The sequence below is a fragment of the Hakea prostrata genome, chromosome 10, assembly GCF_041222555.1.
Source record: "Hakea prostrata isolate BN-2017 chromosome 10, UWA_Hpros_2, whole genome shotgun sequence".
NCBI lineage: Eukaryota > Viridiplantae > Streptophyta > Magnoliopsida > Proteales > Proteaceae > Hakea > Hakea prostrata.
Genome location: NC_142609.1, coordinates 26,553,939 through 26,626,027, shown reverse-complemented (window position 1 = coordinate 26,626,027; position 72,089 = coordinate 26,553,939). Strand labels below are relative to the sequence as shown.

The window sequence follows — 72,089 nt, the reverse complement described above, 5'->3', positions numbered from 1 at the left end:
TTGAGAGAGTGATGACCTATACCCCAACCATGGATTAACAGGACTTTAACCAACAACCGCGGAGAACCCAATAGACGTCTCTTGTTGAGGGAGAGTGACTGAGACCCCCAAAGGAGATTGGTGTTTATACTTAAAGCGTGTCTACCATAGAGACTACATGATAGAGTTAGGAATATCATATCATAATCATACATTATTTTGGCCATATTGTTAATCACATGCTTATCTTATATTTATGATGTGGAAATGATGGATGAATGCATGACATGGATGTTAGTTAACTTCACTGAGTTCTATGAACTCACTCCTTTATTTGTGTATATTTTAGACTTCTTTACAGGTTATGAGGACCCCACCCCTGTGGAGGATCCTTCGATGGGTGATTTCCATGAGAGCGTGATCAGGGAAGAGGTGGATGCGCATGATGCGTCATGCTCCTATCTGGATTGTTCTTATGGAGTTGATTTTCATTAGAATATTCTTTAGAGGCTTCCGCTACGAACAAACTATGGACTTTCTTTTAAACCCTTATGTTTATGACTTTGGAATCTAAACCTTGGATGATTGTAATCGATATTTAGGATTTTGGACTTTAATACTTGAACTTGATTATTCTTGTCCTTTTAATTTTGTTATATCATGTGTTGTATGGAATTGTCACTGAACCTAGGTCTTGCGGTGTATCACTCCCATGGGTATTTGGGTATGACCGGATCCGGCTGGGTGGGGTGTGACATGCTAGGTCTGATTTACTATTGGTTTATGATTCTAATCTAGTTTTTATCACTTCCTTAGCTAATTCCCCATCATTCCTTGCCATTGCAATAATTTCCAATTCAATTCTTGATGTTTAGCATATAGAGCATAGGGTTTCAATTTGGGTATTCCTAATTGGATCGTTAGATCATGTTAATACTTGTTGTATAATGTCCTTATACTGTTATCATCATTCCCTCCAAGTTTCGGATCGATCCGAGCTCCGGAAGATCGGTTTCGGGCCAAATTCACTATTCAGCCCATTACTGTTTATCTTGGTCGACTACTTGGTCGAGTCACTCAACCAGCTCAGTTGACCAGATGAGGACATCAACTCTATACTTGCTAGTTTTTCTCCGTTTGATCTCTAATTTGATTGTTTTCTTCTCTAATGTTGCATATATGTTGTCTAGGGTTCAAGCACTAAGTTGGGGACTATTCTAAGTGGTACTTGCTATTATTTTCTATTCGATTAAGGTAAGGACGATTATACCCATATGACATAGACTATGTGATTAATACACTGATGTTGACAACTTAGTAGGCTCAGCTTATGAGTTGTATTTAGAAATCATATGACTAATGTAGTTACCTTATAACAACAGCAACATGTTTATTTATTCTTGTATATCATGTCTATTTAATTCTTGTTATTTACTTATACACTTGAATCATGTGATGTATTATGTATGTGTGATATGATGAACTGAGAATGTGATTGGATAAGTATGATTTGGGATTGAGGAATGTCCTACTGACATTTTTGTCCTTAGACATTGGAGGGAATAGTATGGGATGTTCTCCGAAGGTGTCCATCGACGCTTTCCCGAATTATTGGATGACATACATAGGACTTGTCTAGATGTATGGCTAGGATGTCCTTGTCGTATCAGACCCGAATAGGAAGGGCATTGAGACCGAACGACCCATGGTAGTGGTATGGTTTGATGGGCACTCAAGACCGGTAACCAACCCGTGAGAGGACATAAATCATATTATGGATACCTGAAAGGGGCCATTATTGGTAGGGTTGCAAATAGCTAGACTTGGGCTCACGGGCGCTTGAGACCGGTGAGTCATATCCGTGAGAGGACGTGAGAGCTTCCTGTGAAATCCCCGGATTTCTACCCCTTTAACCCGTGGCTTCAAAATCGAGAAACCGGGCCTCGAGTTGACGGAAAATGTGGGCCATTCAAGTGGAGCCCGAAGGGATGGAAATGGAACCAATGTTGGTGGATGACCCTTGTGATGACTCATCAACTCTCCTAAAGTTTAAGTGAAGAAAAAGATTAATCTCGATGGTGTAAAAAGGGTGATTTTGGAACGTTCGTAGATCGGTGATGGAGAATCCAATTGACGCAAATAAGGTATCAAATTGAAGATCGTCGAAAGACCTTTTCAACAAGTCTAAAATCACAAAAATTGGAGTCCATTTGAGGGGTCAACTTGGGACCAGTTGAACGGCCGGTCGACCTCCCCAACCCCCCAACCATTTTCCAGCTTCGGGGCAGAATCGGGTTTTTCATGTTTAAAACCCTATTTTGAGTTTCTAACCTCTCATACTCGCATTTTAGAAGGCTAGTATGAAGCTGAGGCTAAAGGAGGAAGATAAACCAAGGGAAAGTAAGGTTTCTAACCATTTGGGCGCGTGCTAACACCCGGATCATTGCAGAAACGTTAGGAAAGGTAAGAATCATCAAACCCTCTTCTTTAAGCTTAGTTTTTGGAGTGGTTCTTCGCAATAAATGATTGATTTGAGTAGTTGTTGCTTGATAGGTGTTTTGAATGGTTGCAAATAGTTTCATTTATATTTCCTTTGGTTTGTAAGTGATTTGTGCGAGTCGTTGCAAACGATTTTGCATTTTGGCTCTCAGACCAAGACGAGAGCACTCGCGAGAGCCCAAAATTGGGGCTTTTTGATTGAGATGGAATTAGATCAAACTGAAGGTATACTTAGGACCCTATTGCTGCCAATTAGACATTCCCAAAGTTTTGTTTCGATTCGACTTCGAATCCATGGTGAAATTTGATTTTTGCCGAAACTAGGTTGAGAAATGTGGGTTCGAAACTAGTTGGCAGATTAGGCTTTTGTTGGGTGATTTTGGAAACTTTATTAACACCCAATTGACTTCTAATTTATGTCTAATGATCCTCTTACATGATTAGGTTTATTTTTATTATAATCACCAACTCGTAAGTGTGACTTTGTGGAACCTTGGAGAGCTTATGCTAACTAAAAAGGTGAGGAATATACTCAACCTTATCTTGCATGTTTAATTATGTAATTAAATTTTATTATTGATAATATTGCCTTGTTTTAATATTTATTATCTTGTGATTATGTGTGAGACTTTGCACAAATGAAAGGTAAGCAAGTATATTTGCTTCTATTTTCAATATTCTTTGAAAATAATATGAGAATGTATGGGATGGATGAGATTGAATGGATTGAGTGTTTTCTTTTACTTTCAAATTCTAAATCATTGATATGAAGATATATGGATATATGGATGATGTTGAATTAAATTACTCTTTTTATTTTATGTTTCAAACTAGGGTTGTGGGTTCGCCCATTACCCTAGTGAACTTACATGAGTATGCATCTAGACTTAAGTACATGAATGCTAAGTGTCTAGAAGTGTTTGGCTAGGTAACCTCATGAGTACTACTACTCTTCCGGCAGGGGTATTGAAGCCGGTTAACCCGTGATGTTAGTGGTTGGGTCCTGAGCGTCAAGCAGGCCCACTATCATCATAGAGAGGTAGGGTTGCATATAATAGATAAGGGCTCCTGGGCGCTCAAGACCGGTGAAATGATCCGTGAGAGGACATGGAGAGCATCATGTCTATTATATGTGGACGACCACTGGGTTAAGGAATGGGATCCAACAGATGCCTCCCGTTGAGGATTCCATTCATAGGTGGAAAGGTATTGAACCAAAAGGGCACTAGGCATGAGGGGAGATATCCGGACCATATGTAGTACGAGACTGTATGACTTTGCACTGGGCTAAGATTATCCTTGACACGCGCCAATCTCATACCAAACGGTGATGTGAGAGAGTGGTGACCTATACCCCAACCATGGCTTGACAGGACTTTACCCAACAACCGCGGAGAACCCAATAGACATCTCTTGTTGAGGGAGAGTGACTGAGACCGCCCAAAGGAGATTGATGTACAAACTTAATGCGTGTCTACCATAGAGACTTCATGATAGAGTTAGGAGCATAATATCATAATCATTCATACATCATATCACTATCATTAATTACATTATCGATACTCAAACTATATGTGTGGTGTGGGATCTTGTGTACGAATGCACGATATGATGTGGAATCTTGTGGACGAATGTATGATAAGATGTTGAGTTGACCTCATTGAGTTCTGTTGAGCTCATTCCTTTTAGTATGTTTGTTTCTATTAGAATATTCTCAGCAGTTATGAGAACTCCTTCCAAGTGGAGGATTCAGTGCGTCGGTAGGCTTTCTTGAAGGAGTGACTGAAGAAGATGTAGACTTGCATGGAGCTTCATGCCTGTGCAAAGACTATTCTTATGAGGTTGGATTCCATTAGGGAATCAGTTTAGTTTAATTTCCACTGCAACAAACTATGTTTCATTCAAACTCTGATGTCCATTTTGATTAACTTTAGATATATGGATGACTGTAACCTTTTGATCAATCAAGTTTGATAACTTTATACTTGAACTTGATTTATTCTTGTCCTTTTAATTATGCTATATCTTGTGTTGTATGGAATTGTCACTAAACCTAGGTCCTGCGGTGTATCACCCCCACGGGTATTTGGGTATGGCCGGATCTGGCTGGGTGGGGTGGGGTGTGACACTTCCCGTCTACTATTTGTGGATGACCAATGGGGTTGATGAGTCCAGTGAGTAATATTCGTGACTCTAGTGTGAAGGATACCGGAAAGGATCGCCCGGGGCGAGGAATGGACGTATCTGGATATGACATGATATGACTGAGTAGATGACTTGCATTGGGCTAGGCTTTACTGTGACATGCGCCAATACTTATACCAATGGTGATGTGAGAGAGTGGTGACCTAAACCCCAGCCATGGATTGTCCCGAGGGATGCAAGACCCAATTCCCACCGGAGAACCCAAGATACCGAGATGGTTGAGGGAAGAGTGATTTGAGACCTACCCAAGGAAGTATGGTGCTATGACTTAAAGCATGTCTACCCTAAAGACTAGCATATGTAGAGTTAGAATCATATTTGCATCATCTATCTCATATCATTCCACATCATGTTATGACTTGTATCATATGGTTTATGTATTGTGGATTAACTACTTTTGCTGAGTTCTTTTGAACTCATCCTTTTTTGTGCATTTGTTTTGTTAAACTATTCCACAGGTTTTGAAGAGACTGATGGCACATCCTTCGAGACGCCCTACGATGAGTCATACTATCCTCAGGGTAGTGGCTACTACGAAGATCTTGGTGAGGGTTCCGAAGAAGATTATGCTCCACATCAAGATTAGCCCGACATTGGTGTGGGAGCAGCTGTGTTGGACTTCTGAAATTTTTAGTTATGAAGACATACTATATGTGACCAAAGAAACATTTGTTTAGTATTACATTTTGAATTCTCCTTAAGACCGGATATGTAATTTAACTTTCTTGATATACTCTTTAGAAGTTGGTTTTGTAACCTTAACTTGAATGATTTACTTTCCGCTGCCATTAAGGAAGTGATTTCTGATCACACACTCTCTCTCTTTTTGAATTATCTTTATACACTTGGTAACATCTTTATCCGCACTCTGATTATCTGTTTTATCTTATTCATGATTCCTTTATTATATGCTTTTACCTTGATTATCATTGTTCATGATTGTGTTATCGTGTATGTGGGAGGCATGGTTGCTCGATACTTGATCCTTGGGGCTATGGATCACATACCCGGGTATGCCCAATGGGGTACCGGCTAGGTGGATGTGACAAATAGAGATTGTTGACCCGAGACTTCAAATAAAAAGAAGGAAAAGGAAGTAGTTGGGGCAAGCGATACTCAATTCTCACAATATTTGGAGGATCAGAGCCCAAATCCCTTAGAAAGCTGAAGGCAAAGTCAAATTTTGTGGGATCGGGAGAAGCAATCAGGAAAAGAAAGAGGCCAAGCTCATAGGAAGCCATACATTTACTAAAGAAGATGAAAGAGGAATTTGTACCCCCCATGACAATGCGATTGTGATAAAAGTCAAAATCGGTCGTCAAGAGGTTCATTGAGTATTAGTGAATATTGGATCCTCTGCAACTCTTTTATCCTCTGAAGCTTACAGTTAATTGAAGATGGAGGAGAACCTGATGGAGCCAAGCTCAACACATTTGTATTGTTTTGCAGGGTCCTTGACGGTGGCAAAAGGAACAGTGTAACTAGATGTGACCATCGGGTCATACCCGAAGGAGACCACCGTGCGGGTGAATTTTTTGATTGTTTGGGAACTACCAACATATAATGTTATCCTCGAAGGCCATCCTTAACCAAGTTAGGAGCAATTATCCCATCCCCCATCTGGTACCCAATTACCCGAATACTTGGAGGTGTGATCCACAGCCCTAAAGATCAGGTCTCAGACAATCACCAACCATTACACACAATAGTCTAATCATGATCAAGAATAAATCAATGTATTAATATTAATAAAGAATAAAAATAATGTTAAGGATCTCAAAAGCCATAAATAGAGTGCGAAAGTGATGTCAAAAAATCAAAGTGTGGAAGTAAAGTCAAGCCTAAAGCATACAACTGAAAAGGAATATCGTAAAGATCAAACTATCCTTAGTGTTACATTAGGAATGTGTCCTTAAGTAAAATATAATTTGTAAATTCAAAAATTTCCATATCGCGAACGGTATAGGTTAGCTCATGAGTCGAGCTAATTCTAGTATGCAAAGTCGAAACACAAACATTCTTCACCGTGAACGTTATATTCGCCAAAACCTTGTACACCGTATAGATGGATCATCAGGGTCTTGAATTCTTGGATTCCGATAACATTTGTATTTGCAACAAAGTGGAAAACTACAATGTCCCCGAAGGATGAGCTCAAAAGAAATTAGTGAGTAGTTCTCAAACAAATAATCAATCATAATCTAAATCAATACATTACATAATGCAATATGATATGAGATAAAATGCAAGAATGCAACTATACTATAACGGATGCTAGTCTCTAATGGCAAACATGCATTAAGATGGAACACCAGCCTCCTCTAGGAAGGTATCATCACTTTGATCTCTCACGAGTTGGTTGCCAGTCTTGAGATCCCGGGTAAGGGGTCAAAGCATCCCTCTCGGACTATCACCATGGCTGGGATTTAGGTCACCGCTCTCTTACCACCATTGGTATGAGTACTAGCGTGTGTTAGGATTATACCTAGCCCAATTCAAGTCAACTACTCAGTCACATCAACCTAGGTTCAAATACTTCCCCTCATGCATCTCACAATCTTGGTTCGGTATCCTTCCCTACTAGAGTCATTGTATCTTATGGCACCAACCAGCTTGGACTACGTTGACTTTTAACCCTATTGGTCATCCAAATTTAATGGACGGGAAGCTCTTATGTCCTCTCATGGGTTGGCTACGTGTCTTGAGCATCTATGAGCCCAAGTTTGTTACATGCAACCCTACCAATGAATGACCCCCACAATATGGTTGTGTCCTCTCATGGGTTGGTTATTGGTTTTGAGTGCCCACCACCCCTACATGCTGCCACGGATCACTCAACATCAATAACCACGCCAATAGGATGTGATATGATGGGGATTCTAACCAAACTCAACTAGACTTCCTAGTTATGACATTCAGTGATCGTGAAAAGTGCCAAGGGGCATCATAGGACTGTGTCCCATACCACCTCCATTGATGTCCCAAGACAGAAACACACAAATGGTATTCCCCAATTCATAATCACAAACTACATTCACATCACAAGGTGGATTCAACCACATTCTCAAGTCACAAGTCATTCCAAGTCCAAATAGTCACATGTTGATCATATATCAATAACATCATTAATCATCTATATAAAAAAATTAAAGAGTTCTAATAATCATTCCTAAAATCTAAAATAGCAATATGCAATTTTATAATCAAGTTTCATAGCAATCAAGAATGTAACAATGGTTATGTGCAAGTGAATGTCTTGCTATCAATTTGTAACCTTGTAAATTAGGTCAAAGACTATGATCAAGCTTCCTGAAAAGTCCTATTAACATGTTGTTTCAAAGTTAGAAACAACCCTAGAGGAATGGTGTTGAAAAGAGAAACAACCAACCAACTTGGCTGTGGGTAGGTTGCTTGGGTAGGTTGCCTGGGGCAACTAGAGTAATCAACTCAACTATGAATCTGCCAAAGCTTGGGTGGGTCGCCCGAGGCAACCAGAGCTCTATGTATGGAAAGATTTGGCTCAGATCGGTAGGAAACTTATTGTTTGGGTTCTAAATTACTCCAAAATTATTTAGAAAATTATGAAATCATACTAGAACATTATCTAACATAGTTTAGAGATCAAACCAATCCTATATTAGGTCTTCTCCGAAATCTTACCGCGAGATTCATGGATGAGCTAGAGTGAATGGAGATTCACTCTAGAGCAAAGAGGATAAAAAAAAAGGTCATTATAGCAAGTAGAAACCTTCTTCTAGGTCTTGGTAGTAGGAGGATTCAATCAAAAGAAGAAAGCTAGAATGAAGAAGATGAATACTAACCTTTTAGAAAGTGGAACGACGTTCAGAAACCTTGACAGACACTTTCCACGCCTTCCTTCAACTTGGAGAGGGTTCTATGAGGAGCTCCGAGTTCCCTGATAGCTTTAGAACATAATGACACGTTTTAGAATGAAAAATCATTAAATAGGGTTTCAAAAACATCAATTTCCCAAAATGCCCCTTTCCTTGACACTGGGTGGGTCGCCTGGGACAACCAGAGCAAGCAACCCATCCCTGGTCCTTTTGTTCCAGGAGTGAATTGAGACCCTAAATGCCCTAGCTCTTCTTTGGGTCTTATTCTATGTTATAAAAGGGTCTTACCTATTTTTTGGGACCTTCCACATGTGTCATCACTGTACTCTTGATCCATCTACCAAGTCCATCAACGTCTTTAGATCTTCTTCCATATTCTGACAGAACTCCCAACTTGGCATCATCTACTTCCATTGGTTCGGTCTAATCCATGGTCTCACTGTGTCCAATAGTTGCCTTCTACCTGCACTCTGGGTTTTTAGACTTACAACATAAATTTTCGGATTAGGGTTTTGAGGGATTTCACATCCTCCATGTAACACCCCCCCCATATTTCTAACTCGAGATCCGTATTCCAGGTCCGAGAACCCGAAGGTCTAGTCGGGTGAACTTGTGGAGTATCCGGATTGAAGCCCATGATCCATACCCTGGACCCATGGATCTGGATCCTTTATCTGAAGAGCCTGCCTTGGCTGGATTTGGAATTCTGGAAGTCAGGTGTTGTTCAGAGATGTCTGGATTGAAGGTAAGATCTCCCCCATCTCCTATTTTAGGCTAGGTTGGCCTTGGGTATCAACCCCCTAGTAAAAGCACCCTTGTATGGCAAATTACATGGGGGCGGTTACTAGTGGCGATCGGTCAAACTAAGTGACCGGCCCAAGCGACCGCTCGGTCTGTTTTCGGGGATTTTGCCCTATTTTGCCCCCTGACTTCTATAAAAGGCAACCTCAGTCTAATTAACGAATACTTTATTCGTGGTTGCTTATTTGGGAGGTTAGACGGCTGCGGGAAGATCCGAAAGAGTCTCTGGAGTACTGACAAGTGACTTGGAAGATCAGATCTTTCCTTCTCTGACTCTCCGGCGTGAGGTATTGAATTAACCTTTTGTTCTTTACTTTCTTTGTCAGTTAATTTAGTATTACCCTTTTTCCCTCGTCTTTGTTATTACCCCCTTGGATATTTTAACTCTCTTTTTAATCTACTTGAGATGGAATAACCGTAAACGAACCCTGTTTCCGTGAGATGGTTAATCTAGTCAAGGGGAGGGTTATGGGTAATCTATTGATGGTAATGGTTAGTTTTCCCCTACCCTTTTGGCTTAGGGAGTGTTTTATTCGAGACTTAGGTCAAGATTACTCGAAATCCGGATTGAAATTGAGTAATCAGAAGCCTGAGTTTCGGATTGAAACTCACTGTTTTTGGGGCGGTCACTAGTGGCGGTCGCTCAACCTAAGCGACCGGCCCAAGCGACCGGCTGGTAAACAATGACCATTTGGATTCTGGTTCTGATTCAAATTGATTCATGTGACTTATATATTCTAATAACCCCGTGTTTAGGTGTTTACCTGTTTGAAAGAAAAGTCTTCTAATAGTTATCGGATTCCATTTTACGGACATTCCAATTATATGCAAGTAAGGACAATCTATCTTATCTATCTACATATACTTGTAACATATTAATCTAGTGTATAGTTGTTAGTCTTAATTTCTATTATTATATGCTGATGTAGTTGTATTTAATTCTAGAAATCATACTATTGCTGTTTGCCTTGATTTCATACTTACCTGTGATGATTGTGAATGTTATATGATTGATGGTAATTGGTATATGGTTATGATAGTTGGGGTGTATCCATTTTGGGATATCTTAGCTAGTGATATCGGAAGGTCTGGAATGGGACACATGCCTGCTGATACCTTCAATACTATCATGACTAATTGATGACATTAATTAGGATGAGTCTAGATTTGCATGGCTAGGTACCCCACATGCTACTACCCTTTCCAGGGGGGGATTGGAACCGAGTGACCCGTGATGATAGTGATGTGACTTGGTGGTCCACTGTTAGTCATATAAATGGTAGGGTTGCATATGTTAGGGTTGGGCTCATGGATGTCCAAGGACCGGACAGGGTGTCGTGTGGAATCATGAGAGCATCCGCCCCAATAATATGTGGATGACCATAGGGTTAAGGAGTGGAGTCCAACAGAGGTATCCAGTCCATGAGGATTCTTTCTCCTAGGTTGCGAAGGATACTTGAACCGAGTTGGTTGGTGCCATAGGGGATGTATCTGGACTTCATGTAGACATGTAACCATTATGACCTTGCATTGGATTAGAAACCCCGACATGCGCCAGTACTCATTACCAATGGTCGTGGTAAGAGAGTGTGGACTTAACCCCTAACCATGGTTTGTGAGCCAGATGTGGACTTTTCCTTTTTCCCTGGATCTCTATAGAGGTAACCAGTCCTTGCCGGATCAGAGTGTTGAGACTTACCCAGAGGAGGGTTGGTGTTTATCTTAAAGCATGTCAACTGTTAGAGACTTGCATAGTTAGAAATCATAGTATCATTCATATTTTGCATTCATTCATATTATTTTTGTATCATGGCATTAGTTGGATGATGGATGAGATTTATGATTGTTTCTTCTCCGAGTTCTTTAGAACTCAGTTCCTTTATTCTTTGTATGTTTATTAGCCTGCACATAAGAAGGATTTATATTTGAAGATGGGCTGGTTTCCTTTGAAGGAACCATCCCGTATGAAGAAGATGTGGCACCGCCAGTGGGAGATGAAGATAGCATGTGTGGGAGTTCCTCGTAGGTGCATGGAGTGTGCTTATCTCACCTATTGATGGTCAAAGGCGAAAGGTGGTCAAAGTTTGCTCGGCGAATAGAGAAGAATTGGAGGACCCCTCACCTTGTTAAACTCCAGTGTAAGTTCATTTTTAGATTTAGAAAAGCAAAGCGGAAAGAAATTGATATAAACACTTTTTGTATTATTCCGCTGCCCTCATTTTTGTCTTATTCTTTATTCTTTATTTCTTTCCTTTTTTTGATATTGGAGTATTTTGGACTCCTGTAATTCATTTAATTCAGTTATTGAATATTCTTTGCTCTTGATTATTTTTATTTGTCTTAAATATTGTTGATAGACTAAAACCTTGGATCTTGTGACGGATCGCACCCACGGGTTGTCGGGCGGGTAACCGAGACCGACGGGTGGGGTGTGACACTTCCACCCCTTCCTTCAAAAATTGTCCTTGAAATTGTTTCGAAAGAGATAGGGACACTTTGATCTCATCTTGTCTTGTTTCTCCCAAGAAGCTTCTTCGGGTGGAAAATCGTTAAATAGGGTTTCAAAATCATCAATTTCCCAAGATCCCCACGTGATGTCCTACAAAACGGCGTGGGATGTGGCCCAGGACAACTGGGGTCGGGAGCCCACCTCCGAAGGCTAAGTCCAGTTGAGTGAACTTAATCACTAAACGGCTCGCTAGAAACACATAGCTGTTAATGAATGAAGAAACGGGAAGGTGATCTAGATAGCCGCCGCTTGTTTGGGTCTATCCACATGTGCATCCGAACTCGAGTCTCGGATAGTATTCTCCTTGATCCAAGTCCCTCACCTTGTATGGTAGGAGGTCTTCTTCCATAGGTGTACCTTCGAATCTCCCTCGTTGGCATGCACTCTAGCCTTCTTCGGTTAGTCGTAGGATCTCATTAGTAAGATCCGTCAAGCTTTAGACTTCCACTAGTTTGGGCTAGTAGAGGACTCCCGAGATAACCATTAGGTTATGCGATAGTTATCCCTTTGATGATGATTTCAAATTAGGGTTTTGAGGGTGTTCACACCTCACATCCATAAGTAAGAGGGGGCACGCTTGTCCTTGAATATTGTTTCTTCAAAGAGATAGAGCCATCTTTGATCTCATCTTGTCGTTCGTTTCTCCGGCGGGGGGGGAAGAACCCGGCTCGATCTAACTCTCCAGTATCAGTTCTTCTATCGGATCTTCACCAAAGGTATGGTCCTATTCTACAACTGTTTGTCTTTCTTATCCAAGGTCTCCGCTAGCTTTTCATTATAAGTAAGATCAACACCTAGACCTTCTGGTTCTTGCTGGAGGAGATGCCTAGGATTTTCCACAAGTAGACCTAGCATCGATACGTGGAACACATCATGCACACCGGCTAAAGATGAGGGTAAGGCTAATTGGTATGCAACTAGTCCAACCTTTTCAATGATCTCGTATGGTCTAATGTACCTAAGCTTTCCTTTGATGTTGAATCTCATTACATAATGTTACTTTGATTATATCTTGTTCATGATTATGTTATTGTATATGTGGGAGGATGATCTCCTCGATATTTGATCTTCGGGGCTGTGGATCACACACTTGGGTATGCCAGGTAGGGTACCGGCTGGGTGCAGGTGACAATCTTAGTCCTCGAGAGACCCCTCTTAAAACATCTAGAAACAAGGGGGGATTTTTAGAGGCCAAACTCATTTTCACTTGAAGAGCTGCACCCTTGAAAGTGTTACTTTATGTAGGGTTAGCTAATAGTCCTAGCGACCTTGATTTTGACATTGGCTCCTTTCAGTGATTACTTCATGTAAATACACCGCCACGAGAGAGGGATGTAAATGAGATTACATCGGTCCTGGTCTTTCAAAATTGCCCCATGTTGCTATTGCTACTAGAGAAAGCTCTTGTTTTCTCTTTCCAACAAAGAGTTGAGATTTCCTATACATGTCCAAAACTTGCTTTCATTAATCAGTAAGTTTTAGACCTATTGTTTTATTAGATATAATCAGGTCATCCTCATAAACAAAAGTTACTAGGAAAGAGGTAAGTTGATTTGCTATCGCCTAGGTGTTGATAATTCTATGACTGTATTTTCAATTGGTCTACATCTTGATTGATTGATAGACCCCGAGAGTGCCAATCGAAGCTCTATACTTTTCAACTGGAGGTGAAACTAGGCTCATATAATTATTTGGGTTTCAACACATCTCACTAGAGAAACAAGAGAATGGAAGAATAGAGGATAACCTATCTTTGACGTTCCTCCACCATACTTACCCAAGTCTAAACATTGGTGATATGAATAGAAAGAATATGCAGTAATAGGAGATCAAGGAATAGGAGATCAAGGAAGGGTCAACCGGAGTTGCTCCAAATCCAAGATCTCTCTATATCCACGGCACGGTTCATGCAACTTGAGATGGAGTAAGATCTAGAGAAAAAAAGTTACAAAGAGGATGGCATCCAGATTGAAAATCAGATCCAGCATGTGTGAATCAAAACGTGACAGGTGTATGAGTGGATACTAGTGGCAACGTTTCAGATTCACGCGGTCTTGGGAGCGCTAGAGAGATTTTAGTGTCTTTTTGTCTTTCCTTCTTTTATTTTTTGAGATATAAATATCTCAGAACCCAGATAATTCACTCTTCTTTTCCGAGATAGAGAGGGACTTTGATGCGGAGAAGACGCGAAGTCTTCTTCTTAATCCTTCCGTGACAGGGAAGGAGAATAGAAGAAGCACCACTTGAATAATAAGTAGCGGTAGGAGGACCAAAGAAAAGCTCTCGTTTGAGCAACAAGGCAGGGAAGCAAAAGAAAAGCTCTTCTTCTCCTCCGCGACCGATATGGAATTTCCTCCCCAAGCGATCGATAGCAACTCCAGCAATCAGAATGAAAATGAGTTTTCTGGTGCTACTCAGGTGGATGTGGATCCCTTCCTGAGAGAGGCTCTGCAGAACCCTCGCCATCGCCTTACAGGTGAGTGTCCCTCTTTTTCTTGCCGATTTGCTGAAATTAGTCTAACTTTTGTCGTCGATTTCTCTCAAGAATTTATTTCCATTAACTGCGAAATCTTGGTTTCTGCTGATGAATAATGGTCTATACATGATGAATTTTAATTGGTATGTGATATTTTGGTTTTTCTTTTTTTCCTTGACGGGTTTCTGCCGTGTGTCTTTAGCTTGGATTTGTTTACGTGCTTCAAATTATGATTCAATTCTGACATTGTCAACGGTTTCTTGATCTATTTGTTCAATGGGGTTTTATGTTACCTGTTTACTTGTTCTGTTTGTATTAGGGTTTGGTTCTATCGGTCCTATTCTTTTTATTTTATTTGTTGACGTTGGATCTGAACTTGTTTGCACTTCTTGCTTTTACAATTGCCTTTCAATTGTTTTGTTTTGGGCTAGAATTTAGATACTTAAAGTCTTAATTGTTCCCTATCAATTCATTGTAGATCTACTGCGTTCCCAAAGGAAAGGCAACTGTGCTTTTCCGGTCGTCCCTTTTTTTTTTAATATAACTGAGTATGCCTAATTTATGGTTATTTGTGCCTGATTTTGATGATCTGAACTTCGTCAATATGAAAATCACCCTGATATTTATCGTTTATGGTTACCTTGGGTATCGTTTATCATTGCTTTTTTTTTAAGTTTGACTTGATATGGGCTGCTCAAACTTGAAGTTGGAGACTACTGTCTTTCTTCAGTGATGCTGACAGTCATATCGAGACATGTCAGATTATTATAAGAACTGGAATCTAGTGGGATTCAAGTTGTAGCAACACGTGTTAGATTATTATTAGAACTCAAATCTAGCAGAACTCAAGAGAACTTTATTTTTTATTGCTCAGACACCAGTAAATGATCTCTTTATTTTCTTCCGCTTTTTATCGGTTCTGCTCGAATGCTAGTTCCTTGGTAGCATCATTGATCTTTATTGAACTGAGTCATTCCTAGAAACTTACTGCTATATCATAAGTGTGTGATGCAGAAATATATCCTTGGGCTGACCCAACGTAACCATGTTTCTTGACTAATATGCAACAGGTTCAGTTGGAGTCATGGGTCTCCTATGATTTTTGGAAATATGTTATTTGAAAAATAATGCCTTTGTTTATTTTATTTATCTATTAGAAATTAGGTCCTTACAATATTTAGTTTTAGCTTCCTAGTTTGAATTGGTCACTTAAAGAGGTAGTCTTAAATTAGAAGTCTTGTATTTTTCTATATATATGATGTAATCCCCCATCATAGAAACAGTTTTGAAAATTACGAATTTGTGTTTGTGAGAGCCTGTATGCGGCTGGCTTGCAATATTTCTCTGTTCCTTTTCTTCTTATGCTTCTGACTCCCATTCCTTGAAAACTGATCTTAGCAGACCATTCCCAGGCTCGGATTAGTTAGTATCCGGGCTGAAAATTGACACCCTTATCAATCTTCTGCTTCCTCTATGCCCTCTTCTCCTTCACTAATTTTGCCGTATGACACAACAATTTAGAAGAAAGGAAAACAAGGTGTTGCAGGAGCCATTGCAAAAGCAGAGATGCAGGATAGAAATTTCAGGAAAGAATAAAAAAGAGAAAGAAAGAAAGAAAGAAAGAAAAGAAACAATTAAGAAGAAGATCAAACAGAACTAGAGGGTGTCCCAACAAAAAAGAAAAGTTGTAGAGATGCGCGAGAAGTTTCAGAAAAATAAAAAGAGAGCATGAAAGAAGAAGAGAATTAGAGACATTTGATAGAGACCAGCATAATAAGGGGAAAAAGAAAGGAAGCATACCTAGTTCCCTGTTGGTTCATTGTTCCATCGCGAGTAGTAGCTTCTCTCCACTCTTCTGCCATTCTCCTCTGTTTTAAAAGGGGAAGGAAATCTAGTTCCAACGGTAATCCCATCCCCATGAAACCCCTTTTCGCTTGTTTTAGTAATTGTTTATTCTATACTAAACTGTCCCTTTTTGTCTTGCTTTTCTTGTCCTTTGCTTTCTCCACTTCCAAGTTTACCCCTCTCTCCATACGAGACATTCTTCTTGTGTTTTTAATCCATTAATATATACACATATGCCATCCACTAATTGAGTTTTAATTTTTACAGTTTTGCCATTACTAATGGGCTTTTGGTTATTTACAATTCTACCATTCTTCTTAGAGAAATCCCTCTATTTACAAATCCTGCCATCCACCTATAGAGTTCCACTATTTACCATTCTGCTCCTTCGATTGCCCGCTTATTGACAAGTTTCCCATTATTATCATAAACCACTACATGGAGATAGATCTAGACAGTATATTCCATTTGATCCAGTATCAGTTCTGTAAAATGCAATAAGAGCTTTCTAATTAATAACAGGACTTTTGGAGTTTGCTGATGTTAATCCTTATTTTCTATGATACGATATCAGGCATGTTACAATCCTTAGGATATGAGCCAGATGTGTAAGAAATTGAGACCCATGAAAGCAACTATCAAGTTGATTTGCATGGTTCGATCAAAGTTGAAAATGAAGGATTGCTTGACGGTCCAATTTTGGTTGTGAAAGCCCATTAGAGGATTCCCAATGAAAGACTATAAGCTATTGACCCTAATACTTGTTGGTTCTTTGCTCCATCAAATTTCAATATTTGTAGATGCCAATCATATGGTAATGTTCTCTCATTTAACAGAACTCCGAGGAGGCGAGTTTTTCTCAATGTTGGGAGAGTTAATGTAGAAACACATCCTTGGGCTGATAGTTCTAGTAGGATTTTAGGAAATATATTATTTAAGGAAATAATGTATTTGTTTATTTTACTAACTTTGGATTTAGATTCTAGAAATTTGATTTTTAGGATATTTAGTTTCCAATTACTTTTAGTTTCTTGGATTGAATTGGTCACTTATTTGGGAAGTTAGCCTTAAATTAGAAGTCTTGTAATTTTCTATATATATAATAGTGTGTATGGTTGGTGTGTGTGTGTGTCTCTTTCCTCTTCCTCCTCTTATGTGATTTTGCTCTTCCTCCTTTGCCTAATCTTCTAATTCCCCTTCTTGAAAGCCCACTAGAGCAAACCATTCCAAGGCCTGCATTAATGTGTAGATAATACATTAAGTTTTTGTTCTTGTAATGGACCATTTTATCTCAACTGATGATTCTTAAAAGTCTGAGAGCCTTTAGGATGTGATTGTTAGAATATGTTGTTTTTATTACCGGCTATCATTGGAAACTCATTGTCTTCTTGGTTAACTAGATAGATGACCCTAGTGGAGTAGCAGCTCAAGTTATAGGCTATTGCTATAAATTAAACTTTAGATGGCCAATGCCAACAATGTAGATGGTCAATTCCATTTATAGTATTCTGTTGACAACATGGAATACACCATAGTACATGAGCTAGTGAAGATCATCCAAAATTATGGGTTGATAAATCTAAAAACCGTAGAGTTGTAGGGCACTGATAGCTTGAGATTATGTATTAGAATAGTCGACAGAAAGGTTCAACAATGACAACAAAAAGTCTTCTCCCAACTAAATGGGGTTGGCTACATGGATTCTTACCTTCCAATCAGTTTTATTTGAGGCCGTGCTAGATACAAGGCCTAAGCTATGCATATCCTTTCTCACCACTTCTCTTCAAGTTATCTTAAGTCTACCCCTAGCTCTTCTAGTTCCTTCAATCTAGATATATCACTTCTCTGTACAAGGACATTTATAGGTCTTTGTTGAACATGGCCATGCCACCTCAAATGACTTTCCCAAAGCTTATCACTTATGGGAGCAACTCCCAAACCAACTCTAATATGATCATTCCTTATCTTGTCCCTTCCTAGTTTTGCTACTCATCCATGTTAGCATCCTCATTTCTGCTACACTGAGTTTATCTTATATGATTATTTTTAGCAGCCAAACACTTTGCACCGTATATCATAGCTGGTCGAACAATGGTACTGTAGAATTTTCCTTTAAGCTTTAATGGAATACATCGATCACAGAAGACCCCAAATGCATCTCTTCACTTCATCCACCATATTTTAATTCTTTGGGAAACATCATCCTTTATATTACCTCTTTTATTTATAATTGAATCTAGTTACCTAAAAGAATCACTTTGAGGAATCTCCTTATCGTCAAGTTTCAGCACCTCGTCATTTGTCGATCATGACTAAAGTCGATAGAAAGGTTGACTTTTTAAATCCCGACTTTAATTACAGAGCATAGTTTGAATCATAAAAATCCCAAATTCTAAAACTTGTACCTGGAAAAGAGGACAGAAAACAATGGGACAAAAAGGCTGTGCGGTAGTGTCTTCTATTGTAGAATCGACATATTATACTACTATTATAAAAGCATGAACTCGTGGAAGATGGTTAAATTTTTTACTTCCAAGTATACCCTCAGACGTTCATTAAAACGATATAATTAATTATGTCCAAAATTCTAATTCTGAACTTTCACTTAATTGTAATTAATTCTCACAATTATTGCTCTCCTTCCCATTTTCCCTCCCCCCAAAAAATTTATATCTTCTCACTATTATTTCTCTCCTTCCCGTTTTGCAAAATAAAATATAATTACTTGATATTTCCTTTTTTCCCTACGCAGCCTTGCCCCGATAATTTTTGCTGTGAGGCTGTTTCAAAGCCTTCACTTAAGGCTACAATTTTGGTCCACTGATCATCGTTCTAAGGCCAATCCATATATAGCTGAAAGTTACAATCTAGAAAAGATATTCAAGTATCTTTCCAGATTGGGGAGATCTTTAAATATCTTCCAATATGAGGAGACAAATTTTTCCGTCCTAAAGTAGACTTGCTTGACATCCAAGCAACAATAAGAGAAAAGGAAGCAAACTGAAACTAGATAGAAACTAAAAAAGGGGAACGATGAGCATTTGCATGACCCTTGCGCTACCCCCATGGGACACAAAGGTCTTGCCCCATACAATATTAATTGCTAACACTACCCTCAAGCTTAAGTATATATATCAAGACTCTAGCTTGGAATAACAAGAATATATGTAAAAAACTTTTTATCTTGACCATAAGTAGCAATAGAGGTACTTTGAAAACTTCCGTAGCAACTTCAATGAATACTCTTCATGTCAAATGAACTGTCCAACAATAGTCAGTAGTCAATTGAACCACACAACAAGCATGGCATCAACAATAATATCAAAGTCTCTATCTCAACAATGTCAATAATAGTAAGTAGCAATTGATAAGAAGAAGAAGAGAGAATAGAATTGCCTATTTTAGCACTTTTGTAAGGATAATGCAGAATTAGTGAATGAAGATTAGAGTTGCTCTCACTCTCAGGCATGAATCCTTGTCTCCCTTTAATTTCTTCTTTTTCTCACCTCTGTTTTGTTTCTTTTTTTTTCTTCTTCTTCTCCTTATCCCTATTGCTTCTGTTTTTTCTTTCTTTCTTCTCTGATTTCTGCCCCCTTCCTCGATATGCTGCTCAGCTGCTGTCTTCTTCTTCTTTCCCACCCTCACAGTTCTGCTCTTTGTTCTCTTAATTTTCTGTTTCATGGTGAAGCCAATGGACAGCACAAGCACTTAGGAAGCTGTTCACTAATTGCAGGCCCCTAATTTGAGTGGTATCTATTTCCCTGTCATGATGTTAATCCTGCTTTTACTAATTGATTTCCATAGTTACTCTATACTGAATTTCTAATTGTTAACATGGATGTTTTCTACTACTATTAGTGCTGCTTAAACTTGCAATTTGGGTTTATTGGAAGTTCATGCACACATATTCGACTAAGAACTGATTCCTGACCACTATGTCATTCAAACAGTATCCTTGTTTAGTGTTTTTCTTTCTTTTTCGTTTAAAAGGATCATTGTTTAGTTGAATGCATTTAATTTGTGGTTTTTATTGCTCATTGCTCACTTATATTGCTGCTGCCCTGTCTCCCTCTTCCCGTGTATGCGTATAATGTATGTTGCTGAACATTTAACTAGATGATCTATAGGTTTATTCGGAACATTCCATACGCTAGGATTGTTCCCGTTTGTAGGAAGAACTTAGTTTCTAGGATTCATTGGACGTCAGTTGTTTACTTGCAAAACTGGTCATGCCTAATCAAATTGACTTCTAATTTGTAACTCCCAAAATTTCAGTGAGAGCAGTTTGATTGTGTCAATCTCTTTCAATATTGTGAACCTGTAAATGGAATATTTGCAATCCAGAATCAACCATAAAAATAATGGCTGTAAAAATATTGTATTTGTTTACTGGCTATTAGTTGTAAGAGTTGATGTAAGTTCCAACCATGCTAGCATTTTGCCCCCTTTGGTGTTTAGTGTAGATTAGATTTATCAAGTAGGAAGTGGGTTCGGGCAGATGGTAAAATGGTATATTGTTTGTATAATTCCTGCATGCTATACGTCCTCTTACGTACAGAAGTTTTTAAATGTTAGTTCTGCGTATGGAGCTGGACATCCAGAAGTTTATGCAAAATCCTGATCAACATCAGTTTGAGTTCCAGCATTTCCCAACTTCATACCTGAGACTAGCTGCACACCGTATTGCTCAACACTATGGCCTTCAGTCAATGGTGGTGGAAAATGTTGTGGATGGGTTAGGAACAAGAATAGTGGTCAGGAAAACATCTGAAAGCAGATTTCCTACTGTCTGTCTCTCTGAGGTCCCTCCAAAACAGACAGAAAGTGATAAGCCTGAACAGGTTAAGATTGCCATCAGGCCAAGGCCAAGTAAAGCATATCAAAATGATGCCAGTGAACTTGGAGCAAAAAGCAATCCTGCAAGAACTGTTGAAGAGAGGAAAGAAGAGTATGACAGAGCACGGGCCCGTATTTTCAGTAGCTCTGGTGGTTCTGACTCAGAAGGTGCATCCTATGCAGCAAGTGACAGAAGAAATTTTTGTTTGTTCAAGGATGAAAGTGAAGGTTCCCGGAGTGTTGTAGATGAATTAGAAAAAATTCCTAGCACTCGGGATGGTATCTCTAGAGTTGCTATCTTCAGAGACAGGGAGAAAGATCGTTATGATCCTGATTATGACCGCAGCTATGAGAGGTATGCCTCTTTGCCTTTTGTTGTGATAAACAAGAGCCATTGTAAACAGACAAAACTTATTCATTGCATATGCTGATGCTTCAGGTATGTTAGGGGCCTGACACCAAATCAGGGCTTTGGCATGGGACATTTCAACGTTCAGGGCTTTCAGCCTCCATTTGTGCAATATGACTCAGGTTTTCCGCGGTTGCCTCAGACTCAAACATCCTTCAGCTATAGGCCATCCTCAACTCCAGTTATGAGCCCTTTTTGTGCCATGGGATTGAATCCAACTTCTAGAGATGCTATCTATATGCAGGGGACAAATCCTGCTATGATGTATGTACAGTCTTATGAGCAATTTAGGCATGCTTTCTTTCAGGTATGTCACATTTCCGTAACTTTAATGTTCTCTACAGTTACATAAAAAGAAAGTATGTTGTGGCAACTTAGGTCATCTTTTATTTCTTTCGATTTATGTTACAATAGATGGTCAGATGTATGACCTGGCAACTCACTGGCCCTTCTGACCTCTTGATGCCTGTACTTAATGACATATATCCAAAAATTTGGGATAGATCTGATTGGCGTATATCTTCAATTTATGAAACTTTTGCGGAACAAGTTTTGTTGATTTATCTTGTTATTTCTGTATTTGAGAGGCTGTGCTTGTGCATAAGCCTTTGGCGTCTGGTTAGCCCTTTTTTTCTTTTTACCTCTTTACTGTGGCGTTTTATTGTATGATTGCATAGCTTGGCATAGTAAATGGTTGAATGCTTTTCACCATGGATATTTCTATATTGCTCATACAGACAGGGATGTGGTAATACATGCCACACTTCTATGGGTAAACAATCCAGTCTTCTGGAAGATTCATTGTCTGGTACATTGTAAAACCAAATTACTCCACGATATTTTTGCCTTCTCAAAAACTGTGTTATACCTGGTTGATCTTTGTCTTATAGTGTCAGACTTGTCGAGGGTTGTCTGTGATTGGAGAATCCGTGATTTCATATAACTGATTCCAAGCATAATGATCACAAGATGTTCTATAAACTGTTTGTGCATTACAAGATAGTACCTGACCAGGATTCTATGATTATGCGTTTTAGAGAACTATTGTTAGCATCAGTAGCATTTTTTACTTTGTTGGGTTGAAGACTTGGAAGAAAAAAAATTGTTGCTAGATATTTCAGCCCCGGATGGATTTTAGTGGTTGCTTTTTGTTGTTGTATCTCAGAGAATGAGTCTTCAAGGTGTCTTATGTCTGATGATTTTGTTCTTTGAATTTCTGTTGCAGGCTCCTTTCTATCAGCAACCCCTGAGCTTTGATTATTCACAAAACCATTAGAAGACTGGCAAAACTGGTTTTCCTTCTAGGATTATTATGTTATGAGTAGGGACATTGTTGAAGTAGTATACTTCGTTATTCCAAACTTAGGTTGTCTTTTTGGTTTTTCCTTGTTAAGATAACTTAGGTTGTCTTTTTGGTTTTTCCTTATTAAGATAAGATTGCATTTTAGAACTATTCATGTTACGTCAAATTCTTGTTTTCGAACTTAGATAATTTTGTTGGCAATAGAACACCCTCAACTCCTATCTTTCTCCAATTTGTCGGATGCATCATGCTTGTTATCTGTGTCAGGATTTTGCTTGCATTAGTGCGTAACTGCGTATGTTGATTATGGGAGTCTTCTCTCTCTCTCTCTCTGAGTCAAAACAGATTTAAAAAAAAATGTCAATATCATTCCTTTGCCGAGAATTCAAATGAAAGAATCACCATTGTTCTTCAAAATATATGCGTTACAGCCCGTCTATGGGCAGTTGGAATTTGTTGTCTAAGCCCCGAGGTTTCTCAAGAATGCATACGGAGAGGATTCCAGCAGTTGAGAAGCATCACCAGAAGCACCGTTGCGATTCTTGAACACTAAGTGCGTGTCAGGCAATAAACTTTTCTAAGAATGGTGTTTTTTTTTTCTAGAATTGTTTTCTAGCAATTTTATCCAAGAGCAGTAGTTTGAGTACAATTTTGTCCGTTTGATAAAATTTGTATTGAAAACATTTGTACTTGGACAACAACAAACTTGTGAAGGCAAAAAGGAGTTAGAAGTTGTGTGACCATTTTGTTTTTAATTTTGATATGTTTTTTGTTTTTGTTTTTATGATGATAAAATAAATTAAAGTTTTGCAAAATATTTTTCTAGACATGAAAATTGGACTGGTTTAAAAATGAAAGGTCGACCCATTTAACATACATTTAGCATTTTTCAGTGTTTTGAAAACAAAAGAACGCCATGTTCGTTGCCCGATTTGGTGCCATTAGCCGCACCTTGATTAACACATGGTAGATGCTAGAACATATCCCAAAACAATCAAAGAAGCAAACTAGAACGATTACGTTCTCAACGAGCATGGAATGGAAGTCCTAGTCGGAGAAAATTACCCTACAAGGTGAGGTGACCTTCAATGTTCAAGGGTTCGCCCTAGATGGCCACAAATGAAGTTGTTTGTCGCTAGTCTGGTTTTGTTGTGCAGATCTTGCTTGATAAATCAGAAAATTTTCTTATTTTAAATTCTTGTGGATGTTTTTTGGTGTAGTGTAACAGTTTCTTTCTTTATATGATAGTAAGACTGAGAAGGTCTTAGGCTTTAATCTATCATGCGACCTCCTCCCCCCACCCTCCCCAAATCCTTGCGACATAGTTGATGACCCAAAAAAAGGAAGAATGCTAGCTGGCTCGATTCTTATTATGCATTATGGTTGATAATAGCTTTCGTGTTTTCATCTTCTAACAGAAGAGGAGGGCAACCGTTACAAAATCGAGCTTGAATTTGGAACATATGGCTACTCCTTGAGATTCAGAAGTAGTTGCATTTTCTATCCGGTACTAACAACTTCTTCATTTGACAAGCTGGATCCTGGCTTCAAATGTGAGAACTTCTGTTCTGGGTAAAAAGTACCCCAAGGCAATAGGCTAGATTTTTTTTTTTTTTTTTCTTCAGGGGGGGGGGGGGGGGTATAAATCTCACATCTGTGAATAATGGTAAACCACTTCCTGGATATATGTTTCCATCAACCTGGTTTGAGTAATTTGAATTCGATTCTATAGATAGAGAATGGAAGAACGAAAGAGAAGGGGATGGGGAGGGGAGAGGAGTTCATGTTCACACACAAACCACATAGGCTCTTTAACCATGAATCCAATTCATTGCATTCAATTTGACTTTAATAATGAGGGATTGCATCAAATACAAAGAACATTAAGACTCCTAAAATAAGAATATTGTCTAACTAGGCTGCAAGTTGTGAAAAAAAACATACCAAAAGATGTGAGATAAGATGAAACAAAGGTTTGTTATGATGTAGAACGGAAATAGGGGGTTGATTTTAACATCAATGAAGATTGTTGTGCTTAAATCTAACCCCTACTAGTGAACCTGTGGGTGACTCTGGTATGCTTAGCTTGAGACCTGCTCACCAAAGAGAAAGGGAGGGAAGGCCGAGTTTGGTGGTTGGTTAGTCACCTTCGAAGCTTAAGTTAGATGCAGAAACAACATCACCCTAGGAAGCGGGGTTTAGTTACATGAGTTAAGTATGGTGGGAGTAAATGAACATTACCATTTAATGTGGTAGTTTTTGCCCTTTTACCCCCCCTTCCCCTTGGGGTGGGCAGGGGGTGTGTGTGTGTTAATTTGTAGCCAAATGTGAGTCTTTCGGGTGATAGGAACCTTCAGCTGGTGCGGATCTCTTCTTAGGTTGACATGTCATGTATAAGAGCGGAGGTGGGTAAAGTGAATGTATCTTTTGATATGTGTGTCTCTATCACCTTGCAAAGATTTGAAGATCTCCTAGGTAGACAAGTGAGGGGGTTCTTAGAAAGACGACTTGAGCATTATTCCACCATGGGGACTCTTAAGGGAGCCCATGTACAGATACTTGGACGTATGTTCTTGGGCATGTCAGATCGGCCTCATGATGTTGAGCATGTTAGGTTTAGCTCTTTTTCATCCATCTTTTGGTTGAGCAAGATTCTAATTCGGTAGTGTGCCATTATACTTGGTGCAAAATAGCACAACAAAGGCGTACAAAAAGAAAGTACGTATCAAATGCATAGGGCTAGTGCCACCATGGGATATGGAGAGGGCCATGGAATATGGGACCTTATCCATGCTTTCATAAGAGAAGTAATTTCCAAACTTGAGCTTGTAATTTTTTAGAATTTGCATTATGTGCATAACCGACCAAGTAATATCTACCAGATTCTTAGTTTACATTTAGTAACTAGACTAAACAACTAATTTGATGAAATCATGCGTTGGGGATAAAAGAAAGAAAAGAATCAAAGATATCTTTTGTGAATAAATTCTAGAGCATTATCGGAAGAAAAGATAAAACAATTTAATACTAGTATCAAATTAGGTTTTTTATTTTATTATAAAAATAATTAGAATCACTGAACAAACATTTACAAGAAACATAAGTGAGGGAATTTTATTAGGTCCAAAATGGACCATTCATTTCCCTTTTGGATGAGGACACATGTTCATCAATCACATTCAAAGATTGAGATTAGATTTAGAAGATAAAATTTTTATTTTAATTTAATCTTAACCTTTTGATGTGACCTATAGACACGTGTCACTAATCCAGAGGAAAATGGATGGTCCATTTCTTGATAAAATTCTCATAAGTGAGTGGTCATTAACATAACTGGCAGAATAGGAATAACCTAATCTGCCAATGAGGGGTTAGCCTAGCGGTAAAAAACCCACACTCTCACGGGAAGGTCGTGGGTTCATACTCACTCGGCGGCATATATATAAGTAAACATTTAATTTCTGCATTAATATAAAAAGCTACCCTGAGGATGTAATTGTGGCTAGCACAAGCTAGCTTGATGAACCTCAGATCCAAAAAAAAAAGAGGAATAACTTAATCTGTTTTTTATGTGACAAGGTTCCTAACCCTTAGAAAGGACCCATAAAAACAAAGATGGGGAGGCAAACTCACATGCTTTGCACTCAATACTTAAAGAGAACAATATCATGGAACCATCAATTGAAGCTTGGATAACGGGGGATTTCCAAGACAAGAATGTTACTGATATGGTTGACCAAAAATGAACTGGACGAACCAAGGCCGACCACAACGGAGTGGCCAACCCAAGCAACATATCGTGCACACCAAGCAACATACATTGGTAGAACTATAACTAACCTTCCAGACAACACTCCTAATCGAGTAGGGAAGGAGAGGTTTTTGAAGAGACTAATAAGGACTCTACCATTGACGGTCAGGGAGAAGCTGGGGAGTTCGATCACACGACCTAGGTGACTCCCGTACACCTATATAAGGCTAGCTTATTAACGTAGTCGTACACACACACTTTTAGTATTCTACATGTTGTTGCAGAATCCCGTTCAAGTTGGTCGAACGTACGAACCTGCAAAAAAGTGCTTGACCCTAGGGCAAGTTAGTCCTCTTCTCTACATAGAACAGGTTACTCTAATATGAATTTTGAAGCTATTGGAATAACTCAAGAATGTGTTCCTCCTTTTGATGATGATGCTAGTTTTTATAGCAACTTGGGGGCGGTTCTCTGTTGTACTCTGTGTTTAAAATCATAATAGGGTTTTGTCTCTCTGGGGTTAGTTGAACTCTACTCAAATAGTGTTGAAGGTTTGATATGGACTCTTAGTCCCATCTTCGTGATTTCTCGTTCTTATCTTTGTTCAAGTGTTGATTGTGACTAAAAGACTTGATGTGAAGTCTACTTGATTCAATCTTGCTTTGCCCATGATTGGGTTAGGTTGTAGCGGTCTGGTCGTACCACTAGTTTGGCCACTCTAATTTTGGTTTGACCACAACACAAGCCCCCCAATCTCTCATGCTTGAACACTTAGTTGTTCGATGTGTGAGTCTTAATATCTTCCCTGGTCGGATCTGGAATCTTAGCTGTACCATATAAAGATAGCTTCGAGGAAACAACTCATAATTGTGATGGTTAGATCAACGTGATGGCTGCAACAAGTCTTTTAAGGTTTACTCACTGTTGCTGCACAATCCTGTTCGTCCCTTCAGCCGGTTGAACCTGCAAAGATGAGCTCGACCGTGAGGTCGAGTTTTCACCTCCGACGATCTAGTTAGAAATCTGACTAAGGAAGGCAAGAAAGTAATGAACAATAATAATATGAATACTGATGGCTTTATTCAGCGTACCTTTCTCTTGTGCTCCTTTACCTTTTTATAGATTTTCTATGCATGAGTTTGAGTGAGACTCAAACCTTATTTCGGTTGTGATCCGACTCTTAGTCATTGAGTCCTACTCAAACACGAGTAGTTGAGTCGTAACTGAATACTGCTTCTTTGGCTAGAATCTTATTCAGATTTACCTTGTTATTTAGCTTTTGTACTTATTCGACCGACCTTGACCTGGTCGGTTTAACGTGATCCGATCTGATCGGACTAGACTCAAACCGAACTGGTTTGATTCTGAGCTGATCGGATTGGGCTCAAACCGGACTGGTTTAAGTTTATTTATTCTTTCCTTATCACTCACGTAGCGCAATGTGGCATCAAACGTGACCCGGAAAACAGCTTGCCATATTTGAATTAATGATGGCTGCCTTTGTCCCTCCACATGCCATCAAATCTAATTGTTTAGATTCCTTCTTATAAGAATTCAAAAAATCCTGTTTCAGACCGTTGATGATGGTTGGATCATACTTCTTTTTATTCGTACGATTAACATCTTTCGAATTTCTAGAGCCTTGCGATATATACCTTTAGATCCTTTTTCCTCCATATCCTTAGATTGGAATCTATAAAAGTATAAAAGTCTCCTTTAACTTCATCTTCTTCACTTTCTAACTTCGCATTTCTGAGTTTCTCACTCCTGAGTGTTCTCTCAAATCTCTGAAATCTCTAAAATTTTGTCCTGAAATCCTTGTTGAGGTCGCGTTTTTGGTTCAGACCTTGTTGGCTCTTCATTCGTTTGCTACTTGCGACGGAGGTTAGGAGTTTCTTGATCTTTCTGGGAGCTGCTAGAAATCCCTGTTCGTGAGCCCATTTTTTTTAAATAGTAAGCTTCTCGTTCTTTGCCCTTTGTTTCTTCATTTATTCGAAGCATTTCTTTAGCCTTCTGTAATGTAATTTCTCTTTTTCTTTTCCTTTTGGTTCTGCTGTGTTTCTATTGGGTTTCTTTGGGTGTCTCCTTATAGTTGGTATTTTTCCTAGTTTCCCTTTTACTGGTCTTCCTTGTTCCTATGGTTGGGAGAAAAACCGTCGCTAGGAGACCTCGTTTTCTGCCCTTTCTAATGGAAATTTCAGAATCTTCTCATAGTGACTCAGGTAGGTAAGAAAATTCCAACCTTGACGCCAGTGGTCGATCAGGATCCGAGTAGACTGATAGTGACTGGACTGATCCACCTCTCCCTTAGGTTTTGTCAGGGAACCTTCTGGAAACCTTTGTGAAGAACCTGAAGTTGGATCTTGTCCTCCTATTATTCCTTGCAATTATCAAGGGAAGTCCGGTCTTATTGCTCGAGCAAAATTCAAAGCAGAGAGGAAAAAATGGGTAGATAGGCTGACGCCTGAACAATACATAGCCGAACAAGATAAGACACCTTCTAAGTACCACATTGAGTTCGATCCCAATAAATCAGGCCCTGAGTTTAGGACTTCTAAGATATCTGAGGAAAAGTTGGGTGTGATCCGAGCGAAATATAATATTCGTTCTGAGTTTGTTCTACGAGCACCCCACGAGTGTGACCGTGCTAATAAGTGTCGTCCGGGGGAGTTCATTTTATATGAATACTCTTTGAAGAGTGGGTTCTGACTCCTTGTTCATCAGATATTCTCAGATATCCTCTGTCATTTTGAAATATGCCCGTGGATGTTGGACCCTAATAGTTGGAAAAACTTGATTTGTTTTTGGGGGTTTTGCCAACAAAAAGTGAACAATGTTCGACCTTCCCTCGCCCTCTTTTTGCATTTCTTTTATGGCTAAGAAAATGTAGTAGTCAGGATGGTATTATTTATCCAAGCGCCCGTCCAGCCAGTCTGGTTGGGATGAGAATTTTGTTGGGAACAGGACCTTACCCTCGAACACCAAGGGATGGCGCCCAATTTTTTTTTTTTATGTCCAACCTCCCCGTACTCCTCCTTTGCCAACCTCATGGAGTCGAGGACCTCCTAAGAGGTCTAATGACCTTCTACATCTCACTCCCCCTAAAGAACAGGCGAAAGAGCAGATCCTCAGCATTCCTACCGAGGACAAAAATTACCGAGCAGTGAATGGCTATTGCCCTGAGCATCTAGAGATGTTATGTTTCTAGGGTTTTTTGCATGGTATGTTTTGTCTTTAGTTTCATTTGGCATAGAGTTTTCCTTTGATTGGATTTAACCTTCTTTCTTTGTTTTCTTTTTGTAGTGTTGGAGTCCAGTAGCATATGCCAATGCGGCAGCGTAGAAGATCAAAGAGGTCGAGGAAAAACATCCAGCCAAGTCGGAGAGGTCGAGAAGCTCAAAATCAAAGGTACCGGCACCTTCTGATCCTCCTCCTCGACTGCCTAAGAGGTCATCCAAGCTCTGTGGTTGAAACTTCTGAGAAGCGTCACAGGGTCAGGGAATCTATGGCCGAAGAGATTGTGCATGGAGACACTTCTACTCCCTAGAAATCTTCAAGTGTATTTGCAAAATATTCTGGCCAGCTTGAGGCCTAGTGGTTCTTCTTCTTCACTTCCTCCTTTGCTTCTCCCGAAGTGGTCGCTGACAACAGAGTCGAGTGTCCTTTATAACAACTAAAAGGAGGTACCCCTGTGGCAAAGGAATGGCTTTTGAACATACTTCTTCCGGTCGACCAGAAATTTATGGATGGTTTGAACCCTCTTCATCGTTATGACGTGGTGACCAAGTAAGAATCCTCTTGCTTGTTCTTTCTCTCTTTATTTAATACGACCTTATTCTCTACCAAGTAAGGATCATCTTTCTCTTTCTATTCATAGGATGCTCTGTAATCTTACCCAAGCTTTGGGTTCATGCTTGGAGACTGGTCGACAAGATCATCTTTCTTTGCATGTTTCTCAAGAGAACTTAAAGAAAAAAGATGCCAAGATTTCGACCTTCAAGTCTCAAGCTGAAAATTTGGAGGAGAAGGAAGCCCTTCTCCTTGTAAAGGTGGCAGCGTTAAGAGGGGTCGGAGAAAACTTCGGCCAAGCTTATCAAGTCATTGGAGGAGAAGTTAAGAGAGAAAGATAGACTATTGGCATATTAATCTAGTCAGCTTGAGGCTATGATCAAGGAGAGGGCAGATGCTCGTGTTGAAGTTGAAAATCTTCGATCAAGCCTTGCTCGAGCTTCTCCAGCTTCTTTTGATGATCTCCCCAACAAGCTCCAACATGAGGTCATTAGGCGCTAGGTTCTTACGTAGAAGTGTCGTGACTTCATGGCTGAAGTGGCCGGGCCCGGTTTAACTATGGTCCGAGATATGGATACAAAGATGTTCTTACTCATCACCCAACCATAGATGTGCCCGAATTTAAGGACTTTGTTGACCCGGGCCTCTTCAATGAGCTCAAAATTTCTCGACTAAATTGGGCTGTGGGCAAGGATCCCTTCCCTGTGGGCGTTCCAATTGAGGTAAATTCTTTTTTAGACTCAAACTAGGAGCTAGCCCCCAAAAAAGAAGAAGCCGAAGAAGAACATCAGTCGACCTCAAAAGATGACGAAGACACTTCAGTGAACGAGGAAGGGGGACACTGCTGCCAAGGATCCCCCAGCTTAAATTCATTATGCTTGGTTTAGCCATTGTCTCATCCTTTTGAAACAATTTTATGCATCTTTTATGTTTCATGTAATGAGTCTCTTGTACTTGATGTTTGAATCATTTTGAGTATAATAGCTTTTCATTAGAGTGTTCCGAGCATAGTTGTTTCTTCTAGCCTCAGGATTACGTTTTGAGCAAGAAGAGTTCTTTAAGGAACTGCCCTACTCTTTTTCTCGAGCAAGGAGAGTTCCCTTAGGATACTGTCTTGCTCTTCTTTTTTGAGCAAGGGGAGTTCCCTTAAGACATTGTCTTGCTTTCTTTTTCGAGCAAGGGGAGTTCCCTTAGGATAGTGTCCTGCTCTTCTTTCTCGAGCAAGAAGAGTTCCCTTAGGATAGTGTCCTGCTCTTCTTTCTCGAGCAAGAAGAGTTCCCTTAGGATATTGCCTTGCTCTTCATGAGCAAAGGGAGTCCCCTTAGGATACTACCTTGCTCTCTTTCTCGAGCAAGGGGAGTTCCTTAGGATACTTCCCTACTCTTCTTTTTTGAGCAAGGGGAGTTCCCCTTAGGATACTGCCTTGCTCCTTATGAGCAAAGGGAGTTCTCTTAGGATACTGCCCTGCTTTTCTTTCTCGAGCAAGGAGAGTTCCCTTAGGATACTGCTATGCTCTTCTTTTTCGAGCAGGGAGTTCCTTTAAGGTACTACCCTGAATATAACTGGACAGGCAAGACCAATATTCCTGTTTGAAAAAGCTGAAGATAATGTTTACCAAACTTGGGAAAATATCCCTTTTTGAAGAATAAATCAATTACTGATAGTACTTCTTAAGGTTACTCGAGTGCCATGAGTGGGGAATCGCTTGTTTGGATACTGGACCACGTAAGTGGTAAGCTCCTAGGGCTACTTGTTGTATCATGATGTATGGACCTTCCCAGTTGGGAGCTAATTTTCCTTGATTGGTTGGATCCGAAGCAGTTGTTCGATGAAGCACTAAATCTCCAGGGAGATACTGTCTCATCTTTACTTATTATTGTAATAGGCAGTGATTCACCTTTGATACTCTTCCAGACGAAAGTGAGCCTTGTCTCTTACTTCATCCAGGAGATCTAAATTGATCATTGTTCCTTCAATGTTTGCTTCTTCATCGAATTCTTCTTCTTTGAGGGATCCAACCTGTACTTCGACTAGTACTCAAGCCTTAACCCCATCAGCTAACTTGAATGGTGATTCGCCTGTCGTTGACCTTGCGGTTGTTCGGTAAGACCAGAGTACACTTGGTAGCTCATCCACCTGCCTCCCTTTTAGCTAGTCGAGCCTTTTCTTCAATCCATCAAGCATTGTTTTGTTTGTCACCTCTACCTGTTTATTGCTATGAGAATAGGCTTCTGAGGACATTTTGTGTTCAATACCTTGTTCGCTGTAGAACTTTTTGAATTCAAGATCTTCGAACTGCTTTCCGTGGTCAGATATAAGTGTTTTGGGTACTACATACCTGTATATAATGCTATGGGTGATGAATTTTTTTCATCTGGCTCGTGTTGATTGAAGCCAGGGATTCCACCTCTATCCATTTAGTAAAGTAATCAACTGCAACCACCATATATTCTCTACCTCATGAAGCTTTTGGTAACTTGCCTATTAAGTCTATTCCCCATTTTGCAAAAGGAATAGATAATAATTATGATGTTAGTGGTCCTATAGGGGCATGAGGTACGTTGAAATGAGCCTAACATTTATCACATCTTTTCCTATAGTATGCCGCATCTTCTCGTATAATTGGCTAGAAATATCCCTGCCTTACCACTTTCTTTGCCAGTGCTCGGGCTCCAATATATGCTCCACAAATTCTTTAATGAATTTCTCTCAAGACTTTGTCAGCTTCCGGAGATCCTAAACAACGGAGCAGTGGTTGAGTTGTCGATTTCTTGTAGAGTCGACCATCTCTGATTGTGTATCAAGCAACTCTATATTTTGGTTGACCACAACACTACCTAGCATTGAGAGCTCAACAACTTGTGTTCTACCTCTAAAACTGTGAGCATTCACTGACTTGACTGTTAGAGGCATTCTCGACTAACCTGGTTGAGCATGTTGTTTTGCAAGTTAGATTGGCTTGTACTGACGAATAAGTTTTTAGAGCAACAATTCTTGGCTCCATCTGTGGAAAATCAATCAAGAAGCCATGGTGGTACTTAGATCTGAACTGCAAGCAAGAAGCCAACACAATGACCCTGAAACTCATGAGACCAACAAGAGGATGCGTCATGAGTGTGAGAATAATCTCCTACTCGTAACAACCCACCTCTTGGCTTGTCCAACTAGAACCAATATATGAATGGATAAATATGACAAATTGCAAAGCCAGATTTTGGAACTTAAAGATTTCCTTAGGGCCAACATTTGTCAACAAGGGATTCTACAAGGTCCCAATCCTTTCCTCATTGAGCAACAAAGGGATCCACTGCAATTGCCTCCTGATGGAAGGCATGAAGATATGGAGTCCAAACAAGTCAACGGTCGACCCCCTCCGCTCGACCGTCTTAAAGTAATCAAGCCAAGGGAAAAGAAAAGGTTGGTGATCTAATTCGAGCAGCACGCGAGGGAGCATCTGTACATAACTTGGACCCTCCCTTCGATGAAGAAAGGGATGAAAGTGAAGGCCGTGAAAGATTTGACGCTGGAGGTAGTCGACCACCATTCGAGCATAAGGAAGGCATGGGCGGCCATGATGTGCCAGGAAAAGGAATTGCTTATGTTGATAGGCGATTCGAAGAACTAGATGAAAAATTGAAGAAGTTGAAAAAATACTGGAGAGAAAGACCTATATTCCGTCCTTAATCTCAATCCATCTGTCTGAGCTATCGACCTATATTCCGTCATTAATCTCAACCCATCTTTCTGAGCTATCTTTGAAGCTAACATCCCTAAAAGTTTCAAATGCTTGACCTTCATGGTGTTCGATGGTCTCAGGATCCAAGGCAACATATCATGCACTACAAATTAGTGATGTCTTCGTACAAGAATGGCGAGGTGGCATTGTGTCGAAGTTTTCCAACTTCACTAACCAGCCCAACATTCCATTGGTTATTAGGGTTGAAGGACGGGTCGATCTCAAATTTGACCGTCTTGGTCGAGTCTTCTTATCACATTTCCGAGCCAGAAATAAATACTAAGAAAATGAAGGATATTCTCTTTTTGGTGCAATAACGCCACTCAGAGTCGATCAGATATTTTGTTCGTAGATTCAATAACTTGACCATCCATATTGAAAATCTTGATGAGGGATAGATTTTCATACTATGTATCAAGGCATCACAAATCCATTTCTGTTGAAGAATCTCATGCATGACATGCCTAAGACAGAACCCATACCGCCCAATTGTTGCTACAAGCAAGCAATGATCTATGAAGCAATTGAATCTAGAAGAGAGAATAAAGAGCCTGCCAAGATGATTAAAGCCAGTAAAGATAAGCCCCAACAAAACAAAAGCTTGGCCAGAACCTTAGATGGGAGTGGTCGGACCCAACCCCAAAAACAGTTTCCAAAAAGAACGTTCATTCCCCTCAATAAAGTCGGTCAGAAAATTTGATGTAGATCAAGGGATAGGGCCTTCTCAAGTGACTGAGCGAGCTATAATCTAAGCATGAAGAACTAGATAAAAGTAAGTATCATGACTTTCATAAAGATCACAGTCATTGGACTAACAATTGCAGGAAAGTTAAGGCGGAGATTGAATAGCTTAGATCCCAAGGACACTTGAAAAAGTATGTTCGGAATAATAAGCCAGAGGGAACTCAATCACTGCTCAGAGATAGAAAGAGAGCAAGATCAACCAGTAGAGAAAGACATTGAAGCCTAACCTAAGTCGACCAAGGTCCAGAGGGGCGATAATTGAAAGAGAAGGTAGACTCCAATCTATACAATGCTCAGTGGTCCAGCTAAGGAATCTATCAAGGAGGCAAAAAGAAAAGTCTGATATGTGGGCAATTGTCACATCCCCCCAGCCGGTACCCTATCTGGATTACCCGGGGAAGTGATCCATAGCCCAAAAGATCAAGTTTAGGAACGATCATATCCATTTAGCACAATAACATAATCAAAAGCAAGAACAAATTATAATGTTCAAATAATTTATAATAAAAGTCAAGAAAGGATCTTAGAAGGATCACAAAAGAATATCAGAGTGTGGAATAACAAGATACCAAATCAAAAGACAACTATAGAGTATAGCGGAAATATACTCCAGAACATATGCGGAAGGTAGATCGAAATCTAAGTAAAGCTCTAAGCTAATACAAATAAAGTAAAAGATAAGTCTAGAAGAAACAAGAGAAATCTAATCCACATCTTAAGTCGGTTCTTTTTCATCTTCTTCACCTTGCGCTTCCTTATATGGACCGTCATCGTATTCCAAACCTGTAGAGAAGTCTAACAACAAATATGGTACAAAAGGAGTGAGTTTCGAAAGAAAACCCAGTTAGGCAGTTAAATCCATAATAACATAAATGGCAGGATTTCAAAACAAACATAAATGCAATATGGTATGAGACAAACAATGAATGTATGAATCTAACTCTATGTATGCTGGTCTCTATTGGTAGACATGCTTTAAGTCATAGCACCATACTTCTTTGGGAAGGTCTCATCACACAACGCCTTTTGGTAGTGGGTCCGGCATCCCTCGGGTCATTCCATGGCTGGGGGTATAGGTCACTGCTCTCTCACATCACCGTTTGGTCTAAGTACTGACGCATGTCAGGGTAAAAGCCTAGCCAAATGCAAGTCTTCTACTTAGTTATATTAAGTCAGATCCAGACACGTCCATTCCTCGCCCCTGGCAATCCTTTCCGGTATCCTTCACACTAGAGTCCTCATAGTCCCTGACTACGGACTCATCAACCCTATTGGTTATCCACATATGGTAAACGATAAGCTCTCACGTCCTCTCACGTGTTGGTTACCGGTCTTGAGCGCCCGTGAGCCCAAGTCTGTCCATATGCAACCCTACCAACCCTACCAAGAAGGTCCTAAACAAGTATATATATCATATTAGGAAAGAAACCTAGAAGGAAAGATATCAAAACATCCAAAACAGACCAAATATGAGGTTGCTGTCCTCATTGGTTGATAGACTTGGTCTACTGCCTCAGTCGACCAATGAGTCGACCAACAGAGACAGTGGCCTTAAAAAATCAGAGTTTTTAGAATATAGAATCGAATTTGATGGTTCAAAAGGGTACTAAACAAGGGGAAAACTACTATGGCAGTATACTAGTATATAGAGGACTTCAAAACACTAATCAAATCAAGTCTTCAACTTACAAATTAGGAAATAAAAGTTACCATAATTAGATCAATCATGGTTCTTGAAGAATTCATAGTAAAAATCATGGATAAGAACAATAGGATGATGGATCATTGATTGTGATAAAGAAATCATGAAAAGCATGTAGATTTTCAAGAAAAATATATCTAAGACTGAAGAACATGAATCTAAATAAGGAAACAAAACTTACCATAAATGTATCAGTCATGGTTTTCTAAGAAAGCATGGTATGATCAAGAAGAAAGAACTAGAGATTGATAGGTTACAACTCTTGTAATGAAAACATAGCGATTGACTACTAATATGATCAATAAAACAGATCTAAGAAGATTAGAATTTGAATCTAAAGATGAACAAAGACAAGATCATGATTTAGATCATGATTCCTTCAAAAGCTTGCAATGATCATGATTAAGATCATTGCATTAGCCATTAATGTAAAACCCAGCCCTAACCTTGACCCGGAAACCTTGTTATTTATAGGTCCGATGACCCGGAGTAAAGTAAGAAGTCAGCTTTGGGCCATCCCAGTGGAGGACTTGGTGTCTGGCTTTGAATCCATGAAAGTTGTTGATGAAGTTCTATTTATGGAAACTGAATCTTGATGAAGATCGGATTAGTTGATGGACTTGGAGTGCTCTCTATCTTGGTTTGAAGGCATTTCTACCTAGTAGGTAAGTCACTTGACTTGTGTGCAAAACCCCTTTAGGATTGGATTTGATCTGGGCCTTCAATTCCCTGTTTTGGTCTTGCTGTCAGCATTGGTCGACTGATTGGTCGACTGGGCCAGTCAACCAATCCACTCGACCAATGAGTGCTGTCTTTGGCAATTAGGTTTTTCTTGCTCTATTTAAGTCCAATCTCGAGTCTACTTCGTATTTGCTGCCTCCAAACTCTCTGGAACGAACCAAAGACCTCTGCAAGTCATCTCCCTTGCATCCTTGGTGTTTTCTTGACGGATCTTCGTCGAAACTCTTCCTTTTGCATCAAAAGGTATGTCTACTCTCTCTTCTTCTCTTCCATCTTTGTTTTTCTTTCCTTTTTGAGTTGAGACAGTAGAAGAGATGTTGCATTCTCTGTTGCAAACATCTCTGAACATGTTCTCATGATCATCCTAAGGATTTGAGGCTAGAACAATGATCTTAACCATGATCATTGCAAGCTTTTGAAGGAATCATGATCAAACCATGATCTAATCTTGTTAAACTTCTGATTTGAATTCTGATCTCTTTGGATCTTCGATATTGATCATGTTAGTAGTTAATTACTGTGTTTTCTTTCCATGATCCATAATCTATCAATTTCTAGTTGTTCTCTTCTACCATACTATGTGTTCTTCATGAAGCATGGTAGTTACATATATGGTAGGTTTTATTTCCTTATTTAGATTTATGCTTCTAAGCTTTTTCCTTGAAGATCTAAGTATGTTTTCATGATACCTTTACCTGAAGCAATGATCCATCCTCCTATTGTTCTTGTCTTTGATTTCTATTTCGAATTCATCAAGATCCATGGTTGATCTAATTATGGTAACTCTTTGTTTCCTAATTTGGATCTTGATATCTTGATTTGATTGGTGTTTTGAGGTCCCCTATATGTTAGAATATTACTGATGTAGTTTACCCCTTGATTAGTACCCTTTTGAACCACCAAATTCGGATTTCATATCTTAAAACTCTGTTTTTTTTTTTAGGCTACTGTCTGCATTGGTCGAGTTGGTCGACTGGACCATCCACCAATCCACTCGACCAATGAGTACAAGCAACTCGGGAATTGGTCTGTGTTGGATGTTTTGGTATCTTTTCTGTTAGGAATCTTTCCTAATATGTTGTATATACTTGTTTAGGACCTTCTTCTCAAGTTTGCCAAGATCTTACTTGATTTCTTAGGATTCCTTTGCGAGTTATAAAAGGTAAGGATGGTTATTTCCTTAATTACATAGATAGCATGAATCTAGTTTCTATATTTGAATATCATTGACATGTTTCCTAAATTAGATTCTTACAATGATATACTATTGTTGCATAACTTTGATTACAGTAGCATTACTTATTCATATTAAATTGATTCATGTATGATTTACTTACCAATATTATACAAGTGATTGTAATTATTGATTTCTTTCCATATATGTGATGATATGAATTGATGCATGTGTATGCTTAAGTATGGTTTGGAAAGGAGAGGTGTCCTTTTGACACTTCTGTCCTTGGACTACTACGGGAATATTATGGGATGTTTCCGGAGATGCCCTCTGGACACCTTCCTAAACTGTTGGATGACATATCTAGGATTGTCTAGTAGTGTTTGGCTAGGATGTCCTGTTATTTCAGACCCTAATTGGAGGGGTATTGAGACCGAACGACCCGTGGTAGCAATGGGGATTCATGGGCGCTCAAGACCGGTAACCAACCCGTGAGAGGACAGGAATCACATTGTGGGGGCCATTTATTGGTAGGGTTGCATATGGTTAGACTTGGGCTCACGGGCGCTTAAGACCGGTAACCAACCCGTGAGAGGACGTGAGAGCTTCCCGTTTACCATATGTGGATAACCAATAGGGTTGATGAGTCCGTAGTCGGGGACTATGAGGACTCTAGTGTGAAGGATACCGGAAAGGATCGTCGGGGACGAGGAATGGAAGTATTTGGATCCGACTTGATGTAACTAAGTAGAAGACTTGCATTTGGCTAGGTTTTACCCTGACATGCGCCAGTATTTATACCAAATGGTTGTGAGAGAGTGTGTTGACTTAACCCCCTGCCATGGTTTGTCCTGAGGGATGAAGGACCCATTACCAATCGGTTGCTCAAGACCGGTGAAATGATCCGTGAGAGAATCCAAGATATCTTAAATGGTTGAGGATGTGAGTGGACCTTCCTAAAGAAGTACGGTGCTATGACTTAAAGCATGTCTGCCAATAGAGACCAGCATACATAGAGTTAGATTCATTCATTCATTGCTTGTCTCATATCATATTGCATTTATGATTGTTCTGGAATCCTGCCATTTATGTTATTATGGATTTTAACTGCCTTACTGAGTTTCCTTGAAACTCATTCCTTTATTGTACAATGTTTGTTAGACTATCCTGCAGTCTTGAGTACTATGACGGTCCCTATGAAGAAGCGCAAGGCGAAGAGGCATATCTCCGGGGAAGGTGATTGCGGTTACCACAATTACATCGAAGATCCCGCGAGTGGTTATGCTCCGTACGATGAGATTTACACTTATAAGGATGTTGTCTATAAAGTGGAGAACAATTTAGTTACCCATTGTACTTGCTACTGGGATTAGATTGTGTCTAGTTTATTCTTTTAGAGCTACTTTTCCGCTGGTTGTAGAGTGGGATATTTGCCTCACTTTACTTATCTGTTTGACACTCTGATTATATCTATCATTCTGATTCATTTATGATTCATTCTTTCTTCATTGGATCTATGGTTTATCTTCCGCACTTTTATTATGATTGTTCATGATTATGTTATTGTTTATGTGGGAGGTTGATCACTCGATACCCGATCTTGGGCTGTGGATCACACTCTCGGGTATGCCGGATAGGGTACCGGCTGGGAGGGCGTGATGATTGGTATCGAGCCCAATGTTCGAGGAGATCCTAACTACAAAAGACAATAACTGAACATTCCTGAGTCATTGATCTGAAATGATGACTCTTCTACTCTTAGAAGTGAATAATAGAACGCTGAATTAGAAACTTGACCTTTGAGGCATAACGAGAACATTTCCGAATAACATACCATAATTATACTTGAACAAATGTCACTAATGCAAGGAAAAGAAAGGTGCATAACATACAATAATTAAAGGGAGACAAAATGAACTTCATTAATTTCAAAAGTTTTTACAACGATTACATCCGAAATGCATAAATGGAAATCCTAAGGTACGGTCTATCTAGGTGATCTTCTCGATCTCTCGTATGCTCGAACTCCTCCGCTAGCCGAGTCACCCGATGCTCTATCCTATCCCGTCGTGACTCCATCCTCTCATACATCTGCTCTGTCCGACCTCCATTCTCTCTAGCATGGAAGTCATCGATCTCATCTGTGCTCCAAGATCCGAAGTCTCCGGAACTGCATGTGAAGGGCCACCCGCCTCGAAGTGTGATGAAGGAAACTCGTGATGCACGAGCTCGGCCTCGTGCATATCTGCATCATCTCCGGCCTGATCATCACTATCGGGACCGATATCCTCTCCTCCATCCTCCGACCCCCGATCCTCATCCTCCGATTCATCATCATCCTCACCCTCCGGACCAGGAGATCTCTCCGATCGCTGTAATCTCATCCGACGAATGGTCCGAGTCCCAATAGAGTATCCCTGCGAACCGGTGTCCATTGGTGTATCCTCAAAACTCACCCCGAAATGCCCGAAGATCAAAGTCGGTAGCCTCCCATAGCAAAGGTTCCGCATGCTAGGCCGCAGAACTAAGTCCAAGCATGACCTGCTGAATGATGTAGGAGAGATCGATCTCGAAGCCCATGTAGATGCGGTAGATGACTAAGGCCTCCATCACCGTGACTTGATGGTGATGTCCGGCTTTCGGCATAATGTTTCGGCCGACTATGCGACCGATAATCCGTGCGAGAATCCGTCATCCGTCCGCTGGTCCACGGAGTGAAGCATCGACGGCTATCCCATAGCGTAGAGCATATCTCGAGTAGCTCGTACGGCATCGGATGGCTGTCCGGATCTGCTCCTGCAGGTATCCACACACACTGCCTGTGGATAGTAAGGAACCCGCAAGATCTCGGCCCGGTGTCCGGGTAGAGAAGCGAATCCGAGTCCGGAAGACCACGCTCCCGAGGACAAGTCTAAGTGGATGTCCTTGGCCTCGAGCCTCCTCTGTGTAGGTAAGGTTGCTTGAAGAACAACCTCACTAGTTCCGGGTATACCGGCAGATCCTCGGTGAAGAGATGAGTCCACCGCAATGTGTCGAACCTCTGCCGAATCCTAAAGGCTCCGAGCTGGCGTAAGTGAAGTAGACGTCCCATCTCGATAGTGCGATGGCGAAGTAGGCCTCGTACGGGAACTCGGCCCGAGGTGTGTCAAACATGTCCGGTCTCCTAACCTCCCGTCTAGGCTCGAAGGAACTCGACCTCTGCCCCTAAGAGCACCTACAATGCGACCACAACCTCTACCTCGTCCTCGCCCTCCCCTCTGCATAGTGGGTATCCGTGAAAGAGACAACAAGAGACAATTCCAATTAGTGCTAATTTAAGATTTGAGCCAAGGGTATTCGTTTTTTTGGATTCAAATTTGGGGAATTGATTTGAATATACTGCATGCGACGGATCTGTCTATGGTTTGTTTGATGAAATCGATCGAACTTGGTTGCGAAATTCGCGAGATTTGTTTGCATTGGATTGGATTTTGAGTTGATTGTAATCATTGTGGCCTCATGTCTCTGGCTGGCTTTGTCCGTGGTTTCGCGGTTTGGGCGTTTTCTGTATCGTTTGGCGTCCATTATGTTAAAACTTGTTGTCTATGCATGGCATTGTGTTTATAACCTAGGGAATATGTTTCTAAGCATTCCTAAGCATGATTTCTAGCATTGGATACAAGTAAAGCATGGTTTTATTGAAATGCAAGCATGAGAAGATGAAAATGGAAGAAAGAATGAGAGATTTACCTTGTTTGTGAAGATTGTGTGTTGTGGTGTTGTTGTTGAAGCACCAAATCACCTCAAGAACACTTGTGAGAACTCTTGGAGACTTTCCCTAGAGCTCTCTCACCTTTGGAAGAAGTTAGAATGAGGTTGGAATGTGAAAATGAGGCTTATAATGCGAATTTTCGCATTCTGTCTGCATTAGTCGACTCATTGGTCGACTGGGTCAGTCGACCAATCACTCGACCAATGGTCACAGAGGGATTTTTATTTGCGGCAGCAGCTGCTTGCTGCTGCCGACGGCTATGATAATGCCATGTCATCAGTGTTTGATCGAACGGCTGAGATTCAAGTTATTAATTTTTGTTTTTGCATTTTAAGGGTTTAACTTATATTATTTACAAAGAAAGTCCTTGGTTTACCCGACTGCCAAAACCCTCCCTCATTCTCCCCGACGCCATTTGGGAGCACCCTCTTTCATTTGCCTCTCACCGATGCCATTAGGAAGCATGATTTTGGAGAAATCAGAGCACCGGCCGTCATCGGTTGCCGTTGAAATGTTGAGTCGTTCCTGATTATGGTGATCTCTTCCTGAGTCGCTTCATAATTAGTCTTTTCCTTTTTTCATTTCATAAATTGTTTGCCTCTTTTAGTTACATTCATTTTTGGGTTCTGATTCCTGGGTTGTGGTGATCTCTTCTTCAATTTTTGGCGAAAATTTATAACGGTTCCTTTGTAGTCTGCAAGGTTTGGGGATTATTTTCCTTTTAGAATTAGAGTCTCTTTTTCCCTTTAGTATCTGCTTCTTCGTTTCATCAGTTCTGAATTTAAAAAGTTAGTGAGAGCATGGAGCTTCTTTCCGAATTGAGTTTGGGATTCATAAGATATAGAACTTCATAGTTTTGGAGCCGATGGTTTTAGTTAATTATGGATCTACGATTTCTAATGGGTTATTTAGGGTGGAACGAATTTTTAGTGACTAAAATTGGTGGCTCTGACAGGTGATTTTTTTCAGAACATAAAAGGTTGTAACGAGTAAGGACTCTACAATGCGTGCACCATCGCTGCTTGCTCAGTGCCTACCTGGTCTGGTGCCAGACGATCGTTCGAGTCATAGCTTCTCTACAATTTGGGAAAGGGAGGTGCAACCACCGTCACCCGCAGTTGAAATTCTACCTTCAAAGGTGGCTTTCTTCTCCTCCCAAATTACCTTTTCTTGTTTTGAATCACATTGACTTGCTTGATGCTTCAGGACTGGGAGATTTATGTTGTTATACCTTGTCTAACACATTGAACATTAGAATCGTTGTTTGCCCTAAAATCAACAGCACCAGCAGCGTCTGACGGCGACGGAAAGTTGTCGAGAGGAGACGCCGGCATCGTTGTCTACGACTATCGAAGATGAAGGACTTACTTTGTAAATTAATATAAGTTAAATCCTTAAAATGCAAAAACAAAAATTAATAAATTGAATCTCAGCCGTTCGATCAAACACTGATGACATGGAGCTATCATAGCCGTCGGCGGCAGCAGGCAACTTCTGCCGCAAATAAAAATCCGTCACAGAGACCTCAATTGCTGTTGAATTTTTGGAAAATGTGATTTTTGCCTTATGGATTATTGTTTGATGACTATATGGATATATTTGAGCATGATTTAAGTTTTCAAATCATTTGGACTTGTGGTTTATGTTGAAACTTCGAAATTCGGTATTTTGATGTTCTCGGTTTTGCAGAATGGTTACTCTGAGAAGTGGGCGTGGTGAATCCAGTGGTCATGGTGGTGGTGAGATACCTCAGGGAGGTGGTGAAATACCTCATGGTGGTGGTGAGATACCAAATGTTGATCAGGGTACTCATGAGATACCTGGTGCCCCGAATGTTGGAAGTTTTCGAGATATTGCCAATATTATGGGCAATATGATGCGGCGACAAGCGGCTCAATTCAACCGGATGTTGGTGGGTTTCATGACTCGCATAATGAGACCCGGGCTGGTGCTAATGTGAATCCTCATGCCGCATCCTGAATGCGGGAGGTTTAGCTGGAACTCCTCATACTCGCTTGATGGAGAGTTTTACGCAAGATGCAAGTACCCACTTTCACCGGAGTTACCAAGGACCCCTTGTTTCCCAACAAGTGGCTTCGTGAGTTGGAGAAGGCTTTCCGACATCCGCAATGCTCGGAAGCTCGAAGATTTTGTTTGCTTTGAACGAAGTTGCAACAAGAAGCCGATGCATGGTGGATCTCCACTCGGCTGTTTTGGAAGGTTTGCATGCGGGAGTTGTAACTTGGGAGTTGTTCAAAGAGGCTTTTTGTATGAATTACTTTCCCGAGGCGGTAAAAGATGCGAAGGAAGCTGAGTTCATGATTCTTACTCAGGAATCTCTGTCCGTGTTGGAGTACCAACGAAGTTCGAAGAGCTTCATTTCTTTGCTCCGCATTCTCTCGAAGGATGACCTCGCAAAAGCAAAGAAGTTCTTCAAAGGACTGCGCCCCGCCATTAAAGCTTACCTCACAGTCCAGCCTATAGTGAGCTATGCTCAAGTGGTGCGAGAACTCGAAGAAGTTGGAAGAAACAGAGAAGGAAAGTGCTTGTGTGCGAAGCCCGGGCGATCAAGGAATTCTAGTTTGGTGGATCGTAATGACCGTCGTTTTGTGAGACCTACACCCTACCCCACTCCTACCTTTCGGGCTAAGAGTGTAGGTCGAACACGGGTTTTCAGCAGCCCGGCCGGTTTAGACAAGATGGCGGAAACCGACCACCACCGGCAAGTGCAAGTGCAAGTGCAAGTGCAAGGCCTTTTGTTCGGGAAGCCCTCTGTTGCAGCCACCCCTGTTGGATCCAAAGCAATCCTCGTTTGCTTCTACTCGCAAGCAAGCTGGTCATTTTGCTCGTGCTGTCCGGAGCGGCACTTGCCCAAAGCCTTGCCCCGGCTGGTGAAGAGTGCTCCTGCTCCTCCCTCCGGTAGAGTTTTCGGTATTTCCAAGGTCTTGAGCAGGATCCAAGCCATGATGTGATTACGGGTACATTGTTAGTTGCTTCTATTTCCGCATTTGTCTTATTTGATACGGGTGCATCTCATTCGTTCATGTCATCTCGCATTCATCAAGAAGACTAACCTAATCCTCGAGAAGTTGTCTAGTTGTTTATTGATTAGTACACCTCACTGGTCCTGTTGTGAAACTAGATAAGGGGTTATCTAAATGTCCTGTGTTGATTGGTGAGAAGAACTTGGAAGCCAATTTTGTGATTCTTGACATGAAGGACTTCGATGTTATTTTGGGAATTGATTGGTTGACAACACACAAAGCCGTGTTCCTTTGTTCCTCAAAGAAGATTCAGTTCCATATTTGTGGAAGTCCGGTCTTTGAATTTCGGGGTGAAAAGAGAAGGGTTTGTAAGAAGGTGTTGTCTGCACCGATGCAAGTCTATGCCCTAGTGGATGATGCTTCATCCGAAGGCAAGGGTATAGTGGAGAAAAGAGTCGATGAAGTCGAGTTGTCTGCGACTTTGTTGATGTCTTCCCCGATGATCTATCGGGAGTGCCTCCCGACGGGGATGTCGAGTTTTCTATTGATCTCGTCCCTGGTGCCGCTCCGGTATCTAAAGCTCCGTATAGGATTGCTCCTACTGAGTTGAAAGAGTTGCAAAATCAGTTGAATGAGCTCATTGATAGAGGTTTCGTACAGCCTAGTGTGTCACCTTGGGGAGCTCCGGTCTTGTTCGTCAAGAAGAAAGACGGTAGTATGCGCTTGTGCATCGACTACCGTGAGTTGAATAAGTTGACTATCAAGAATAGATATCCGCTGCCCGGAATTGATGATCTCTTCGATCGGTTGAAGGGTGCGATTGTGTTCTCAAAGATTGACTTAAGGTCCGGATATCACCAATTGAAAGTGAAGTCTAGTGATATCTTCAAGACAGCTTTCCGAACGCGGTATGGTCACTACGAGTTTAGAGTCATGCCCTTCGGATTGACCAATGCTCCTGCGGTGTTCATGGACCTCATGAACCAAGTATTTCATGATGTGCTTGATAAGTTTGTGATTGTTTTCATTGATGACATCTTGATCTATTCGAAGAGCGAAGAAGAGCATGCGAGTCATCTAAGTTTCACTTTGCAAAGGTTGCGAGAAAAGAAGTTGTTCGCTAAGTTTAGCAAGTGTGATTTCCGGCTTAAGAGAGTGGTATTCCTTGGTCATGTAGTTTCAGCCGAAGGTATTCATGTCGATCCCGAAAAGGTCCAAGTCGTGGCTGATTGGGAAAGACCTAAGTCGAGAACGGAAATAAGAAGTTTTCTTGGATTGGCGGGTTACTACCGAAGGTTTATTGAGAACTTTTCTCGGTTGGCTGCTCCTATGACTAAGTTGACCAGGAAAGAAGAAAAGTTTGTTTGGTCCGACGCTTGTGGAGAAGAATTTGCCAAGAGTTGAAAGATAGATTAACAAGTGCCCGTGTTTTGACTATACCCGATAGTTCGGTGGTATGACGGTTTATACCGATGCGTCAAAGATTGGTTTGGGTTGTGTACTGATGCAACATGGCAAGGTCGTAGCCTATGCTTCTCGGCAATTGAAGGATTATGAGCGGAATTACCCCACTCACGATCTAGAACTTGCTGCCGTTGTCTTTGCTTTGAAGATTTGGAGACATTACCTTTACGGTGAGAAGATTGCCATTTTCACGGATCATAAGAGTTTGAAATACTTCTTTACCCAAAAGGAGTTGAACATGAGACAAAGGAGATGGTTGGAACTAGTCTCTCGATTATGATTGTGATATTCAAGATCACCCTGGGAAAGCAAACGTTGTTGCTAATGCTCTTAGTAGGAAGAACCAGAAGAAGACTTTGGATTTGAATGCGTTGAGTTTACCATTGTGGTCTTCTATTGAGAGTTTTGATTTGGAAATCGTCCCTGAGAATTCTGATTTTATTCCTTCTGCCATGACGGCAAGATCTGGTCTTAGAGATAAGATTGTTGCTCTGCAGAGTTCCGATCAAGAGTTTTTGATCAAAGTTGAGAAGATTTCTTCGAATCCTGAGTCGGACCCCGACTTTGGTATATCCATGGATGGTGCTTTGTTGTTTAGAGGAAGACTGTGCGTGCACAAAACGAAGAAGTTAAGAAAGAAATATTGAAGGAAGCACACCACATCAGTCTTTACTATACACCCGGGAAGCACCAAGATGTACAAGGACTTGAAGGAACATTTTTGGTGGATTGGTCTAAAGGCGGATGTTGATGATTTTGTTGCCAAGTGTGAGACTTGCCAACGTGTGAAAGCCGTTCGACAACCTCCATCTGAATTACTCCAGCCCCTTCCTATTCCTAGTTGGAAGTGGGAGGATATCTCCATGGACTTTGTGACTAGCTTGCCTCGGACAAGTAAAGGCAACGACACTGTGTGGGTGATTGTTGATAGGTTGACCAAATCAGCCCATTTCATTCCTATGAAGATCACTCATACTCCGGATAAGCTAGCAAGGCTTTATGTGGATAATGTGGTTCGTCCGCATGGTGTGCCATTGAGTATTGTTTCGGATCGTGATCCTAGGTTCACCTCAAGGTTTTGGAATAGTTTGCGAAGGCCTTGGGAACCCAATTGAACTTGAGTACAGCTTCATCATCCACGGTCGATGGACAATCCGAGCGGACAATTCAGACATTGGAAGACATGCTCGGATCTTGTGTGGTGGATATGGGTGGTAATTGGGATGAACACCTAGCTTTGGTTGAGTTTGCCTATAACAACGGTTATCAAGCAACAATAGGCATGGCTCCATTCAAGGCTTTGTATGGCAAGTACTTGTAGGACACCTTTGTCTTGGATCGAGACAGATGAAAGAAAAGTCTTAGGTCCCGAAATGATTGAAGCTACGAGTGCTATGGTAGATATGATAAGAGAAAGGATTAAGTTTGCCCGAGTCAAGACAAAAATCTTATGCTTGATAAGAGAAGGACCGATTTGGAATTTCAAGTTGGAGGGAAAGTCTTTCTGAAGGTTTCACCAATGAAGGGTGTGATGAGATTCAATGTTAAGGGAAAGCTTAGCCCTCGCTACATTGGACCTTTCGAGATTTTGGAAAAGGTTGGACTTGTTGCGTATCGATTAGCATTACCTCCGCCTCTTGCTGGTGTTCACAATGTGTTTCATATTTCGATGCTCCGAAGATACATAGAGAATCCGGAACACATTTTGCAGCAAGCACCTGAAGGACTTAGTGCTGATTTGACCTACGATGAAGAACCGGCCGAAATCTTGGATAGGAATGGACAAGCAGCTGCGGAATCGCACCATCCCTTTGGTGAAGATTCGGTGGAAGAACCATACCCCTGAAGAAGCTTCTTGGGAGAAGGAAGAAGACATGAAGGAGAAGTTTCCTTACCTCTTTGGAAGCACAGGTACGCTTTCAATTTCGAGGACGAAATTTCTTTAAGGGGGGGGAGAATGTAAAACCCAGCCCTAACCTTGACCCGAAAACCTTGTTATTTATAGGTCCGATGACCCGGAGTAAAGTAAGAAGTCAGCTTTGGGCCATCCCAGTGGAGGACTTGGTGTCTGGCTTTGAATCCATGAAAGTTGTTGATGAAGTTCTATTTATGGAAACTGAATCTTGATGAAGATCGGATTAGTTGATGGACTTGGAGTGCTCTCTATCTTGGTTTGAAGGCATTTCTACCTAGTAGGTAAGTCACTTGACTTGTGTGCAAAACCCCTTTAGGATTGGATTTGATCTGGGCCTTCAATTCCCTGTTTTGGTCTTGTTGTCGCATTGGTCGATTGGTCGATCGGGCCGTCGACCAATCCACTCGACCAATGAGTCTTGTCTTTGGCAATTAGGTTTTTCTTGCTCTATTTAAGTCCAATCTCGAGTCTACTTCTTATTTGCTGCCTCCAAACTCTCTGGAACGAACCAAAGACCTCTGCAAGTCATCTCCCTTGCATCCTTGGTGTTTTCTTGACGGATCTTCGTCGAAACTCTTCCTTTTGCATCAAAAGGTATGTCTACTCTCTCTTCTTCTCTTCCATCTTTGTTTTTCTTTCCTTTTTGAGTTGAGACAGTAGAAGAGATGCTGCATTCTCTGTTGCAAACATCTCTGAACATGTTCTCATGATCATCCTAAGGATTTGAGGCTAGAACAATGATCTTAACCATGATCATTGCAAGCTTTTGAAGGACTCATGATCAAACCATGATCTAATCTTGTTAAACTTCTGATTTGAATTCTGATCTCTTTGGATCTTCGATATTGATCATGTTAGTAGTTAATTACTATGTTTTCTTTCCATGATCCATAATCTATCAATTTCTAGTTGTTCTCTTCTACCATACTATGTGTTCTTCATGAAGCATGGTAGTTACATATATGGTAGGTTTTATTTCCTTATTTAGATTTATGCTTCTAAGCTTTTTCCTTGAAGATCTAAGTATGTTTTCATGATACCTTTACCTGAAGCAATGATCCATCCTCCTATTGTTCTTGTCTTTGATTTCTATTTCGAATTCATCAAGATCCATGGTTGATCTAATTATGGTAACTCTTTGTTTCCTAATTTGGATCTTGATATCTTGATTTGATTGGTGTTTTGAGGTCCCCTATATGTTAGAATATTACTGATGTAGTTTACCCCTTGATTAGTACCTTTTTGAACCACCAAATTCGGATTTCATATCTTAAAACTCTTTTTTTTTTTAGGCTATCTTTATCGCATTGGTCGATCGATTGGTCGACTGGTGGACCGATCGACCAATCCACTCGACCAATGAGTACAAAGAACTCCAGAATTGGTCTGTGTTGGATGTTTTGGTATCTTTTCTGTTAGGAATCTTTCCTAATATGTTGTATATACTTGTTTAGGACCTTCTTCTCAAGTTTGCCAAGATCTTACTTGATTTCTTAGGATTCCTTTGCGAGTTATAAAAGGTAAGGATGGTTATTTCCTTAATTACATAGATAGCATGAATCTAGTTTCTATATTTGAATATCATTGACATGTTTCCTAAATTAGATTCTTACAATGATATACTACTGTTGCATAACTTTGATTACAGTAGCATTACTTATTCATATTAAATTGATTCATGTATGATTTACTTACCAATGTTATACAAGTGATTGTAATTATTGATTTCTTTCCATATATGAAGTTACCATATATGTGATGATATGAATTGATGCATGTGTATGCTTAAGTATGGTTTGGAAAGGAGAGGTGTCCTTTTGACACTTCTGTCCTTGGACTACTATGGGAATATTATGGGATGTTTCCGGAGATGCCCTCTGGACACCTTCCTAAACTATTGGATGACATATCTAGGATTGTCTAGTAGTGTTTGGCTAGGATGTCCTGTTATGTCAGACCCTAATTGGAGGGGTATTGAGACCGAACGACCCGTGGTAGCAATGGGGATTCATGGGCGCTCAAGACCGGTAACCAACCCGTGAGAGGACAGGAATCACATTGTGGGGGCCATTTATTGGTAGGGTTGCATATGGTTAGACTTAGGCTCACGGGCGCTTAAGACCGGTAATCAACCCGTGAGAGGACATGAGAGCTTCCCGTTTACCATATGTGGATAACCAATAGGGTTGATGAGTCCGTAGTCAGGGACTATGAGGACTCTAGTGTGAAGGATACCGGAAAGGATCGTCAGGGACGAGGAATGGAAGTATTTGGATCTGACTTGATGTAACTAAGTAGAAGACTTGCATTTGGTTAGGTTTTACCCTGACATGCGCCAGTATTTATACCAAATGGTTGTGAGAGAGTGTGTTGACTTAACCCCCCGCCATGGTTTGTCCCGAGGGATGAAGGACCCATTACCAATCGGCTGCTCAAGACCGGTGAAATGATCCGTGAGAGAATCCAAGATATCTTAAATGGTTGAGGATGTGAGTGGACCTTCCTAAAGAAGTACGGTGCTATGACTTAAAGCATGTCTTCCAATAGAGACCAGCATACATAGAGTTAGATTCATTCATTCATTGCTTGTCTCATATCATATTGCATTTATGATTGTTCTGGAATCCTGCTATTTATGTTATTATGGATTTTAACTGCCTTACTGAGTTTCCTTGAAACTCATTCCTTTATTGTACAATGTTTGTTAGACTATCCTGCATGTACTGAGTACTATGATGGTCCCTATGAAGAAGCGCAAGGCGAAGAGGCATATCTCCAGGAAGGTGATTGCGGTTACCACAATTACACTGAAGATCCCGCGAGTGGTTATGCTCCGTACGATGCTTAGTCCGACTATTGAGTGGAAGCGTCCTTGTGCCATTTATGAGATTTACACTTATAAGGATGTTGTCTATAAAGTGGAGAACAATTTAGTTACCCATTGTACTTGCTACTGGGATTAGATTGTGTCTAGTTTATTCTTTTAGAGCTACTTTTCCGCTGGTTGTAGAGTGGGATATTTGCCTCACTTTACTTATCTGTTTGACACTCTGATTATATCTATCATTCTGATTCATTTATGATTCATTCTTTCTTTATTGGATCTATGGTTTATCTTCCGCACTTTTATTATGATTGTTCATGATTATGTTATTGTTTATGTGGGAGGTTGATCACTCGATACCTGATCTTCGGGCTGTGGATCACACTCTCGGGTATGCCAGATAGGGTGCCGGCTGGGAGGGCGTGACAATTAATCCTTAGGAAATCATGAGAGACGAATAGAAGGATATTTGCAACAGAGAATGCAGCATCTTCTCTACTGTCTCAGCCCAAAAAGGAAAGAAAATCAGAGATGGAAAAGAAGAAGAGAGTGTAGACATACCTTTGATGCAAGAGGAAGAAGATTACATGAGTTCTAGTGAGAAATCAACCAAAGATGCAAGGAAATTGATTAGAATGGAGTTCTAATTTGTTTCAGAGGCTTAGGAGGCAGAGGAGACGAAGTAATCCCGAGATTAGACTTAAATAGAGCAAGAAAGACCTAAATCTGCAAAACAGATCTCATTGGTCGATTGGATTGGTCTACTGGCTCCAATCGACCAATCAGTCGACCAATGGAGACAACAAAGTACAGATTGCACTGTTTTGTTCATAACTTCTTCGTTTGAAGTTCGATTGATCCGAAATTCGAAAGGGAACTTCACACAAACATACAAAGACTATCTAGCATGAATTGGACATCATCCATGGTCCAAAAATCAGTACTTTATAATTTGGGAACATGAGTTTCTAAATTGGAAACAACATGGTTCTCATAGCAAACTCACCATGGATTCAAGGGAAGAATTAGAGAGAACAAGGCTTCACTCTAATGGAATATCAAGAACATATCAGAGGCAAGAATAACTAAATAGAAAATCAAAAGAATACTAATCCTAAAATGAGAGGAATCAAAAATAGAAACTTACTAGAATGCTTATATCAATGGTCAACATAGAAGGCTAAAATGGCTAGAAAGAAAGGGGAATTGATTTGAATAGATGAAATACATTAGAACAGTAGTAAAGGCGAAGATCAACATGGTAAACATTAATTTGAAAAGAAGCTACAGTTGTGAAACCCAACCCTGACCCTAATCCGGAAACTTTGTTATTTGTAGGTCCAGTGACCCGAAGTAAGGCAAGAAGTCATCTTTGGGCCATTTCTGTTGAAGACTTGATGGCTGGATTGGAATCCATGAGTGTTGATGCCAGTGTCCCAATGGTGGAAACTACACCGGGATGAAGATTGGATTAGTTGATGGTCTTCGAGTGGTCTCTATATTGATTCAAAGGCATTTCTAACTCCTAGGTATGTCACTCTAGAGGTGTGCAAAACCCCTTGATGTTTGGACTTGATCTGAGCCTTCAATTCCCTGTTTTGAAGTTGCTGTCTTGATTGGTCGACTCATTGGTCGATTGGACCAATCGACCAATTGATTCTGTTTTTGAAATTTGAATCCTGTCTCTTCTATTTAAGTCTAATCTCGGGAATACTCCGCCTCCTCTGCCTCCTAAGCCTCTGGAACGAGTTAGAACCCTAATCTAACCCATTCCCTTGCATTCTTTGGTGATCTCTCGCAAAGACTTGAAGAATTCTTCATCCTCCTACAGCAAAGGTATGATTTCACTCACTCTTTCTTCTATCTCTGATTTTCTTTCCTTAATTCTGTTCTTCGTTGAGATCAGGAAGAAGATGATGCACTCTTGCAACCATCTATTCCATGATCTCATCATGTTCTTTAAGATCCATGATCATCATCATGATCTTAACTTCAGCCAGTGGAATCTTCGAAACCCTAACCCTAATCCTTTGAAACCCTAACCTGTGAGATCGTCTGGAGAGCTTTTGGTAACCTCCCTTGTGAAGGAAAATCTTCTTGGGTAATATTGAGTTAACCTAAACTTCATCATTGAATGACCCTTCTTGTTAGTTTTGGCTAACAATTTATCTCCCTTCATCCAGAGCTCTCAATTAATTTCCGAGGGAACCAAAAAGGGTAAAACCCTAATTTCTTGGGTAAGATCCAGAACCTCTAGTTTAATCATGGTAACCCAATCAATGTGTTTTCTTTACTATATCTGTAATCCTCATATCCTAATTCTTGAATCTTTGATTATAATATTTTTCTCTCATAATCTATGTTTAACCTAGTAGGTTAACCTTTGTGTTCCTAGGTTATAATTTGGGAACTTGATTTGATTTATGATTTGATATCCTCTATACCCTAGAATACTACCATGATAATTCCCCTCTGATTTGTACCCTTTTGAACCATCGAATTCGGTTCTGGATTCTCAAAATTGATTCTTGCAGCCACCACTTTATGCTGCATTGGTCGACTCATTGATCGAATGGTCCAACAGACCAATCAATCGACCAATGAGTACAGCAACCTCATTCTTGGTCTGTTTCGATTGATTTATGATCTTTTCCTTTATGCATCTTTCCTAACATGTTGTGTGCACTTGTTTAGGGCTGTCTTCTCAGGTTTAGTCAAGATCATACTTGATTCTTTAAGATCCTATCCAAGTTAGAAGGTAAGGACAGTTAATTCCTTAACTACATAGATTGCTTGTTCTCTAGTTCTACTTTATGAAACTATGAGATTACCTACTGTTATTGTATTTTAATTCTGATCTCCTACTGTGGGAACAATAACACTTGTTTATATCATCTTTTTCATTATTCATGTTATATGAATTACTTATTACTGCTTAATCTGATTTTGCTTTTACATTCTCTTTTATATGATGAACTACTTGTTGTGTATGTCATGATTGATCTGAGAATGTGTTTGATTAAGTTTGGTTTGGGATTGGGAGGTGTCCTTTTGACACTTCTGTCCTTGGACATTATCGGAAATAGTATGGGATGTTTCCGGGGTTGCCCATCGACGCTTTCCCGAATCAATGGTTGTTATACCTAGGGATGTCTAGCAGTGTTTGGCTAGGATATACCCCTATTATATCAGACCCGATTCGGAAGGGTATTGAGACCGAACAACCCGTGGTAGCAATGGGGATTCACGGGCACTCAAGACCGGTGAGTTATATCCGTGAGAGGACGGGAATCACATTGTGGGGGCCATTTATTAGAGGGTTGCATATGGCTAGACTTGGGCTCATGGTCGCTCGAGACCGGTGAGTTATATCCGTGAGAGGACATGAGAGCTTCCCGTTTACCATATGTGGATAACCAATAGGGTTGATGAGTCCAGTGAGTAATATCCGTGACTCTAGTGTGAAGAATACCGGAAAGGATCCTGAGAGGGGAGGAATGGAAGTATCTGGAACTGACTTGATGTAACTGACTAGATGACTTGCATTTGGCTAGGCTTTTCCCTGACATGCGCCGATACTTATGCCAAATGGTTGTGAGAGAGTGTGTTGACTTAACCCCCTACCATGGTTTGTCCGAGAGGGATGCTCGGACCCACTACCAACAGGAGCCGTATGCGTGACCTACCCAAAGAAGTACGGTGATATGACTTAAAACATGTCTACCATAGAGACCAACATACATAGAGTTAGATGCATTCATACTTTATCTGTTTCATACTGAATTGCATCATGCTATGTTTTGCCACATGTTTTCTATGATGTTATGGATTAACTACCTTATTGAGTTTCTTTGAAACTCATTCTTTTTTGTATATTCTTTGTTTAGATTATCCTACAGGTACATATTATTATGACGAGCAGTACAGTGAAGCGCAAGCCGATGAAGCGTATTACACGCAAGGTGCCGGCGACGATCAAGATTATTCTGATGATCCCTCGGCGGATCAAGCTGCGTACTACTTTTGAAAACAGCATAGAGTTAGAACGAATTCATTGGATTGACGAAATCCATACTTATGAAGACGTTATCTATAAACTAGAAGACGCTTGATCTTAGTTTATTTCTCAGTACATTTATTTCAGTTGTAATTCCTTTTGATTTTCATACTACGTTCCGCTATATTGGTGAAGTGAGTTTCCGCCTCACTTTACTCTTTTTGATATCATTGGATGTCTGGTATCTTTTTCCTCACTCTGATTATACTGAGTATCCATTATTGTTTTGAACCTTTGTTTATAATATTAAACCTTGATTATTTCCTATTTATGATTATGTTATTGTATATGTGGCAGGATGATTTCCTCGATACTTGATCTTTGGGGCTGTGGATCATACTCTCGGGTATGCCAGTTAGGGTACCGGCTAGGAGGATGTGACAACAGTAGAATGATCATGCTGTCTAAAACTCGATCAAAATCAATGAAGAATTGAAAAGATTCACCATGTGGTTTCAAGGAATGCATAGAGTGATTGGGGGTTCACTCTAAGACATAAGGAGATTAGAGTATAGGTAGTTATAGTAGTGTAATACCTTCTCCACAATCAAAACATCAAGATAGAATAGTAAGAAGAAGAAAAGAGAGAAGAAGGAGATAGAACACTTAAATCAAGGTCCAATTTCAAGGTGTAACATTAAACTAACATTTCTTTACCCAAAATAGATAGGGTGTCCTGGCTAAGTTTGGGCTGGATTTCACAGCAATGCTGAGGTCGAGAGGTCAGAATCTAAGGTAACAACAGAGCCTATTACTTCCTCTAGAAAAGACATGCAAGATATCAAGACTCCCATGATGATGCTTTGGTGATCAAGGTGATATTGGCCGGCAACGAGGTTCATCAGGTTTTGGTCGACACTGGCTCATCAGCAAATATCCTTTTGTTGGAAACTTTTTGGAAGCTTAAATTGAATGAAAAAAATGCTCGTCCCATGTGGTGTTCAATTATATGGATTCACAGGATCCTTTACCAGGCTGAGGGAACAATTAGGTTAGACCTAAGGATTGACAAACAACCCCATGACATGGTCGTCCAATCAACCTTTATAGTGGTCAGGGACCTGTCGGCGTACAACGTCATCTTTGGCCAACCAACCCTCAACACCTTAGGAGTAGTGGTATTTCCTAATCATATGAAGATGAAATTTCCGATAGAAAATTGCAATGAAGAATGCAGTTCCAACCAGAGGGCTTCTCGACAATGCTATGTCAACTACATGACAAAGAGAGCCAAAACAAGCTCTACAATGACAGTGGAAGTCAGGGATGATCGGCATGAGGAAACCATGCAAAGAGCAGAGCCAGTTGGGAAGCTTCAGAGGATAAATCTCAGTTCCAAGCTCCAGAACGGGGCATAATGATAGGCACCGAGTAGGAAGCAAACTTAAGTCAAATTGATGGAGTTTTTGAGAGAAAATTATGATGTCTTTGCCTAGTCGATAGAAGATATGCCTGTCCTTGACAGAAGGGTGGCCGAGCACTGACTATGGATTGACCCCCAAGCTCTTTTGGTCATCCAAAAAAGAAGAAACTTCTTTGTGGAGAAGCATGAGGCGATCCGAACAGATGTTCATAAACTAAGCCAATCAAGGTTTATTAAACCTATAGAATGCCCAACCTAGCTAGCCAATGTAGTGATGGTAAAGAAGGCCAATGGAAAATGGAGGATGTGCACTGATTATATCGACCTCAACAAGGCTTGTCCCAAAGATTGCTATCCACTTCTAAGGATCAACTTCTTAATAGATGCCACCACCGGCCATGAGATGCTCAGTTTCATGGATGCTTATTCTAGACGTAATTTGATTTTGGTGCATCCCGATGATGACAAATACACTACTTTCATGACTAATTGAGACAACTATTACTACAAAGTGATGCCTAATGAATTGAAGAATGCTAGGGAGACCTACCAGAGGGCAGTAAACAAGAATTTTACCGTTCAGATTAATAGGAATATGGAGATTTATGTAGATGACATGTTAGTAAAGAGCGTGTCCAAGAGAGACCACATAGCAGACTTGGCAGAACTCTTTGATGTGTTTAGAACATATTAAATGAAGTTAAACCCTGAGAAATGTGTGTTTGGAGTTTAGGCAAATATTTTGGCTTCATGGTCTCCCAGAGGGGAACTAAAGCTAATCTAGAAAAGATCAAAGCAATCCAAAACATGTAGCTCCCTAGAATTATAAAGGATATTCAGTGCCTTACTGGTCGAGTAGCAACACTAATAGATTTATTGCTCGATCAAGGGAGAAATACCTGCCCTTCTTTAAAGCTTTGAAAAATCTGTCCAACCAGTAAGAAGAAATTTGGAACGAAGAATGCTAGAGAGCCTTCAATGAATTAAAAGCAACATTGGCGAGTCCTTCGTTGCTTGTCCGGTCGATCCCGAAGAAGGAGCTTTTGCTCTACCTTGCAACATCACCCACGATTGTCAATGTCGTGCTCATCCAAGAAGAAGGTACTATTTAAAATTCTATGTACTATGTAAGTCATTTGTTGATTGATGCTAAGACCAGGTACCTAGAGGTCAACAAACAAGCCCTTCCTCTAGTAACAACTGCTTGGAAACTTCGACCATATTTTCAGTCGCATCCCATAGCTATACTGACCAACTTCCCATTGAAGAAGATTTAACACTAACCAAACCAGGCTAGTTGACTAGCCACCTAGGCGATTGAGCTTAGCGAACATCAGATCGAGTTCCAACCCTGGCTTGCCATAAAAGGCCAAGCATCGACAGACATGACCAAGAATAAACTGAGGTCATTCCTGAGTAGGTACGAAGGTGAGTACTATTTGTAAATGGCTCCAACAACGCATAAGACAGTGGGGCAAGGTTAGTTCTCAAAAGTTGAGGAGGTTTTGTGATTAAATATAACCTCCATTCTAAATTTAGATCCTCTTAACAATGAAGTTGAATATGAAGCACTGCTTGTCGGACTCAAATTTGCTACAACATTGGGCATCCAAAACTTAGAAGTTAAAAGCGATTATCAATTGGCTGTGAATAGGTGAAAGGAGTATATGAGGCAAAAGAGAAGAGAATGGGTTGGTTGATCAACACAGACACCATTTTGTAGATCTACTGGTAAGGCAAGTACCCAGGGTAGAAAATGACTAGGCAAACACATTGTCTCACTTGGCCATAGAAGAGTTGGACATTTTAGAACTAGTGATCTATTTGGAAGAATTAAAGAATCTTATGTGATTGACTAGATACAGATAGACGATGAATAGGGATGGATGGAACCTTCGCTTTTTAGAGCATGATCGACTCATTGAGAACAAGAATTAAGTTCGAACTATTCAACATGTTGCTTGGTATACGATCAAAGGTGGCTTGCGCTACAAAAAGTCGGTCACTCGACCACTTCTCCTGTATCTGGGCTTCCTTGAAGCCAAAAAGGTTTTACGAAAAATACATGAAGGAACTTATGGAGCACATATAGGTGCTAGAACTGTTAAATCTAGCCCTAGCCTAACCCTGACCCTGACCCGGGATCCTTGATGTTTGTAAGTCCGAAGACCCGAAGTGGAGGAAGGAGAGATCTGTGGGCCCTCTCAGTAGAAGACATGGTGTTTGATTCCGAACCCATGGACATTGATGATGGTGCCCCATACTTGTATGCATTGTCAGTGTTTGATAAGAAGCTGCACCTTGAAGAGGGGAAATTAGTTGACGTACCTAATGCACTTCCGGACTTGATTCGAAGGTAATTCTCTGACCTAGACTTGTTGTTTAAGCTATAGGAGAAAGCCCAAGTGAATTGAGTTGATCTGACCTTCCATTTTCCTGTCTGAAGTTGTTGTTCTTGCTTGGTCGACTGCTTGGTCCACTGGGCCAGTCGACCTGCTGGTTATTAAATACGAAAATTATGATTTTGTATTATTTTATGCCCTACTTAAGGGAACCTCATAGTTAGAACCCTATTATATTCCTAGAGCCTCTTGAGAATGTGGAAAGAGCCTCTTGAGACCTCTCCTTGGTAGTGGTGAAGTATTCTTACAACAATCATAGTCTCTTTTCTCAAATTTCTTCTACAAGGTATGTAATCTCTCATTCTCTCTCTAATCTACTCCCATCTTCTCTTTCTTGCTGTTGAGACTATGAAGATGGTGCTGCAACCTTGCAACCACCTTTTCTTATGTTCTCTCCTTGCATTTATATAAACCCCTCACAATCCATCAATGTTATGCCCCCTATATTGATTCTTAACCTTGCATTCTCATGATTTTCTTCATAGCAACATGATTTCATCTCCTAAACTGATTTCTATAGTACGCTAGGTCTGATTTCATGTTAGTAATTGATTCTAATCTATTGTTCATCATTCCCTTAGGGCCTGTTTGGTTACATGAATCTAGAGATTTCAAATCTCTAGATTCATAAATGGGAGATTCATACCTGTTTGGTTGTGTGAATCCTTAGATTCATGAAATCTAGAGATTCATTTTTTTACACTAAAAATGTGAACTTGTAGATTTATGGGTATGAGATGAAGTCCAGAGATTTCACCCCTACTATAAAAGTGTTAAATATTTGAACCATAACTCCATAAATGTTATTTTAGAATGAATCTATAGATTTCATTCCAAAGATTCAGGCTAACCAAACAGTTAATTTTATGAACCATGACTCCATAGATTTGAAATTTATATATTTGAAATCTTTAGATTTTTGAAATCTTCAAACTCAAGTAACCAAACAGGCCCTTAATTGATTCCCTAATGTTCCTTGCATTCGCATTTGATTTCATTGAAGAACATGATGTTTAGCATTTAGAAGCTAGGGTTTCAATTTGGGAATTCTTAATTTGACAATTGATTGATGTTAAATCTTTGCTAGATAGTCTTCATTTATTGTTCCTAACATTCCTTTCAAATTTCGGAGTGATCTGAATCTCGGAAGCTAGGTTTCGGATAAGAAATCTCATTCAGCCCCGTTACTGTTCACTTGGTTGACTGCTTGTCAGTCAACTAGCCAGTCGACCAGCTGAACACAGCTTTGATGTATTTGTCCGATTTGATCCGTTTGACCTCCAATTTGCTTGATTCTTCTTCTGATATTGCATCTATGATTGTCTAGGGTGCAAGTACTAATCTTGCGACCATTCTAATTGATCTTTGGATTATCTTCAATTCGATTTAAGGTAACGACGGTTGTTATCATAATTACACGGATTATGAGAATCTTGCCTCTGTGTTGGAAACTTAGTAGATTCACCTTCTTTGTTGTATTATTAACATCATATGACTGCTGCATGTACTTCAAGACAGTAGTACCATGTTTATATATTCTTTTGTTATCATGATTATTCATTCTTATTAATTACATATGTGATTGATCATGTTATGATATATCTTTCGATATGATGAAGTATCAATTATGATATGATGGAATTGTGAATGTGATTGGATATGTATGATTTGGCATTGAGGAATGTCCTATTGACATTTCTGTCCTTTGACATCAGAGGGAATAGTATGTGATGTTTACGATGATGCCCATTGACACTTTCTCGGATTATTGGATGTCATACATAGGATTTGTCTAGTGGTGTTGGTTAGGATGTCCTTGTTGTATCAGACCCGAATTGAAAGGGTATTGAGACCGAACGACCCGTGGTAGCAATGTGGATTTGTGGGCGCTCAAGACTGGTGAGTCATATCCATGAGAGGACATAGATCACATTGCGGATACTCGTTAGAGGCCATTTATTGGTAGGGTTGCAAATAGTTAGACTTGGGCTCACGGGCAATCAAGACCGATAACCATCCGTGAGAGGATATGAGAGCTTCCCGTCTATTATTTGTGGATGACCAATAGGGTTGATGAGTCCGTAGTCCGAGTTGGTTGTAGCCATAGGATACGTGACTCTAGTGTGAAGGATACTGAACCGAGTTGGTTGTAGCCATAGGGGAAGTATCTGGATCTGACTTGATACGATTGAGTATATGATTTGCATTGGGCTAGGCTTTACCGTGACATGCGCCAATACTTATACCAAATGGTGATGTGAGAGAGCGGTGACTTAAACCCCAGCCATGGATTGTCCTGAGGGATGTAAGACCCATTACCTACCGGAGCCGAGTGACTGGACTTACCTAAGAAAGTATGGTTCTATGACTTAAAGCATGTCTGCCATAGAGACTAGCATACATAGAGTTAGATTCATACATGCATCGTCTATTTCATATCATCTTACATCATGTTATGTTTTGTATCATGTATCTATGTTATTCTGGAATAACTTGCCTTGCTGAGTTCTTTCGAACTCATTCATTTTTGTGCAAATGTTTTGTTAGACTATCCTGCAGGAATCGGGGATATTGATGGTCAATTCTATGAAGCGCCCTTTGATGAAACACACTACCATCAAGGTGCTAGCGATCACGAAGACTACGGTGAAGATCCCTCATTGGATTATGCTGTCTACCAGGACTAGATCTTCTCAGGAGCGGATTCGGCCATGTCTAGTGTCTTTGGTTGATGTTTTTAGGATATTTTGTATAAGACTGAAGAAACATTAGTTTAGATGTTTATCCCTTTATTTCTCTCTTTTGAGACTTGGATTGTAAACCTTAACTATTATTCGAACTACTTTCCGTTGCGATTTAGGGAGTGATTTCCGCTCTCTCTTCATTTTGATTATATATACATTGATATCATTTATTTCCGTACTCTGATTATGTTGTCTCTCTTAATCTTGTCTTAATCGCATTGTTTATGTGTTATTACATGGATTATATTTGTTCAAAATTATGTTATCGTGTATGTGGGAGGCATGGTTCCTCGATACTTGATTTTCGGGGCTGTGGATCACATATCCGGGTATGCCAGGTAGGGTATCGGCTGGGTGGATGTGACAAGAACCCTAGCAGATAAAGCCCTAAAACAATGTTACTTTTGACCTACCATGCAGGAGGATGCTCAAAAGATGTGACAAATGCTATGCACACGCCATAGTACCTCACAGTCTAGCAGTGCCACTGACATCAGTTCCATGTCCCACAACTTTTGCAATGTGGGGAATCAACTTGGTTGGAAAATTACCAAAAGATTCAGATGGAAGAGAATACCTGGTGGTCGTAGTTGATTACTTTGCAAAGTGGGTTGAAGCAAAGCCTCTAGCAACTATAACTACTGCACAAGTGAAACGCTTCATTACACACAACATCATATATAGATTTAGTGTTCCTAAAATTATTGTGACCGACCATGGGAAGCAGTTTGAGAGCCCGACTTTTGAAAGGTTTTGCAAAGACCAAGGCATTGAGTATCATGTCTTCAATAGCCTACCCCTAGAGTAATGGACAAGTTGAAGTCACCAATCGTATCATGCTTGACAGGTTGAAGAATAGGCTCGACTAGCTAAATGAAATATGGGTCGACAAGCTCCCAAGTGTATTATGGTTGTACCGAATAATGCAACGGATGACCATTGGAGAAACTCTCTTTCGACTTGCCTACAGAGCAAAAGCATGAGTACTAGTTGAAGTGCAAGCCGGTTCTTAAAGAAATATAATTTAATAAAGAAGCAAATATGGAAGGCATGAAGCCTAGTATAGACTTGATTGATGAAGTCAGACAAGGCTCAATATCACCTAGAGGAGTACTAATGACATTTTGTGTGGCCTACTACAATGCGAAAGGAAGAATGAGACAATATTTCCAAGCGACTTATTTCTTCCTCGAACAGCAGCCTCAGATCCGACCAACCAAGATAAACTAGTATCAAATAGGGAAGCTCATACATTATCATCTATCATGTCGGACCAGGCGCATATCACCTACGTGATCCAGAGACTAGACAAGAGATTCCTCAGTCATGGAACTCAAGCAACCTCAGAAAGTATTATCTATGATGAGATCCAATTTTTTTCTTCCAACTTGTTTTTTTTTCTTGCTTGAATAGTTTGTATGAAAGCTTTGTAAAGGGCTAAGCCTGAATTTTGACATTTCTCGTTCATTATTTGGGAATGTGACTTACAAGCACCAATGCAAATTACTTAAAGATTTGTCTTCACAATTGGAATTTTTTGACTGACCACTATATACTTCGCTTTTTGACCAATAGTCTATAAGATGAGAATGGTCCTCATCGTTAAATCCAAACAGCTTCAAGGAAAGGCACCCATGAATCACCCAATTGTGTTATGAATACATTTAATAATGAATACATTCAAGAAAATCTCAAAGAAAGTAAGGGCTACTCGAAGGTCACTCCTGGACACTAGCTTGATAATCTCCATCCTCCTTGCCCTCCTCGTCACCAGTGGAGCCTTCTTCATCTGACTAGTTTTTTTCCTCCTCCTGCTCGGTTGCTCCATTGACCTTTCTGACGGTTTGTGAGATGCTTGATGCACCAACTTCTAATCTCCTCATGGGCCGGCTCTTAGTTGGAGTCCAAAAAATCCCACTTCCACCCCTTGAGGCTTCAAAAATCAAGGAAGGCCTTCACACCATTTTGGTTGGGGAACCTTGAGGTCGTCATAGATCTCAGGGTCCATGAAGTCCTTGAACTTCCCAAAATTCAAATCTTTGAATTCTCCAATAATGTTCGAGAAGATTAATCGCCAAACATACTGGAATCCTAGCGTAGCCACCTTAGCCATGAACTTTCGGCACTTCTTCATCCTAACCCACCTTTTTATCACTTAGTGACAGAGCTTGTAGGATAGGTCCTCAAAGGTGGTCAGAACTCTTTCTTCAAGCAACTAGGTGAGTTGGGCAACCTCCCATCAGATACTAGAAGTTTCGCTAGCAATCCAGTAGCTTCACTTTCTTTGTCGGCAAGAGTTCGTTCTTTGACGACCAAGGTGACTTTTGTCTCCTCTAATTGAACTTGAAGCGAGTTCTTCTCTCCCATAATCGCCTCCTTTCATCCCCGAAGAGCAGCAAACTCTTTAACCATTTCCTCCTCCTGAGCAATCCTTTTATCTTTGGTTGAGTAAGGCTGGCCAATTCTGCTTCCTAGTCTTTCAGACGTTGTCGTAACTATTGCACGGCTAGGAAGTCCTCCCGAGCATTGCACATACTTTTGCCTAGAGACTGTACAAGAGCATAAACCATCCTAGGCAAAGAAAGTCGACCATTAGGAGTTTGAAAAAAGGGCCTAAGAGCTGAACACATGTTGACGAACATACCTTACTGTAATATTGTGAGACTAAAGATGTCCTAAGACACACAAGTATTGTAGGTTGGCCGGAAGGAGAGCACCTTGCAACCAGTCATTAGCAATTGTAGACCCATCCTAGTCATTGAAGACCGAGGACTCACTTGTAAGTGACCAGTCTGGTCGAAGAATGGGAAGCTCATGTGCAAGGCAACCAGAAGATGAAGAGGGGGCCTAAACGAGTAAAAAAATGTGGTTGGAACCACTGAACTTTTGATATGTGGATCACTGGGAGGCTCATTGATTGGGTGCTCCTCGACGACCAGCCTGCTTGGTCAACTCGCTCCCCCTGCCTTCTCGCTCGATTTGGGGGGCTAGTTTAGAAGAAGCTTCAAACGTTGCCCTTCCCCTCTTTGATGGCTAAGGTTCAGTTTTCTCTTAGAAGAAGCTGCACGGGAGGCTCGACCTTTGTTTGGCTTGGTCAGATGGTGGGCCTCCATGTCTTTGAAGTCTCTCTAAATGGTGGCTTCTTCAAATTCTTCAGCTCCTAGCAGCACTACATTTGTGAAACCGACCAAGAATAGTTAAGGAAATCCAAGGAACAACAAATCAAATGGGACAACCAAGTAAGAAAACTCACTAGGAAGGAACCCCCAGAACTGCAACATACTTTAGTACTCGGGGCAATAGCCTTTGGCTGCTCGAAAGTTTCAATCCCGAGTAGGAATTTTGAGGATATGGTCCTTAGCATCCTGCTCGTAACTTTTCAATTTCGGGAAACTATTCAACCCCTTTGCAGGGCTGTTCAACCTAGCGATCAAAAAAGGTGGATTGGGTGGATGGACGAAGACATATCTGGGATGTCACCCCCTGGTGTTCTAGGGGAGTGTCCGATTGCCGATTAAGTTATCCTCCCAGCCCCACTAGGAGGAAGTCCTCTTGGATGCATAGAACCAATGATCCTACTCTTTTTTCTTGGCCATGAAGAAGTGTAAAAACAATGCCAGGGAGGATTGCAACCTCTTTGGGTTGGCAAAAACCCCCAAAAACAAATGATTCGCTAGCTGTTTGGCATTAGCATGCCCGAACACATTTGGAAATGGTTAAGGACTTCCACAAAAACTGGTTGAACAGGAAATCAAAACCTACTTTTAAGGACATTTTTGTATATGGCAACCTTGTCGGGAGGGAGCGTGTCGGCACGTTCCTACTCAGATGGCAAACAGAGGAAATACTTGGCAGGAATGCCATACGAGCTTGGATGTATTCCAAGTCCTCCTTGGTCATCTCAAATGGATGAAATTTGGGTCTTGAGGTGCTAAAATCAAAGTCGATGTGAGCGGAGTTATAGGGTTTCTCTCGCTCTACATCAAGCTCCTCGGCTGAGAGGCTATCTTTCCACCTTTTTCTCTCAGCTTTATAACGAGCTTGAGTACTTAAGAGTTTTTCCTCCTCAATCACCGGCCAACGAAGGTTAGGAACACAGAGCATGGTCGGATTCCTCATATTCATTACCCCTTGAATCATGAATAGACAGTGACACAAGAGGCTCGACATTCCAAACACCCTCTCTTGGGTGACTAGGAGCATCAGTTTGTTCACTCACTTTGTCATTGCCAGTGGCAAATTCTTAGCGGTCAAAATGCAAAGAAGACTTGGGGGGCTTTGAAGCAACCGTCTTCACCCTCATCTTTCCAATAACTTGGGCAAATGGTTTAGGTTATTAGGAGGGCGGGAGAGGGGGTTTTCCTAATGGAGAAGAAGGACAAAGACCACATGCAAATAGCATAGAAGAAGAAAAACAAAAAACAAAAAACAAAAGAAAGAGAAAGAGAATACAACCATCATCATCATAGGAAAAAACAATGGCAGAAAATAACTAAACAAAGGAAAAGGAAGAAGATGACACATTGTTTTTGTCGCAAAGGAAAGGAGGAAACCTTGAAGATGGATTGCAAGAAGAAAATTTTGCCTAGGGTTCTCTGGAACACTCACGCGAAGAAGACGAAGTACAAATGAAATGAAAAAGAAAGTAACTTACAACCCTCCATTTATATAGGAGTGTAGATCCATATCCGATGGTCCAGATCAAGCTCATCGTAGCGGTTGAGAGCCAAAGAAAGGTGGATGCTAATCTAATGGACTAGGAGCGGTCCATCTAAACAGCTGGGATTACAAGACCTTTCATTTGAAGGGGGCCACGTGGCAGCCCTAGGAGAACCCTCAACAAACGTAAGGCCGTTTGCGTGCACAATAGTCACACATTACGATCAATGCGACTGTCGCACTGCTTGAGACAAGACATAGGAATGAGTAAGTCCCATAGTTTGACCACCACATTCTCAAACTTAGGACTGAGGGGCTTGTGATATGGTCGACCATAAATGAACCGAACGAACTAGGGCCAACCATGAACAGAACTGCTAGACCAAACCTTGGTCGGATTGTGGCCAACCCAAGCAACATGTTGTGCACACCAAGCAACGTACATTGGTAGAACTATAATTAACCTTCCCAAGATCCTTGAACAACAATCCTAATCGAGCAAGGAAGGAGAGGTTTTTGAAGAGACCAACAAGGACTCTACCATTGATTAGTATAGAAACCCCCCAAATCGTACGACCAGGTAACTCCTGAACACCTATATAAGCGTGGCTTATTAACACAACTAGGTATGGACACTTTTAGTATTCTACCTAGCATTGAGAACTTTGCAACTTGTGTTCTACCTCTAAGACTGTGCACATTCACTGACTTGATCATCGAAGGCGTTCCTCGCTTAACCAGGTCGAGCATGTTGTTTTGTAGGTTAGATCAGCTTGCACTGATGAACAAGTTTTTGGAGCAATAATTACATACTCCCCACTAAATGCAACAACAACAACAGGTCTAGTGCCATTCAAATACTAAAAGATTGAACTATCGAATTCTCCACAAATCGTCCTCCTTGTGTGAATCTCTTGAAGAACATCATGGGAGGGAACATAAAGAAAAAGTAGGTAATGAAACACTTAAGAGACATTGTTATTGGCAAAAAGATAAAATATCTAAATGCACAAAAAATAGCAAGAGGAATATTCATGGATAGTGTGGTACAGATCACCCCATAAAATTTATAAAGAATCTAAAAAAGTATATCTTAATTTATTTAAGCTTCAAAATACATTTTATAATTGTCATCTAATTTTTATTTGGGTAAGAACCAATCTACAAAAGCTCAAGAGCAACACGAGGAAGATGAATTACATGGTTCCACCAACTACATAGTGTGTAACAGTCAAATGTCATACTCTTGGAGGACAATGCCTTCCTAGTAGAGAATTTGTAACATGGTTTGTTTTTCTATGGATAAAAGAAAACTTACAAGTGTGATATTGGTGAGCAATGTAAGCTTTCCTGTGATGATTGCGTCATGGCTGAACGGAATTGCGTGGGTAGGATGGTTAGTGTAAGTCATAACCTCTTTAATTGTCAAACTCCACCTCTGCTTCGTCAAGGTCCATATTGAGTGCCTCCAGCAGACTTGTTCAAGTGGTCGAGGTTTCTACCATCATGCTATTGTTGAACTGTTCTAGGACCTATTTTGCCATAAGGATGTCATTCGCGCTACTCCTGATCAGAATGCCTGGGTCACCTTACCTGGTGCCATCCTTGTAAGCTGCATGGCAAACGATTTTGGCATGTAAACATGACTGGGAGGGCATGAGGCATTCAGAATGACCTGCTGCATTGCACTACAAGCTTTGTGTTGACGATATTGTTCTGCAGCTCCTTAAAATGCTCTGGGTGCAGTGGTTATCACTTCTTCTGGACTACCTATAAATAAGTTACCTAATACTTGACCATATTTATAGAAGGAACATTAAAGATCCCATTTTCATTTAATGTCCAACTCTAGAAGGCAGTTAAATTAAAAAATCCAAATGATATCTTATTGGTTACACTGACATAACATCGAAAAATATTGGGCAAGGAAAGAGACATTAAGCTTAAGAATAATAGGGATTTTCATTGTGAATAGCAAGCAAGATTACGAGTGTAGAGAATCCCAAGTTTCTAACATATTCATGATCATTACGACATACTTGAGTGTTCCTATTTCTTCTCCAGCAAGAGACTGAGGAAGTCATCAGATTTGTAGGCCTACTCATGGAATGCTTTCTAAAACTCAATAATAAGGTATATAAGAATTTGAAATTTAGTCTGTATAAGAAGAATATGAACCAAGATGATGTACTTACAGTAAAGAGGTCAAAAAAATTAATCAGCCAATAATCAGAATTGAAATGTCAAGATATCAAAACACTTTCATTGTTCTGGCTCATCAAACCATCGTGGAGGATCAAATCCAGACCCACCTGAAAATTTTAAAGGATAGTCCTTATTTAGAATTTCTAAGCCTTATCTGTGTTAAAGTAGCCTGAGAAGCTGCAATATCCAACTTTAGTAAGAAATAAAATCAGAAAACAAGCAAAAATTGGACTTGAGAACAGACATAATCCAAATTCTATGCACATCAGTTGGTTCCAAGGAAGTGTTTTAATTCAATTGAAGGAAATGGAGATTACCAAGCGGGTTGCAACGACAGAGACGCCAAGTTGTCAAGATCGTTCCCTTTACTACCCCATACCTTTTGTATGCTTCCATGGAATATTCACTGCAAGTTGGTACATAGCGGCAACTATTTGGCAACAGTGGAGAGATCTCCCCTGCTTTCAGAACAATGTAGGATCCCTCATTTTTACTTATATTTATTTGTAAAAGATTTACTTACAACTTGAGAAATGTCTTATGAAACATTTTCTAAATTAATTTTTTTATCTCAAATGGGGAAAAGAAAAAAAGAAAAATAAAAAGTTGAAAATGGTGTGGGAGAGGGGGTGGAGCACTCACTTTTGTAGAACCTCAGCATACATAGTGCAGTTTTTACCCCCAAATTCTGCACTTCCTCCTCTGGGAGAAGAAAGAGATTCTTGATAAGTAAATTTTACACAAGGAATATAAGGAGAAGGAAAAGAAAATGTAAGGCACCTTGAGAGGCATTCTGAGTTGAATCCTTTTCAAACCCGCTGACAATAAAGGCTAGTCGCCTTCGGTCAGGAATCTGTGGGTCGGGGACAAGGCACTGACAGAAAATTTAATTGACTAGTATAACAATGCATGAAGGAGACCAATAGTTGAAAACTGACAGGTAGAATCCATAGAGAAAATTACCTTTGAAAGACAACCCAGGTTTTTCAGGCAAATGCAGAAACTTGTTCCTTTCCTGGGTGATTTGAGAAAACATAAACTTGGTCTTCCATTATGATTTGTAGCAAGAACAAAAGGCTTTTGACAATTCAGGGACTGGGAGGAAACAAGAGCCATCATCTGAACTGTATACTTATATAAAGCACCACAGAAGCCTATCCAGAGCTATGCAGAACCTTGTATTTTCCAATCTAAAACATTCCCCTAAACAAACTGTTAGAAGACTGAGTAAATACCATTACAAAATTAACGAAAGAATCAGAGGATTAGAAAGACTTGCGTATTACCGATGGTATATAGTTATCTAGTTTGACATGAAGTAATTACCCTAAAAAACGAATACCTCATCAACAACATGTCTGGTCCTGATACCGCGTATAAGATATAATCAAGACACACATCAATTGAATCAATTTGGATACTTTTCTGGTCTTAACATGTGAATCAAAAGAGTATACTTACTCTAAGCAGTAGATATTGTAGTTTAGTGTGAGAAGAAAAGAAGCTGAAAATATCGATGCCCAACTAGAAATCAGAAGAATACGGTAAAGTGTTTTAACCATCAAGCAAATACTAATCCTCAATGGATCAAACTACTACAAACAACGCCAATATAAATTAAATATAAAAATTATACACTGGAGATTCATAAATAAAAAATACCGTAAATAAAAAGCGCAGTTTTGGAATCTATTTGAAGGAAAATTAGTGTTTAAAGTTCTTAACAGAAAACTTCTGAAACAGAACAGAAAAGGAAAGTCCGGAAAGTTGGATGCCTTACCGGGTTTCAATAAATAAAATTCTAGGTTTAGCTCGTGGGTGAAGCTCAAGTCAGTTTCCACGGTTAAACGAGCGGAGAGAGGTGGCACTGAAACTATTTTCCACTTCTGGCTTCTGAGCGGTCGGTGCGGAAGAGTGGGTGGCGATGAGAGAAGACCCCAAATGAAAATCCTTTCCCTGTCGTCTATTCATTCATTTGCGATCCACGCGCTCCTGGAACTGTTTGTTTGTCTTATTTTTATTTATTTTTTATTATTTTTTAAAGGGGATCATGGAACTGGGGTGTGTGGTTGTTGGTTTTTTGTTCGTCTGCGCACTGCTGTGAGATCGACACCTAGCATATTGAAATCGGACGGCCATTATTAAAAATGTTGGGTGTTATTGTAATTTTGAAATTTATTTTACACATGAGATTTTAAACTTTCTATACATTCAAAACCACTTATCAGAATTGATGAAAGCCTTCCTCAAGCCTTCCTCTTGTCAAATTCAAAACCCTTGAATGCACAATAGATTTTGTTGATCAAACCCCTCTTATTCTTCGAGTTACCTACCTTCCTGCGATTTTATTTTGGATTAAATAACACATTTTATCATTACCGTGACAAAATTGACCTTTTCAAGAAAATTTGGGAATCCCAAATCGTAGGAATACTGTGATAAACTACTCCTTCTCAGGAGACAGCAACGGCAACAACGACCAAATACTCTCGTATTCAAGGGTGTCAATCAAGACCATCACAACCAGTTTAGTCAGCAATTTGCTCTAAGTTCCAGAGAAGCCCATCTTTGATTCTTCTCCAACTCGACTCGATTGAGGTATGATGCACGTATGCTTAAGAAAAATTAAAAAGGGAAAATGTTTCTCCTATGCTTGCTATTATAATTATTATTGTTGTGTCTTGAACTTCTTCGAGAGCCGGATATTGAGATGACCACCTTAAGAGCTCTCCAACCAAGTCGGAATAACTGGGATGCCTGCACACACAAAGAAAGCAAGAACGGTCCGGCCTAGTTTTGGCCGGGGAACCGCCTCCGACGCTCAAGTCAGCCTAGGCAACAATAATGGTTCTTTGAGAGAGTTCTCAAGAACGTAATGAGTAAGTACTCAGATGAAAGTTCTCCTCCCCTTTCTCCATGTAGGAGGTAGGTTTATATAGAAGTTACCTGGAGGCGGCGATTCCTTAAATTCCGGATCGATAGTTGAGGAGTGAGTGGAGTAGTGGAATAACGGCTCCTTCTTTGTCGCACCTGATAACGCCGTTATGCTGACTCACCTCCCCAATTCTCGGAATAGATATGCTGAGTGTTCATGCGTAACTAACTCTTCTTGACTTAGTCAAGAGAGTCTTCTGAGAAATACTAGAGTTGGATATAGATGTATATTTTTCCCAAGTGTGGCACTTCTCCAACGAATAAATGAACCTGCCCAAGAGGGAGGTGTCTCTCCCGAATGAGGCCCTCGGGACCTTCTTTAGGGATGAGGTGAGCCATCCCACATGGGAGGTGTCTCTCCCGAATGAGGCCCTCGGGACCTTCTTCAAGGAAGAAACCAGATAACAAAAGAGGTGAGGCACTCGGGACCCTTT

General features: G+C 40.3%; 2 protein-coding genes and 1 long non-coding RNA gene across 12 annotated transcripts; 2 read left to right on the top strand and 1 right to left on the bottom strand.

The window, feature by feature from the left end:
• The first annotated feature begins 13,977 nt into the window (after window positions 1-13,977).
• LOC149002377 (uncharacterized) lies at window positions 13,978-22,863 on the top strand. Its single transcript, XM_089136835.1, has 4 exons — window positions 13,978-14,323; window positions 20,744-21,359; window positions 21,444-21,720; window positions 22,639-22,863. Exons 1-4 carry the CDS (start codon window positions 14,191-14,193, stop codon window positions 22,687-22,689), a joined length of 1,077 nt encoding a protein of 358 aa, XP_088992961.1. The 5' UTR covers window positions 13,978-14,190; the 3' UTR covers window positions 22,690-22,863.
• A 5,321-nt stretch (window positions 22,864-28,184) lies between these two features.
• Window positions 28,185-31,271, top strand: LOC149002376 (uncharacterized). The gene is made up of 3 exons (XR_016170245.1): window positions 28,185-28,420; window positions 29,771-30,253; window positions 30,345-31,271. It is a non-coding gene; the product is annotated as an uncharacterized LOC149002376 (long non-coding RNA).
• Window positions 31,272-35,279: 4,008 nt separating this feature from the next.
• LOC149002375 (membrane protein insertion efficiency factor) lies at window positions 35,280-70,711 on the bottom strand. 10 transcript variants are annotated; one of them, XR_016170147.1, is made up of 7 exons: window positions 70,502-70,711; window positions 69,685-69,933; window positions 69,502-69,595; window positions 69,364-69,423; window positions 69,039-69,182; window positions 68,712-68,828; window positions 35,280-35,531 (listed from the first exon to the last, which is right to left on the bottom strand). XR_016170147.1 is itself a non-coding variant. In XM_089136435.1 (6 exons), exons 2-6 carry the CDS (start codon window positions 69,838-69,840, stop codon window positions 68,779-68,781), a joined length of 504 nt encoding a protein of 167 aa, XP_088992561.1. In that variant the 5' UTR covers window positions 69,841-69,933; window positions 70,502-70,711; the 3' UTR covers window positions 66,354-68,778. The 10 variants fall into 10 exon arrangements, 6 of the variants coding, with proteins under 6 accessions (XP_088992561.1, XP_088992564.1, XP_088992563.1 ...); XR_016170146.1 differs by lacking the exon at window positions 35,280-35,531 and adding an exon at window positions 66,348-68,128; XR_016170145.1 differs by lacking the exon at window positions 35,280-35,531 and adding an exon at window positions 66,349-68,286.
• Window positions 70,712-72,089: the final 1,378 nt, after the last annotated feature.

What these genes read in the sequence shown, in the direction of transcription:
- LOC149002375 (XM_089136435.1), bottom strand. Translation starts at nt 69,840, where the DNA reads ATGATGGCTCTTGTTTCCTCCCAGTCCCTGAATTGTCAAAAGCCTTTT. An exon ending in AACTCAGAATGCCTCTCAAG is followed by an intron (nt 69,424 to 69,501) that starts GTGCCTTACATT and finishes TTCTTCTCCCAG; the next exon opens with AGGAGGAAGTGCAGAATTTG. An exon ending in TATGCTGAGGTTCTACAAAA is followed by an intron (nt 69,183 to 69,363) that starts GTGAGTGCTCCA and finishes TTGTTCTGAAAG; the next exon opens with CAGGGGAGATCTCTCCACTG.
- LOC149002377 (XM_089136835.1), top strand. Translation starts at nt 14,191, where the DNA reads ATGGAATTTCCTCCCCAAGCGATCGATAGCAACTCCAGCAATCAGAAT. An exon ending in CCCTCGCCATCGCCTTACAG is followed by an intron (nt 14,324 to 20,743) that starts GTGAGTGTCCCT and finishes TTTAAATGTTAG; the next exon opens with TTCTGCGTATGGAGCTGGAC. An exon ending in TTAGGCATGCTTTCTTTCAG is followed by an intron (nt 21,721 to 22,638) that starts GTATGTCACATT and finishes TTTCTGTTGCAG; the next exon opens with GCTCCTTTCTATCAGCAACC.